This window comes from Eumetopias jubatus, unplaced genomic scaffold (assembly GCF_037043125.1).
Source record: "Eumetopias jubatus isolate StellerSeaLion01/CBP00866 unplaced genomic scaffold, mEumJub1_p1.0 scaffold_6, whole genome shotgun sequence".
In the NCBI taxonomy this organism is placed as follows: Eukaryota; Metazoa; Chordata; class Mammalia; order Carnivora; family Otariidae; genus Eumetopias; species Eumetopias jubatus.
Window position 1 is genome coordinate 100,375,297 of NW_028274812.1, and position 72,089 is coordinate 100,447,385.

The 72,089-nt window shown below is 40.2% G+C and overlaps 1 protein-coding gene across 2 annotated transcripts; it reads right to left on the reverse strand.

The window, feature by feature from the left end:
- Positions 1–7,955: 7,955 nt before the first annotated feature.
- Positions 7,956–60,510, reverse strand: TFAP2D (transcription factor AP-2 delta). 2 transcript variants are annotated; one of them, XM_028097472.1, is made up of 8 exons: positions 60,472–60,510; positions 58,966–59,463; positions 55,351–55,411; positions 45,527–45,692; positions 45,231–45,349; positions 30,161–30,302; positions 24,348–24,461; positions 7,956–8,175 (listed from the first exon to the last, which is right to left on the reverse strand). In XM_028097472.1, exons 1-8 carry the CDS (start codon positions 60,508–60,510, stop codon positions 7,956–7,958), a joined length of 1,359 nt encoding a protein of 452 aa, XP_027953273.1. The 2 variants fall into 2 exon arrangements, with proteins under 2 accessions (XP_027953273.1, XP_087880475.1); XM_088024349.1 differs by lacking the exon at positions 60,472–60,510 and having other exon boundaries at positions 58,966–59,514.
- Positions 60,511–72,089: the final 11,579 nt, after the last annotated feature.

Genomic DNA, 72,089 nt, shown 5'->3' on the forward strand with positions numbered 1-72,089 from the left:
AGGAGGTTAGGTAGAACCTAATGTTCCAGGCTAGTTTCAGGAATTCAAAGAAGCTTGACGTGACTGGACCATGGAGTGTGTATGTGGTGGGCCAGAGGAGGGAATACGATGAGGGAAGCCTGGATATAAGTAAGATAAAGCTGGAGGAAGCTGGAGGAGGGGGCAAAGGCCAGGTTAGAAGGATATTACAAATCTTCTGGAAGAGTTTGACTTTATTTGAAGGGAACAGCAAGCCTTGGAGAGTTTTATTCAGGATGTGCAAATCGGAGTTACTTTTTAGAATGATTTTTCTAAGGAAGAGCAGGATTATAGGCAGGAAAGCCAATTAGAAGGCTATTGCAATAATGCAGTCAAGAACTGATGTTGTCTTGAACCAGAAAAATGGCTGCTTCATACAGCTGATCATTAGGTCCTGAAAAATTAATTTATTATAATATTATTGTATTAATTTGTCAGAACCTAGTGATTAACTGTAGGAAGGGGTAGAGATAGGGGAATATTTAAGCTAACTCACAGGTTTACACTTAGGCAACTGTATGAGGGCATCATTAACAGAAATGGAAAACTTAGAAGGAGGAAGATTGAGACTGAGGGAGGGGATTGATTAGAAATCCCTATTTTGAGGGCACCTGGGTGGCTCAGATGGTTAAGCGTCTGCCTTTGGCTCAGGTCATGATCCCAGGGTCCTGGGATCGAGTCCCGCATCAGGCTCCCTGCTCCTTGGGAGCCTGCTTCTCCCTCTGCTTCTCTCTCCCTCTCTCTCTCCCTCTGTCTCTCATGAATAAATAAAATCTTTAAAAAAAATCCCTATTTTGATATATGTTGATATATATCTATATCTATATCTGTATATTTGAAGATACTGTTTTTCATAAGGAGATACCCATAGAAAATTGATTACATGGATCTGGAGTGCAGCAGTGGTCTGGGATGAAGATATGGGTTTGTAATTCACCAGCATTGTGTTAAGCTAGGCTAATGAATAGCAGCAAATAGACACTCCTGCCCAACCCACAATTTCAGTGGCTTAACATACTAGAAGTTTAGGTTGGAGTAACATGTACTTCTCTTCCACATGGTCATTCAGGGATCCAGGTACTTCCTATCTTGTGTTTCTGACATCACTAAGACAGTGGTTCTTAACTAGAGTGATTTTGTCCCCCAGGAGACATTTAGCAATGTCTGAAGATAATTTTGACTGTCACAACTAGGAGAGATGCTACTGGCATCTAATGCACAGAAGCCAAGGATCTGCTAAACATCCTACAACACGCAGGATAACCCCTCTCAATCAGGAATTATCTGGCCCAAAATGTCAGTAATGCCAAGGTTGAGAATCTTTGCCCTAGGGACTCATTATCATCTCATGCAGCTGGTAGAAGAAGACGTAACATGGAGGCAAAGTACATGGCTGGTTTTCATTTGTAAACTCTTTGTATCAAATATCACTTCCACTCCCCCACTGAAAAGAACTTAAGCACATAGCCACAAACAGCAAGAAATGCTGAGAAATGTAATCTAGGAAAGGGGTTAGCAAACTACAGTCTTCAGGATCAAGCCAACCCAATACCTATTTTTGTAAAGAAAGATTTCTTGGAAGACTCACATGCATTTGTTTATAGATTGTCTATAGCTACTTTCAGGCTAGAATGGCAGAGTTGATTAGTTACAGCAGAAACCACATGGCCTGCATTACCTAGAATATTTACTACCTGGTCCTTTACAGAAAAAGTTTACCAACCCCTGGATAGACATATACCCTGGATAAAGATAAAATGGACTTGGTTAGATGGCTCTTGGTCTTCGCCACAAGTAAAGACATAATACAAGGTGCTATTGCCCAGGGAGAGTGTGTGGGGTGAGAAGATAAAAGATCCCAGTGTTTATGCACCTTATTAACTTTTATTGACTGTAAGAACATCCTGATTGGACTTGGAACACTAAACAGAAATATCACCGTAAGGTCCTTGCTCCAAATACCTCTTGACATGAATGAAATAATTGAGGAAATACAACGTTAAGGGAAGAATAGCTTTGAAACTTACATCAGGCTTTGGCAATAACTCACATGTACACGTTTACTTGTTTTTATTCTTTTCTGCCTCTTATGGGGATTATTATTTCAAATTTTCCTACATGTCTTGTTCCTTTTGAATTCTCTGTGATGCAGATGGGAAGTAGCTCAAGTATAGTTTTTAAGTGTAGTAGTTATGAATGTCTGTCTGCCAATTTGGATATATGAGAAATGTCACTTTTTTCTGTGACGTGATATAATTTTTATATGTGAGCCTTCATTTTAAATGTGGCAGAAATTTAATCTTCTTCCATTTAGGGTCTTCTTAGTCCATTTAGGGTCTAATTTTTATATGTGAGCCTTCATTTTAAATGTGGCAGAAAGTTAATCTTAGTCCATTTAGGGTCTTCTTGGGTTGCATCGATGTCCCACAGGTGGGGGAGGAGGGCTTATGGAGAACCATGTTGTGTGGAGGAACATATGGTCTGTATCTTTGTCTACTGATGCTTCATCTACTGGCACCTGCAGAGAAGCCCACTCTTGTGTATTGTGGGAGGCTGGGGTGGAAGTCTGCAAGCCATCTTTCTCACAACCCTTTGCCAGCTGGCTTCTAATTGTACTCTGACAATGGTAGGAATTCAAAGGAAGGAGGAGGTAAAAAGAATGCTCCATATAGTTCTCGTTTCTGTCAACTTCCCTTGAGCAGAAGCAGAAGGTTCTGGCTCCAGCCCCCAACCTCCTGAGTTAGCTGTGCTCTATCCCTTCAGAGGTACCACCAGCATCAGTTTCTGAGGTTCAAGTAACAACCGTGGAGAGGAGGGATGTCTCAGGATTTCCCAGAGGCAGGTAACCTCACCTCCTTCCTTGTGTCCTTCCATCTATAGGGGTGGTCACTGCTTTTTTCAATTCCTAATATTTGGGTGATTCCATGTCTCATTTTTCATTCTTCCAGTCTTCTAACACCTGGCCAACCTATTCTCTTTAATAAATCCATTCTCCTTGAAATCCCTAGCAGGTTTCTGTTCTCCTAAACAAACGCTAACTGATGTGCCTGGATTCCCATCTGGTCTTTGGCACATGTCTTAGGTTTCTCCCGGGCGCGCTCGTGTCCAACCTATGAGGACTCTGTATGTTTGTTGGCTGCCTGGGTTGCTCCTGCGGGCACCTAAAATATCCCCTTGCTGATGCATCCCTCTGGCGTGCGGGAATTCCTGCTGCTTTGTTGCCTGCTTGCACCCACATTGTCCTGGTACCTCTGCACCATGTTGAAGAGAAGCTCTTTGGGAGAATGCCTGCAGGGCTAAGATCCATCGGCCTACACACACAGCACATAGACAGCTCTGCTGTTTCTGCATTCTGCTGGGAGTTCTTCCTCCCTGGCCTTTCCTCTGGGATGGGGACGTATTTCCCTCTGCCCCCAACCTCACCCCCAGGACATGGTCCATTCTTTGAGAAATCAATCATAGCTGAGCTTCCTTACTTTTTGTCTCCTTCTTTCCCCAACATAGGGACTATTTTCTGGTCTTGTGTGTGTGTGTGTGTGTGTGTGTGTGTGTGTGTGTGTGTGTGTAGGAAAGAAAAAGCTCCTGACTGAGATGCTTTTAAACCTCAATTCCTCCTTAGGGCCTAAGATTTTTAAAACTGCAAACTTATACAAAAGTTCAACTCTTTTGTTACCTGCATTCCATCAGGTCACATTCCTGCCTTGAGGCAGTACAGACAAAATGTTAGCTGCCCAAAGATGGGGGAGGAAGGTAGGAATAACCAGAAATACAAGGTGCATCTGTCAGTTTTCAAAATAGCATCCTGCCCCAGATATTTTTAATTCACCCAGAACCATAATGTCTCTTTTCCTAACCATCTTTCCCTGTCCCTGATCGTAATCCCCACCCCTCTAGTCTTTCCCCCTCCTCCCCAATTTCCTGGATGGTGCACCAGTTTGTGTTGGGGCAACTTGTGCACATTTTCACTATGACACTTACCATATTCTAACGGCTGGACTCTTCACAGAGGACTGTGAGAAGCTTGCAAAGAAAAAAAAAGGTTCTATTTTACTCTGTATTTACAGCCTCTAGGACAGAGCGGGGCATATAGAAAGTGTCCAATAAACTGGGGATAAACTGATTTCTTGATTTTAAAAATTGTTTGTCCGAACTAAGTATTAGAGACAATAGCTAACATTCACATAGCACTAACTATGCCCTATTTGCTCTTAGCAGATGGGATGCATTAACTCTTTGGTTTTGACAGTAAATATGGGAGTAGGGATCTATTATTGTCCTCACTTTACAGAGGGGGAAATGGGCGTACAGAGAGGTCCCGCACTTTGCCTTGCCAAGGTCACCCAGTAGCAAGTGGAAAAAGCCATGATTTGAACCAGGTTATTTGGCTTCAGAGTCTATGCTCCTACTCACTAGGGCCAGGCCACGCTTATTGACTTGGCTTTTATAAGGACACGGCGTGCTCCTTGTGTAAAGGATTCTGATACATTTTTTAAATTGCACTGCTCTAAAATGCCTCCGAGGCATAAAAGAAAGAACATATAGGGAAATGGAATTATGTTATTTTACTTACCATTAACAAGGATAATTTACTGATACATTTACCTTAAAAGCACCAGGTGACAGAAGGTCAAATTCCTATCACTGTCACAGTAGGGTCAGGATGCTCATAGGTGTGCTAAAGCGTCATGTTCTGTCCCAGACATTAAAGAGAATATACCCTCAAAGAAGGAAAAGGAGAAAGGAACTGCAAAGGCAGAAAGAATTATCCCTATTTTAAAAGCATCTGAAAAGAAGGGAGCAGGAGAATAGACTAGGAATCTTGCCAAGGGCTCTGATCTTTCCAGAGGAGATAAATATAGAGTAATTCAGTTTCATTTATTTTTCTAGAACCACTAAACTTAAGTCAAATGGTAACTCTAATGAAATAGCCATGGAGATGGCATTTAAATTGGTTACTGAAACAGCCTTAGACATTTATTTTGATGGGAATTTGGCTTAATCTTTCACAAGTTTAAATATAGAAATTGTACATTTATTAATTGTGATTGAGTATGAAATTTGGACAATTTTTCTGGGCAAGTAATAGTTAACCTGAAAAACTTTTCCATTGCTTTATTATTTCTTATAACACTGAAAATCAAATTTTTATGAGTTGCCTTCCTTTACTATAAATTATGATATTGATTATAACTTCACTTTTGTTAAAATTCGGATACCTACCTAACGTTCTTTATTGTTCTATACTGAGTATATCTACTTGAAACTAATGTGATATAGTGAAAATGTTATCTTATTCAAATAAAAAGAGCTATTTATAAATTACTATGGAAAAAGCAAGCCAGATTGAAACACTGAGTATTGGGGAAAAAAAAAAGTAATAGGTCCTTTGGCCCATTTTGGACAAAGAACACACACACATTCATTTAACTCATTTATTTAAAAAGTGTTGAGTACCTATTATGTACAAGGCAAAAGCTGGTATGTTAACAATGTCTGTTAGAATATGATATTAAATGACTCTAAACATGACCAGTCCATCAACTCATTTATGGCTTAATGGCTGGTTAAGTTAAACAATGGGTGCTGTCCCTTTAAGGCTCTTAAGACACCCAGAATCCTGGTAAATAATATGCACTGTAGTTATTTATAGCTATACTTTTGTTTCAGAGGCTAATAGATAATAACACCCCATTGAGGTGTTAAGAACCCCAGCTAGTCACAACTATGGGTGGAGAAAGTGGTACTATAAGCCAGATCTAATTTTTCATCTGATTATTGGTGAACATTTGACATGGTATATAACTACATTAAATATCTAGCAGATATCCGTATCAAAATGCCATATTAAATACATATGTAATTGTTAATAATAAAAGGAGTAAAAGAAAGCTAATGTGGAAATTTCATTAAGGAAATATTAGTAGCCCATATTATCTGTATAGAGCCTTCCTATTATTTATTAAACTGAAATATTCATCATTTTTGTTTCATGTGTATATTTTACAACATGGGAAATTTCATGTAAAATGGAATCATTTACTTTGTGATGAAATTTGGAACTGCAGCAGAATTCCTGCTTTGTTCTATTTTATTTCAAAACTTTTTAATCCATGAATAATGGTAAAATTTAAAAAATGGAACTAGATAAACACATGAAATCACAATTCATTACTTTTACATTTATTTTAAGCTCTTCTATGGTATAACTATAAAACCCCTTTATCATAGAATTCCTTAGTAGTGTCTTCTCTTAACTGAATTTAGTTTAGAAAATTTAGAGTTTCATTGATTCTGTTTCTTTTCTGTACAAGATTGAAGATAAAGATCAAATAATTTTAAGAATTATTGTTAGGTAAAAATATTCCGTGTGCTCTCTCCATGAAAAATCTCGAGCAGTTTCCTCTCAATTAAAAATAATACTAATATTTCCCATGGGATTATAATATGGCAGAGACTTTTTGAAAGTAATTGAAATGCATTAGTAAGAGGACGATATTTTCATGCTGAACTTGTATCAGTAGTCCAGATATTATTAAAATAATTATTTTCATAGACGATGACCTACATCTTTATTTGCCTAGAAGTCTGAAAATTGTTAACAATAGAAAGGTCAGTACAGTGTGGTACCAAACAGGTTTCTTGACACATTCAGGTTTAAATGGACCAAACTTTCATTCAATTAGCCCAGGGCTTTTGCAGCCAGGAACCTCTTGTTTTCAGTGTCTTAACTAAAGGACAATGAAGGTATAAGAACAAGCTATAAAAGAAGGATCTTAAAAGCAAAAGTCTTCTCTGATCATCCTGGTTTTGTTTTCTTTATTGAATGCAGACCCCAATGCTTCTGTGCCTCTAAAGGTTTAGAACACAGCCATGAGGCATGTTGAAGAAGCATAAAGATAGAAAAAGAACGGCTCTCACTGTAACCACACAATCATTAGCCACTAGCGCTTCAAGGAGCCTTCACGAGTCCCCTGGGCTCCCCTCTTGTCTCTGAGGGGCAAGGGTTCCTGGAAACATCACTGTTCCTATTCCCATGCTTTTCCAGGCAGAACAATAGCACTGCTTTCCTTCGGGAGCCCAAGAGTGGCAAAGCTACCCTTTACTGTGTCCATCCTGCCCCAAGCCACTGAGTGCAAGTCTATTTCCTTGAACTGTTAGGTTGGGGATGTGAAGAAAATGAACAGAAGAGTGCATCTCTTAGCTCTTCCATATTATGCTGTCTCTTCTTAGTTATGGGTTGGGGGAGGTCCTAGGGTGGGGTGGGAATGCCCACACATAAAGAGGGCAGAGTTTTCTGGAATTTTTAAGTACCACCAAGGCACCGGTAGTTAAGTGGGCTAGGGGTGACCAAAATTTTAGGATTTCTGTCAATCCATAGGACAAAGATTCGTGACTGCCCTTTTCAGTTCCCAAAGCATTTATTGATGGATTGTTTGCCAGACTGGTCTATTTAATGGAAAGAGGCACTCTTCTGTTACCAGGGGATTAAGTGAAGAAACACTGGAGCTGTAAGCACTGGTGGCGAATTCCAGTTGGTCATGCTTTCTAATCCCTAACTACATAGTTGGATAAGAAAGTGCATCAGTTAGACGTGAAAAAGCATGTGCTGCCCCTCCAGAGTCCAGAAGTGCTTAAAAACTGTGATGTATAGAATCCGGAACAATAAGTTACGTGCACAAAAAGAGTTTATCATAACATAAAATTAAAAAGTGACAATTTCATCACACGGTTACACTGCTGTTTTCCTTTTTTTTTTTTCTTTTTTTGGGGGAGTTTTGTCCTTTTTGTTTCATTTTTCATTTCCATTTTTGTTTTTTATGGAGGGTTGGGGGAGGGTAGAGATGTGGTCCACTGAAGATTAATCACCCTCAATGATATATATATTAGAAAAAATATCAGCAGCAAGACTCTCTAGAAATAGATTCTGTTTGATGTAGCTAGTCTGTCTTTTCTGTTTTGCCCTCTTTCACGGCAGCCTCTGAAGTTTTCCGCAGGGGGGCTTTCTCCGAGTTGGCATGTCCTTGGCCAGAATCCGCCGCTCCGCCATTTTTGTGGGTAGTGTGTTTTTCCAAGTAGTTCAGCATCTCACTGAGGACTGTTTGGAAAGTGCTTAGGGCTGCACATATTGCTGGAGTCCCAAAGCCATGAGTGATCAAACTGGAAATGAGAAGTGGTAGGGAAAAAGAGATGAACAACTTACAGTATGTTACAGAACAAGTATTTGATCCAGAACATTCAATGAAACAGGACAGATAGAACACAAGTCAATGTATTGCTTTTGACCATAAGAAATTCAGGATGCATTTAGAAGATTTGTCACTGATAGACTTGATATACACTAATGATCAGCCAGCCTAAGTAATTAACACATGATTTGGCTCTGATTCTCTCTCTCATTAAAAAAGCCAACAAATTACAACTTTCTGTGTGTGGGGATCATCTCATTTTTAAGAATGACCTATATGCTGGTATGAGCACAGATCACACAAGCCTGAGTAGGCTTGATGGCTAGCTGTTCCTCTAATTTCATTCTTCTCTTCTTCATAGTAACAAAGTTTTATCTGGGTACACGGTCATCTAGCTGGAGACTACATTTTTAAGCTTTCCTTGCAGTTACATTTGGACGTGGGACAAACTTCCCACAATAGAACGTGAGGGGAAGTGTTGGATTTGATTCCCACCTGCTTAAAAGGAAATTGAGTGACTTTTATTTTTCTCTCAAAATAGTTAAGCAGCTCTGCAGATGAAGATAATCACCTTGGTGGAGGGGGAGGACAGAACAAGACTGAAGAAACCCACTCAGCTTCAGGGTCCTCAATGAGAGAAAAATAAAAGTCTATCTTATGTAACCCACTCTATGTTTGGGTTTTAACAGCTAACTAATTAACTAATAATCAGAAATAATGAGAAAAATGTAGGGAGTGTTGTTGGCAACTTCAGCACAGGTAACCCTTCCAGTCATGACAAATATCATCTCTAGCTGAGCAAATACGTAATTGCAGATTCACTCTTGTGAACAGAAACCGCCTCCTCCCTCAGCTTGTTCATTTGGTCAATTGTTTCTGAAGTGAAACTCTGCCAGGTTGCTTCCCATAATTAATACCTTGTAATAATATAGAAAGATATTCTTGACATATGTTATGCATATGTTATAATGTATACAACATAGTATACATTCAATAAACAGAGCTATTAACTGCTCACAAGTCCTAGTATCATTGTTATGACATTTGCAGTTTTTACTCATCCTCCATAATATGTTAACTAGCTTGTTACCCCTCGTAAGGTATATAATCTTTAGGAGCAAAAATAAGGAGATTTTAAAACAATGCAAATGAAGGACAAACGGTCCAAGGTAGCCTGCTGATATGCCAGAGTGGTGATAATAACAGGATCTATCACATGGAATTGCTTATATTAGTCCATAAAAAGGGCTCAGGATGATGCCAGACCTATAGGAAGTGTTCAATAAATGGTAGATATTGTTGGCTATGGGATATTCATGGTAAGAGCAAAATTTTCTGCATGTCTCACATTATACTCCACAGGTTGCTAGCATCTTTCATCTGAACATTTTACAAAGCCTGCTCTGTGCCTAAGTCATAGCAACATATATTACAAAGGAAAGTCTTCAGTCTTCAATTATTTAGAAAATAAGAATGATTAGTGCTTAGACAACTATGCTTGCCAAAATCTGAAGTATAAGACATCATCATAGTTCAAGCATCTGCATATCTTTGCTATAGTATCTTGCATTGCTGAGCTGGAAAACTGACCTCAGCTCCATTTCTCAATGAGAGAACTAGAAGGGAATCCATATGCTTTAAGATCTATCAGGGAATCTGGACAACAAACGGAATTGATTGGCGTGGTGGAAGAATTAATCATGGCTCCATCCACAAAGACAACTGAGTGAAGCCATTCATTAATGTCAAAATGCTTGGCTCTGGTTACAAACTGTCTTTCTTGCTCATGCTTTATTCCTGTTTTGAGCTCCTTGTACCCACTGGATGAATTTTATTTTCCTCTATAGTGCCATGTCCTCTTGGTGGGGACCAGCCTCTTTATCTATGGCAGAGTATGCAGAATTTAGTTTCACTAGGTTAAATATTAAAGTTAATAAGCCAGTATTTGAATTTTGAACATACGCCAGGCCCTGTTCTACGTGCTTCATTCTGTATCACCTTCTATAATCCTGGAAACAACACTAAAAATGAGGTACTATTTCCATTTTTAGAGATGAAGACACTAATGCGCAGAGGTAAGTAATTTGTCTGAGAAATCTAATATTCTGTATTGCCTCTGTGCTTATGTTCTCAGGATGTGGGCGTGTTTTACTTATTTTTTTTTTTTTTTAAGAAAAGTCACATTCTGTTGGCAGTTTTAGCTTAGTTTCTCAAATTTTGTTCTGTAGGCAGATTTGTAGGCCTGGAAGGTGAGAATTCTTCTTACTCTTCTAAGATCGGGGTTTTGAAAAATCAAGTACAAAATGAGTAGGCCTATAGAAATGCTTTAATTCTCCATGTGGAGAAGAGGTGTCCCCATAATGAAAGATTCTTAAGCTGGTCTCCTTTCTTGGCTGATGGCCTTGCTTGCTTCTATACAATGCACTATTGTTAGCAGGATGACCGTCATCTCTGCCTGCACTGAGAACCAGGCATGCCAAGTCTTCACACTGGCTCTGACTTTAGGCACTTTGTGATCTGGAAGAAGTTATTTAGCTTGGTAAGATGACAGTGGTCTGACTAGGACATCTGCAAGTTCTTTCCAACCCTAACCTTCAATCCACAGGTGCTAATGCTCTTTTTTAAAACCCAGGACATGGAGAGAAGGTTATGGATATTGGAAGACCACTGGGCTGAACAGAGAAGTCTAAAATTGATTGTGGAATCTTCAACACGAGAAAAGTAACTGTTTATGTTGTATACCTGAAACTTAATATAACATTATATGTTAATTACACTTAAATAAGAATAAACAAAACTTTAAAAAAAGTAAAGTAACTGCTTGAAATGTTATCTTTCAACATGGGAAACCACGTAAATTGTTAGTTTTCTTCATTTGACATTACCTGCACATCAAAAAACATGCATGGCGCACTGCATAGGATGATAATAAGTACAAAAGATAGCTTCTGTTCTAGCAGTTTTCAGTGAGGTTTATTAATCCAAGTAATTAAAGTAATTTAATATTGTATTAGAATAGCACAGAAAAAAAGTATGAAATCACAGGATGATTAAGAGGAATTTCTGGAAATATCATGTTATTCTGTTGGCCCCAACCACTTTTTCCCAGTTGTCCTATAAACTGAATAATAAAGTCTATAGACTGTTATAACTTGGCATAATAATTTTGAGATTCATCCATGTTGTGGTATTTATCAGTAGATTACTTTTTATTGCTGGTTAAGTATTCCACTGAATGGATTTATTACCATTTTTTCATATAATGGGTCCTTACAATTCTGAAGTGTTAATATTTTAAAAAGGGAAGTGACCACAGAGGTGTTTAGTAAGGAGCCCAATAAAGTAACTGTATTTTTTTTTAAAGTTTTTTTTTAAGTAATCTCTACACCCAATGTGGGGCTTCAACTTACAACCCCGAGATCGAGTTGCATGTTCCACTGACTGAGCCAGCCAAACACCCTAGTAACTATTTTTTTTTTTAACTAAGTGTTATTAAAGGACTAACAATGCACTTTACTATAGGATTTAAGCAATGCATCTGACAAAAATTTCCCCAAATACCATGTGATAAGTTGAGAGGACAAATGAATTAGATGGGAGCCGACTTAGGGAAACTCACAGCTGGTTGGGCAATGATGCTCAAAATTTGTCAACCTTGAAGTGTGTTTCCAGGGGAGTGCTGTAAGACTCTCCCATGCACCCCACTCTGCTTGCCATGTTAATTGACAATGTGATTGAAGGCATCCTAGATTTAAGTGCTGGCATTAAAATAGAGAGGAAAATTCCTACACTGGATAATGGAACCAAAATTAAAAAAAAATATTTTTGTGGTAAAAAAGCATTGGTGGTGGGCCAAAAAAAGGTGTGAGATTTAGGGGAGATTAAGGAAAACACATCCATTTACAGTATGCTGACAGAGAGATCTGACCCAAGAGCAATTCTCAGGGAAGGGCTCACCAGATCAGTAAATCTAAGTTAAAAAAAAGAAAAGCAAGGGTCAAAATCTGAGGTTTGGATCACAGCTAGTCAGGCTTACAAGTTGTATTCACCCTGAACTATTCTCTCTCTCTCTCTAACTAGATTCCAGCTCATTGATTTCATTTTCCTATTACTAGTTTCACACTGAGGAGCAGGAAGGTTCTGACAACTTACCATGAGCAACACAATTACCTACTGAGAAAATCCAGACTGCTAAAGTTTATGGCACTCGATGTCAGAGAAAATGCAACTTCTATTTAATAGTCATGGTCTTAATTTTATTCATGGTTTTATAAACTCTTATTCTGCTAGATCTCCCAATTAACACTCTCAAGGGCATCTTTGTGCAACATAAACCATCTTTTCAAATTGGCTGAGCTCAGGAAGACAGTAACTATGCTGGATCCAAAAGGTGAAATTCTACTTTTGACTTTCCCCCTGAGTGTTAGGATATGTTCACATTTCAGCAATTGGAGGGACAGCCTAGAGCAGAACCACAATTTTTAGGGAGAGACTATGTTTGTGTGTGCACATGCACCTGCGGACTTACACTGTTTTTTGTCTTTTTATAAGGTAGCATTCTGGAGGCACCTGGGTGGCTCAGCCTGTTAAGCATCAGACTCTTGACCTCAGCTCAGATCATGATCTCAGGGTTGTGAGTTCAAGCCCCAAGTTGGGCTCCATGTTGGGCAGGGAGCTTACTTAAGATAAATACATGAATGAATGAATGAATGAATGAATGAATAAAATAAAAATAAAATATAATATAAGGTGACATTCTGATCTCTTCTTGACCAATGGGCTTGACCTGAATAAGATTATAGACTTCAACTTTTTAAGGGAAATGTATTGCAACAGTTCAAACTGTATTCTCTACCAATAGGGCTAAAAATGAAGAAATGGAGACAGAAATGACAGAGGTAAAAATTGAAGATGGAAAAGAAGAAATTGCTATTTGAAAGAGAATAAATTATAATGCTGTCTTCTTTTTCCCTGTGTGGTTTTGCTAATAAGACATTAGGAACAATCCAGGTTTAACTCAGTGTTTATGCTTATAAACTACTTGCCATGAATGATAAGAATCTATCAGGAAACTTCTGTACAATAGAAATTTCACAAACTTCTCTTCACACCTTGTGATCTCTCATTAAGTACATTTTTTACTTGCGGCTAAGGCCTTATAAGTTCATCTTAAAAATCTCCAGGGGTGGCTGGGTGGCTCAGTCAGTTAAGTGTCTGCCTTCAACTCAGGTCATGATCCTGGGGTCCTGGGATTAAGCCTGGCATTGAGCCGCACATGGAGCCCTGCATCAGACTCCCTGCTCCATGGGGGGCCTGCTTCTCCCTCTCTCTCTCTGCCTGCTGCTTCCCCTGCTTTTGCCCACGTGCTCTCTCTCTCTGTCAAATAAATAAATAAAATCTTTTATTAAAAAAAAAAAAGAGAAAATCTCCAAGGCTTCAGTCCTTACTTGGAATATAAATTAATAGAGGATTCTGAAAAGACAACTACCTAAGGAACAAGAGCTATTTTACTTTCTTTAATCTAAGTAAATATGGTTTATACTTCAGTAGCTTTGTTGTATGCTAGAGAACTGTTACAAAGCTGTTTCCATATTGTTTTAGCTGTCCTTCAGAAATGCTTTATCATTACTTTTAATCGATTTGTCTAAACTAATTTAAATTAAAACATTAAAGCTATTTTCTAAAACATAGCCTAAAGCAAACGCCTATGGAATCTTCCGCTGAACTCTTCCTATCTAAAGAGTTGGGCTTAGGATCCAGCACATCCTTTCCAAATACTAATAAGGAAACACTGGTTTAAAATGTATTGAAAAGGTGGGGCACCTCGCTGGCTCAGTCAGTAGAGCATGTGACTCTTGATTTTGGGGTTGTGAATTCAAGCCCCACATCGGGTGTGGAGCCAATTTAACAATACCAACAACAAAAAGTGAATAACAAGGGCACCTGGGTGGCTCAGTTGGTTAAGCGACTGCCTTCGGCTCAGGTCATGATCCTGGAGTCCCGGGATCGAGTCCCACATCGGGCTCCCTGCTCAGCAGGGAGTCTGCTTCTCCCGCTGACCCTCTTCCCTCTCGTGCTCTCTCTCTCTCATTCTCTCTCTCTCAAATAAATAAATAAAATCTTTTAAAAAAAGTGAATAACAAATAAATAAATAAAATGTATTGAAAAGGAAATGGCAGCCTCATTAGTATTTCCTACTGAAGACTAGGTCACTCAGGTGTGTCTGACAACAATGGATGGCATTTTCTAGCTTTCTTTTGGGATACAAAAAGCTGAACATAATTAGATACTATTGAGCTACAAACTAGTAGGCTGAACATCAGTAGAAAATAGCCCATTGTCATCATTTAGGTAATCAGAGTAAAAGCTGACTTCATTTCGTCAAATTTCAACTTTCTACCTGGAAAATGTTTGACAAGCAAACATCTCTTCCTCTACTTCTTCGGTATATATAAAGGCTGAAATAGTTCGGGTTATTATTCTCATTATTTTGTTCTGATGCATCATTCCAATGGGTGTTTGCTATCATGTATCTTTGATTTCCTGAATCGCATACAGATACCCCTGGCACCAACCTCCCCTCTGTTTTTTTTGGCCTCTGGGAGGCATGCAGGCAGCAAGATTTAAGGGGAAGACAAGCCTCCTTCTCTTTCCCTCCTGGATTATTCAGCTACTGCAGGCTTAGGTCCAAATGTAGCCTGAGGCTCAGTCTGTACTCCCCACTACGGTTTTAGGTGGCAGCCAGAAAAATGCCTTCTTCCACGCATGAGAACAGTGGTGAGGGCAGCAGGCTGGGGAACAGCCTCTGGAGAACACCAACAAAGGATTGTGGGGCTTCTCTGTAGAACCTTACTTCTTTTCAGAGCTGTGAGGGTAAGGCACTTCATCTCTCGGAAGCAGCACAAACCCTGAATATAGGCCATGGACAGAGACCTCACCCTGAGGAAAGTAGCTGGGGCTTATCCTCCCAAAACTTGATGGCATCTATCCTTTGTAGCCTAACCGGCCGTGGACATAGAGGAAAAGAGAAACTGTCTGACTGTGCTTATTTTCTACATAGATTATATTGTCCCATGGCCCCAAGTGCTTTTCAAATGGAGTTTCATTAAAGTCTATAATTAAGGTATACAGTTCTCTGGTGGTGAGAAATTATTGAAATCTACTCATTAGCAAGGCCTTGACAGCACTCACAAACATTCTGTGCTTCCTTCAGCTGGTAGTTCTCAACCTTAGATACATAGAAAACTCACCTGGGGAGCTTATTAAAAAAATATCAACGTGTGGGTCCCACTCCAGAGATCCTGATTTAATTCGCTTGGGGTAGGTCCAAAACATCAGTATTTTTTAAACAGTACCTATTCAATTTAAATGCAGCCAGAGAGTTGGGTATGTTCCCTTAGGGCCAAAAAGTAACACCTAACTACCATGTCTGCTATCCTTCCCAGGAAAAAGAGAATGAAGAACTTCAGCATTTCCCCCAAGAACTTCTGTAGAACCTTAGTTTCATGGGCTGTTAATAGTGACTCTGAGAAAAAAAGAGTTCCTGTGATCATGTCTTAGAAACATGGGGTTCTTTTTCCATTCAGAAAGGGTTCTGGAAGCTTTTGATATGCTAATGTATAACCGATATACTTCAAGCACATTACAGTAGGCAGGGTTTCCCAAACCATAAAACACTTGACCATGAGACACTTTCAAGGAGCATCTCATGGGTTAGGTCCCTGAAACCCATCCTAAGTGCTTCCCACAATCCTGTGCTGTCTCCCCAGACTGTCCTCCAATCCACAGCTCAACAAAGATAGAAATTATTTAAATAAAAATTCCCAAATTTCTTTACCAGCTATGCATTCCCCAATTATTCACACATGTTGTTTTTAGGGTGCCATGTTTGGAACTTGTTAGAAATAGTTGCCTCTGGTTTCTGTTGTTTGAATTACTAGTGTCCTAAGTGCTGCACCTAAAAATCATTTCAGATGTCATCAAGTGACCTTCAAGGGATGCTTTTATATATGTATCTCCTGCAGCCTTTGGTTTGGTGCCATGCAACTTGTGAAGTACAATAAATATTGGCAACTAATTTAATTCTTCAATTTCCTGCTTAATGTTAAATGAATATTAAATAATGTAATTTAATGTAGGTTCATACAAGAAGTTCATCATAATTCCACTTGTCTGCTAAGGGGATGAAAACTGTTTCCTGTTTTATTTTTAGTCTACATTTTTACTAGTGAAAATTTTATTTCACGGGAGACTATTTTTACTCTTATGTAAACAGAAACTGTCCGTATTTAACTAGTGAATAAGACCTGACCATTTACAGGTATGTTTTTCTTTGCAACTGGGAATGGCACACAGGTTTTGAAGTTTAAGTTTTAAAGTTGCATTTGAACCTTACATAAAGAAGCTTAAGTGGGAAATATAGGATTTTTTTTTTCTTCACAATTCAGGCCCATTACTTTGAATATTCTTAAACAAAATGGTCCTAGAAGTCCTCTTGAATTGGCAGAACATCCTGAAGGAGGCTTAATAATTTTATTTCTTACATGCTAAGCCTCATTGTATGATTTATTTCATGATGTTTTCTTTTGAGATTAGAGATTACATTGAAATTTCTTCATTTCTCTTCTGACACTGATGAGTGACTTCATAGGATTAATAAAACCATCCACTGCTGATTACCTTCCCTACCACTTTCCCATTCCCCCAAAATGAGAAAAATAAAAACAAAAAAAAACCATATGCACACTTTGGGCTCCTTGGAGACAACCAAACAGGTCACATTCAAGTAGAGACACACATGCTTTCCTGAGTGAGCTGCCAAGCATATGGTGCTCAGAAGACAAGTAGCTGAGTTGACTGGAATTCATGTCATATGTGGAACATAAAGAAAAGGGGGATGAATAGTCCAGCAAGAGAAAACTCAGACACCACAGCTGTCTTTAGAAATTGGGAGGGAAATGGAATTAAACTGACTGTGGAAGTCCCCCAAGGAGTGGGACATTAGGGAGACAGATGTTGCCTCAATGGAAGGAAGACATTTCAGATAGAGTTGTCGGAGATAGAAGGGATGTCTGGGCAATGAAAAAAAGAGTCTGTTATTGAAAGTTTTTGAGCCTGGAATGGGTGACAAGCTGACAAGAATGCTGGACAGAAGATCCAAATGTTGGAGGAGAGTGGGAAATGTAAGGGGCCTTCCAACATGGAGAATCAATGAAGAAGATGTCATCACCAGCAAATATACCGATATCTGGGAAGTGCCTATATATTTCTTATTTCCAGGAATGATGGGAGGAGTATTTCTCCCATTTCTATGGGAGGGTCTATTTCTAAGAAGGTGTGATGTCAATTCACTTTTTGACTGCAACGGAAGAATTAAGCATATTGATCATTTCACTTCGCTAGCCCATGGTTCAATTAAAACACCATGGCCCTGGGAATAACCCAGTGGAGAATACATCCAAGACCTAATAGAGATATTATCATAATCCACATTGATGAATATATTTACTGGGTACATACTATGCGCTAAGTACTATGGATAGATAGATGAAAGCCTTTCCTAATTACCCCAGGTAATTACCTATATTGTACTTAATCCTTTCTCACAAAATCTCTCATATATTATAAGTTTTGGTAAGTAATTTTCCTTTGCATTACAAGTTCCTAAAGAATGAGACAATCCTTGAGTCCCAATCTTTGCACCACTGGCCATTACCACTGTAAAATACAAGAAATAATAACATTTCAGGCTCCTAAGATGGGTACTAGGAAAGAAAACTTCCTCATTTTTCTGATAGGCTGCTTTTTCTGAGTGGAGCATTAAATATAGTCTAACTCCCTCTCCTTACTTATGTTGTCAGACGTGATTTCGCTTGACTTCAGATTCAAGGTGATTAGGAGAATGTAAGAGACCAAGAAGGGAAAAGTTGCTAAGACTTCCTTGAAATTGCAAAGAGGGGAATTGCTAATACTGCAGAAAATGAGGCCCCTGGGCCTCTGTCTGAGCTGGGTCTGTTCTGTCTGTGAGGCCCCATGCCACCTTGGTCTAATTGCCATCCTTGTTCCTGGGAATTGTATCTGTGGGGTGTTGTGTAGATTTCAATCAATTCTCGTCCCCCTTCCAGTAGGCGTTACAGTGTCTGCTGTGTTCTCTACACTTTTGATGGTACTCAGTAAATTATAAATAATGAATAAGCCCGACTGCTGTCATTTTGATGGAAACAAGCAACTTTCCAGGCTATAGATTGTGAGAAGGGTCACTGCTGTACGGTTTCCCAGAGCACACAGATATGGCAACTACCACAGGAAACTGGAAGTAGTTATCTGTGCTTTATGAGGTCAGATCATTCCCTAGCTTTACCTGGACATATTCAGTGGGCCGAAAGGAAGCCACAGTCCTCAAGGTACTAAATCAACCACCCTGTAAGGAGTAATTCAAGTGGTCTACACTGGGAAGGGTATTTTGACCAAGTAAAATAATAGCAAAAGTCGATGTTACTAATTAGGGCATTCTCTATGCTTATCCAATCACACTCTCTCCTTACTTCTTTCCCAGCCAGAACTCAGCAAAAACAGTAGAATTTATCAGACTCTGCCAATGGACTGTTTTCAAAGTTAAATGTGTTATGCTTCCTTTCTAACTCATTTTTCTCTTGAGCTTATGCTTCTATCAAAATTAAAGTTACTGCTATCAGTAGGAAATTATGAAAGAGACACATTCCATGATGACATGTTTTTACCCAGATTATTAGCAGAATAATAAGTATAGAATCCTTTCAATACATTGGTATACAAGACAGAACTTCATATAATTCTCAGTGTCACTTTAAAAAAAAATGAATTAGAATGGTTTTTCTTCCAAAGTTAAAAAAAAAAAAGCTAATAGTCTAGAAACATCCTAGGGCTGTGGTTCTTAAAGCTAACTATCAGAATCAACTTCAGAGTTCTGCAAACAACACAGAAGCCCAAATCCAATGCTAGACTTGACTTATTAAATTAGATCTTTTAAACTATATTCCTGACCTTGAGAATTTTTAAAAACTCCAAGAGAGATTTGGAGCTATGAAACCAGGTTTAAGGGCTACACTTAAAAAGTGTGAAGTCTGGGGCACCTGGCTGGCTCAGTTGTTAAGTTTCTGCTTTCGGCTCAGGTCATGATCCCAGGGTCCTGGGATCGAGCCCTGCATCGAGCTCCCTGCTCCACGGGAAGCCTGCTTCTCCCTCTCCCACTCCCCCTGCTTGTGTTCCCTCTCTCGCTGTATCTCTCTCTGTCAAATAAATAAATAAAATCTTATTAAAAAAAAGTGTGAAGTCTTTTTCAAGGTCAGGCAGCAAGCTGACCTTTATTGTCCTATTAAGCTATTCTATTGAGGCTTCTTTTAATAAATGCACAGTAAAAAAAAAAAGACATACATTTAAACTTGATCTATATCAGGAGACTTCGATTTGGGTTTTAATTGGAAATGTCAACCATGTATGTTTTGTTTAAAAAGACATAGTTTAAGACATGCAGAAAAATGAAGCTGGACACCTAGCTTACCTTATATACAAAAATTAACTCAAAATGCATTAGACCTAAACATAAGACCCACAACTATAAAACTCTTAGAAGAAAACAGGGGGAATGCTTCATGACTTTGCATTTGGCAAGGATTTCGTAGCTATGACACCAAAAGCACAGGCAACAAAAGTAAAAAAAAAAAAAAAGGCAAGTTGAACAACATAAAAATTTCTATGCATCAGAGGAGATAATCAACAGAATAAAAAGGCAACCTACAGAATGAAAGTATTTGCAAATCCTATGTCTAAAAGGGGCTAATATCCAGAATATATAAAGAACTTACAACTCAACAACAAAAAAAGCAAATAACCAGATTAAAAATGGGTAAAAGACTTGAATAGACCTTTCTCCAAAAAAATGGCATAGAAATGGTCAACAAGCTTATGCAAAGATGCTTCACATCATTCATCACTAGGGAAATACAAATCAAAACCACAATGAGTTATCACTTCATACACATTAGGATAGCCACTATTAAAACAGAAATAGTAAATAGTAAGTGTTGGCATGAATGTGGGGGAAGGAGAACCCTTGTGTCCTGTTGGTGGGAATGCAAAAGAGTGCAGCCACTATGAAAAACAATTAACATACTTATTGGGTACATACCATGTGCCAAGTACTGTGGATAGAGAGACGAAAGCATTTCCTAATTATCCCAGGTAATTACCTGTACTCTGCTTAATCCTCTATTGTAAAATCTCTTTCATGTATTATAAGTCTATGACAGTTTCTCAAAAAATTAAAAAAGAATTACTATATTATATAGCAATTCTACTTCTGGGTAAATATCCAAAAAATTGAAAGCAAAATCTCAAAGAGATATTTGCATACCCGTTTTCATAGCAGTACTATTCACAACAGCCAAGGGGTATCCATTAATGAATGAATAGATAAGCAAATGTGACATATACATACAATGGAATATTATTCAGTTTTTAAAAGGAAGGAAATTCTGACACATGCTACAACACAGATGAACCTTGAGAACATTATACTGAGTGAAATAAGCTAGTCAAAAAAGACATAACTGTATGATTCCACTTATAGTAGTTAAAATCATAGAGACAGAAAGTAGAATGGTGGCTGCCATGGGCTAGGGGGCAGGAGGAAAAGGGGGAAATGGGGAGTTGTTTAATGGTTACAGAGTTTCAGAGTTGCCAAATGAAAAAGTCCTGGAGAGTGGTTGCACAACATTGTGCATACACTTAACACTGCTAAATTGTTCATTTAGAAATGGTTAAGATGGTAAATTTTACGTTAAGTGCTTTTTATCACAATAAAAAAGATATAATTTAGGAAGTTTGCTATAAAGTGAATTTTAGTTATGATGAAGGAGCAGAAGGCTAGCTGAGGACAAAGCAGAAGCTGGTACCCCCCCCCCGCCCCCGCCACTTTGGGATATATGTGACATTCCTCAGGCACTCCTGGCTGCCCTAAAGGAAAAACAAATGGTTAACTGATGAAGATCACAGTCCTGCAGGACAGAAGTCTCTCTCAGTTTACAAATGTCCTAGTGACTTACAAGGAAGAAGCTTTCTTATCAATAACCTAACTTCCAGAGACCCATAACTCAGTTTCCTGAAGCCCTAACATCATCCTCCCCTACATGAAATTGAGGGAGGCTGAGGCAGAAGGAAATGTAAGTAATATTGAATTTCTTTTGAACCTGAAGCCCATTGACAAGGATGCGTGATAGGAGGAACGTGACACTCCTCTAGGAAACTCCCAACCGTCTTCATGTTCATGCGTCATTAGAGGGAAAAACAACCTTGGCTTGACAATAACCAGGCCTCCAGTATCCTGAGAGTCTTTAGCATATAGCAGTCCTTCTGGACACCCCCTTTGTGCTCACCTCCCCAGCTCCTGAGTATATAATCAGCCCCTCCTCAAGACCACAGGGCAGCAGCTCTTTCTGCCCACGAGTCCTATCCCCATGCTTTAATAAACCACCATTTTGTACTAAAGACGCCTTAAGAATTCTTTCTTGGTCATCGGCTCCGGACTCCACCCCACTGAACCTCATCTCTTTCCCAAAACTCCACCAGTTAAATGATTTCTATCATCCTACTACCTTCCACTATGAAATCAGAACATCTCGTCAAAATAAATTATCTGGAATATAGTTAAAGCAAAGTAAATAAAAAATCTGGAAAATATTAAAAAGGCATAATAAATAGGAAATCATAACTTTCTGATATCGAAACACTTAATATTTATAACAATACAATATTTATGCCCATGTGTATTAATATATAAATGATAATACCAAAATTTTTATAGATGATACTTTTATAAGTAGATATACCATGTAGTTTTAAATTGTTTCAAGGTATGGCTGTATATTTCAAATTGTTGTGATTGAGAATCTGCAGCCATACATAATCTTGAGAGTTTTACATCCAAAATATAAGCTCTTTTTGAACTGGGGGGGGAGCAATTTTCAATATATGTAGCTCTTTTCGGGACAATACCCGACTCGTTTTTTACCATATTCTGCATAGGGGGGAGGTAAATGAGAGCAAATAAAGCCCAGGAAGGAAACATACAGCTCAAGTTTAGAAGTGAAAGTTTCCTCTAAGGAGTTCTGTGGCATTGATTTGGCAACTAACTAAAGTATCAACAAATTAGCAGATTGTGCCTATGCTGAGCAAACACATGGTTTGCCTACTTATTTCACACTGTTGCTAATATTCAATTTACACATTGATGCCGTATTTTGTTTTGAGACTGAAAAAGGACAGCTCACTATCTGATGAAGGCTGCAGCACCTGTAATTGGAATAACCTGGTAGCTGTGATATAAAATCTGAATTCTCTATGTTTTAACAATAAATTCTTCCTTAGAGTGTATTCGTAATTTAACAAACTTCCTTAAATCAAGACTTGATTTGTATAAAAATCATTAAGCTTGGAATTGAACTTCTGTAAAAATTACAAATATCTTTAGTGTGGATACAAAAATATGGAAAATATTTGTACAGATGTGACAGTGGAACAAACCATATCTTCTAAACTTGGATCGGTGGTGGAGTAAACAACCCATCACTCACTGAATGCTTACTTTATATTCATTATCTCATTTTATTTATTTATTTATTTATTTATTTAAAGTAAGTTTTATGCTCCACGTGGGGCTTGAACTCATGGCCCCAAGATCAAGAGTCACATGCTCTACTGACTGAGCCAGCCTATATGCATTATGTCATGTTTGCTCACTACCACCATACAATAAAAGGGTTCTTCTTCCATTTAAAGCTAGGGAAATCGAGGGTTGGAAAGAATGCATGTTACCCCATAACTACCCAGCTCAGCTGTATGAGGGTCTGGATTTGAAGATGGTTCTATTGACTCCAGAGCCTTTTCCCCTTAACTTCTGGGCATTGTAATTTCTACCAGTTTTATTACACTTACTTTCACTAACCCAATTGAGTGCTAGGAGAAAAGTCCTGTGAGATATATTTTTGGTATATCTGGTACATTTTTAGAAGGCAAACCCTAAATTTAGTCTCCAAAGATGTATCTACTACATCTTAAGGAGTCTTGTGGCATGATGCAAAATAAAATATTCTATTTAAAAGTCTCTGATGTTGCAGATAAAACTCCAACTCATTGAAATATCCATTATTTTATATAAGGGAGTATCCTCCTCAACAGCATTATTGGTGAGAGGTACTGAAAACATTTTAAAATTTAATGTATAATAGTCTTTATTTAACATTGTTTTTATTTGTTTGCTTTGTTTTGTTTTAAGTAGGCTCCACAGCCAGGATGGAGCCCAGTGTGGGGCTTGAACTCAAGACCCTAAGATCAAGACCTGAACTGAGATCAAGATGTTTAGCCAACTGAACCACACAAGAACCCCGGCTTAACGTTGTTTTTTAAACTGAATGATGATAGTTAAAAGAGGACAAAATATTTTTTACATTGATGAGAAATATCATGTAAGGCATTAGAATTTTAGAACTTTAAAACTGGAAGTTACCTGAGTAATTATCTTGTTCCTTTCCACATTGTCTCTAGGGCATAAATTAACCAGAAAAAAATAGTCTATTCTTTTCCAAAGCATCTCAGAAAATAAAATTTTAAATATGCTTTCAATAACACATTCCAGGAGCTTTAAAATATACTTGTGTGGTCCAATTTAAGAACCATTTGCAGCTTCTAAGTGGGCAGAAATTATTAACATATGCCTGTAAAATCAGTGTATGATATCCCATTAATTTGTGTCATATCAGTCCATTCAACGATGTGCCTCACCAAGATAAAGAAGTATTTAAATGATTTCAGAATTCTGATTCAAAAGTGCCATTACTTGAAATAATAGTGTTCACTTTCAAAGTCACAATTTCCTGAAAATTGCATAAAGACACTAAATTTTCTGATCTAAAATGCTTCATGCATTAGTTATGTTTATAATTTGATCTTAGATGCTTGCAATTTCAAAAGATTCAGTCAGTCACTATATGAATATATAAGCAATATCGCCTAAACAGAACTGTGACAGGAATACAAAAATGTCTGGGTTAATAAAGATGGTTTAAGAATTTAAAAGAGAGTCTGAGGAGATTGAAGAGCCAGTCTTACCTGAAATGTGTTAAGTGTCTCTGGATGTCAAGGTCTAGAATTGGAGTGGGTCTGGAGGATCCCAGTGGTGATCTATCTTGGCTCAAGAGGTCTTGGAATTCTTTACAAATTTGTCTAAAATGAAAGAAATCCATCATTGAAGTTGAACCCTTAACATGGGGCTTTAATTTCAGCCCATGATATTTTACCAAAGGTTTGTCTTCTCATTTAAAAGAGGACTAGATAAAAAAAAAAAAAAGATAAAATAAATAAATAAAATAAAAGAGGACTAGGTCAACTTTCATAAATCAACCTCCAAAGTTCCATCTACAACATACAGATGAGGTTCACAACAGCAACTTTGCTCCCAAGTACTATAGGAAAATTGTAAAACTTTGGAAGTGATCAACAGCCCACGAGCACTGACAAAACCGTGTTCATTTTTAAGGTGAATATTCACAGATCAACCTTAGCATAAGGAAAAATCTATATGAAAGGATCACACTTAATCACTGTTTTTTAAAAATATTAAATATGATTTTTGGAGGGGATATCACATTTGTAAAAAGTTTAAATCAAGTTATAGGCTTCTTTCAGAGCCGTGATTCAAGTAGGCTTTGGAAAATCCTGTTTCCCAGCGTTTCATTAGAATTCAGACTCTTGTGAACTGAATTCATATTTTAATATTTAAAGTACATAATCATTTACCACAATTCAGCCCATTAGCCTCACAAAAATGATTGTTATGTCCCATGTAATATGGTTTCTTGCAAAAGGTATGCTTAAGAGAAAATCTGCTGCTTTTCTTACATTAAATAATTGTGATTTCTGATAAGTTTTAATTACCACATTACTGTATATATTGAATAACAGCAAAGCCTTTGTGATACATAGTCTAAATGATACAATTCTAAAGAAGCAAAACATATAAAGAAAATCGTTTTTTTTTTAAACAACAACAACAAAACTTACTAGATTAATACAGTAATTGAAGAGTGAAATAAAGGACAGTTAAGGATTTGCTCAAAAGAATACATCATCTAATGTGAGGCCACTCCATAGTCAAGGGATAATGTGATAGTGATTAGGGCTTTTTTTGGTCTGGATTTACAATGGGTAGTCATACAAATCTAATCATTAGCCCTGATTATAATTATCAATGTAGCTAGCCAAAGACAAGTAAGTACAAGAGAGTCAAATTATTCCAAGTGAATGTTACTCCATGGACCCAGCCACTAATTTCTCTCCAAAGCATTTGTGTCATTAACAAATAACTACCAAAAAGTGACAAATGTCTTGAAGTACAAATAATTTACCAGTGAGTTAAAGCCAGTGGAGTTTTATAATTAGGTGCCTGAAATTTCTTCTAAAGATCATTTGTGATTTTTTTAATGAGTAATAATCCCCAGGTTTATTGCCAGTGTTATTTTCATATTGTGTGATTTCATAGAATTTGCCCTTTTCATTGTGAACACAGTTGAAAGTAAAAGTGGATCATAAGGAGAGGAAAAACAAACAAAAAACCAGAGAGGGCCCTTATCTGCTCTAAATCAAACAGGATCCTCCATATCCTCCAGCTAATGTTTTAGTCTCTGAGATCTAGCGTCTAAATGCATGCTTTTAACAACTGCATGTGTATACTTTCATTGAGAATATCTGATCTGAATTTATCACTTTTTCTGTTCTGAGTTAGACTTAGTTGATTGACTTTCAGGTGTATTGCCTATGTTTTCATAGATGAATAGCAATTTAAACTAAGTTTTTGATGCCAGTCTGTGGCATCAAATGATGCCATTTGGTAGGGCATCGTTATCTGTTATGCTTTGTGTTACTGAATAGAGTTAGATATACTATTATCTTTATTTTTTAGGAAATTTCTAACTAAAATTTTAAATCCAGATTCATGCTATCATTTTTCAGACTGGCAATATAAATTAATATATGGTAGACTATCAGTATGCTCCATTACTACAAAAAAAAATATTGGGGCTATTTAAAGATGAGTCTCTTAATTTTATACCAGATTAAAATATATTTAAAAATTCAAATAAAGGTTGAAACATTGCTTTAGTTCTTATGGTAGGATATCAGAATTATTTGGATAATTGAAAAAATTAGTTTATAAGCTGGTAAATCAACTTCCTTACTGTATAAACATTATAGCAAGTTACAATAAACTCAAAGTTGATGAAGAAATGAGGAAAAGACAAAGTGTGGAGAAATTTAACTTGTGCTAAGCAATTCAGCTACACCACACAGGAAGCTATTGGGAGAAGTTCCAGAATTCTCAACCTCTGGTATTTGATTCTGCTGCTCTTAACTCACTGACTTAGGACAGCTTCTTGACTTAAAAACAGAGGACAATTCTGTAGTCCCCCCCAGGCAATTATGATCATCATCTCATTATGACAGTTATAGAGATATTATTTTTATGACTAGTTTTGTCCTCATTTAAAATTTTATTTATAAGGCTACAATAAGAAATATTCATTTCTCAAAACAAAATGTCACATTATGAATTATGTAACACAAGATGATCTTCGGTGAATCGTAAATTCTAACTTTATCACTTATGTCACTGTCCTTAAGGACATAATTTTTAAGCTGATGCCTGAATTTCAAGTTCTGTGTTTCTCCTTTTGACAATTATTGTTATAGTAACAATTAAAACATGTTGACGATTCTGCTTTACCCTAATGCAGATCAAATGTTAAGCATATTTAGTCCTAAATTCAATGAAGAAGTTTAAATGTGTTTTCCATGAATCAAATGTTTTGTACAGTACATTTTTAGAATTCAAAAATGGTCTAATTCAGTTTCTGTCCCTCCTATGTAACTGTCTAATTACACCAACATATTTGGTTAATCAACAAAACAAGAAATTAAGAGGAATTAGGAAGCTCGACCCTTAGTCAATGGGCCTTTCATTTAATTATGCAGTTGGCAAAGTAATTAAATACAACTGAATCTGTTATTCATAGGGTTAAAAGAGAAACATGCAAGCCAATCCAACAATGCAGATCAGTTATTGGATCTCTCATCCAATGATTTTGAATTTCATATGTATTTTTGAGGCAACTGTCACAGTCTTGTTGAACAAAGGTGAGCTAACTAGAATGTAACGAGTATCCATGTAGGCTATTTAATTTCAACGTTGAGCATTTTAATTGAAAATATTCAAAGCTCTACTATTAGAAAATTAGAAACTTCTCAGAACACATGTTGGATCCATTCATATATTGTGGAAAAAGCATGTAATTCCTACAGATCCCTTAATTTGTCCACTTACATTGATGATTACTTGTCTTGTATATATTTGCTATGACTACATAGTCTCTCATTCTTGTTTCCCATTGTCTATAAGAAGATGGATGGATATACACAACCAAAAAGACAAAAAAGATTATACAGCCTGTCTCTTAATTTCTAGATGTTTATGACCTATTTACTCTTGAATAAAATAAGGTAACTGGAATCAGTGAACCCAGTTCTTGATTATTCAATGGTTTGCAAATGTCCAGCTATGGGCAGAGGGATCAAAGTACATGTTCTCACAGTATTTTATGAAACGAATGTCCCAAATATCATCTAAAAATAGACATTATTGAGATCCTAGGTAAAAGGAAAATACTACTCCTGAGTTGAATCCACTACTCTAAAATAGACGTCTCAGCATAACTTTGACAAATATGGAAGTACTTCTCTTAATCCCCTCAAGTTCTTCTAACACTGGTCTTCGGTGAAAACAAAATCTCTGCATCAGTTTGAATGCACAGACATTTAAATAGAGTATGGGAACTCTCCAGAAAGTGGGTGCTTGTGTTCTGAACGTCAATGGCAGCATTGCTGTGGGTGGTAGAGGTGGGCAGCTATGGAACCATCCTGGGGAAAGGAGGACAAAAAGAGGGATTTCTCTGGATTAGGAAGTGAAAGTCTTAGAATATGCATGATGAAACTATAACCAACTAATTTTGAGGTAGAAAATATAAAGGTGTCTTTTCTTGGATAATCTGTATCTGGGGATAACCGTGTCATTCAGAGGTGTCACAGGGGGATACATATTGGGAAAATCTGTATAATCCTGCCAGCTAGAAGGATACTATGCTTTGGGAACACCTGGAGGACACTACCTAACTTCTAGCAGGGTATTCTTCTCTTGATCTGTAACATGTCTTTATAGTTCTCCGGAGATGGTATTAAGGATTCAAACTGACTACATGTACTTTCAGTTTCTCCTGGAGAAACTAAAATGTTACTGATGAAGACCCCTCTGGGTCTTGCCTTGCAAGAGGGCAAGAGTAGAAGCAAAACAGAAGGAAAGATCCCCCAGGAGATTAGCCACACAAAAAATCCAGGTTCAGCTCTTTCTACCAGCAAATTTTTAGGAGCTTGCACAGAATAAGGTCTATCCTGAAATCTTAAATCCACATTTTATACCTGCCTTCTAATTTTCTTTCTCTAACCCTTGGTCTTCATTTTCTTTCTCAGCTGGTCCTTTCCCTTTCATTTCCTTGTTTTACCTTTTTTCCCCTTTTGCCACCATCTTTTCTTTTCCTTCTCTCTGGGGCAAGATGAATCATCTAAGTTACTCTCAGAAGAGCACTACACAGATAGATCCCAAACCCAAACAGTGCCAGCCACAAGCAGCACAAATCCCAAATGAGGGACTCAGTATCGTGGGCAAAACTGTTGGGTGGTAGGTTTCCCATTTAAACACTTAAACTCGTAAAAACAAACCAAAAAAGACCTATGTGACATTAGAAGTAGGTAGAAGAAATATTTAGTTTTGGTTTTATGCATTTTGAGGCCATTTAAATTTTAGCCAACATGTTGTGAAGTCCTTTTCCATCAGTTTCTAAGAAGCAATGTCTTTAACACTTATCTACTTTATATCATCTCTTTGAAAGTTTTCCCCAAATAAGAAACTAATTTAGAAATAATAATTTAACCCACCTGGAACTATTAGCTCTAAAATCTGAACATACAGTTAGGAAATTAGATAAGATTATTAATAGTCTATTATGTAGCATAACTTATTTTAATAAAGAGAGCAAGAATTAGCTATTGCCTGAAAAATTTTTCTCTAAAAATTTGAACATGACTTGCAGCAGCATTTACTTTTCTGTTGGGTTTTTACACACTCAATGGTAGTTCTTCCATTCCTTATCAAAGAACTTTCAAGTTTGAGGGAATTTGAACTCATCTTATGCAAGCTCCCCTTTCATGTGTCATCTCTGTCATTATTTTAATTCACATTTTTGTTGAACTTTACACTTTTCAGAAGCTTTCACATACATTATACCTTTTCTTTTCGACAGTATCATCACTGGTGGTGAGACAGTATAGGGATTATTTGCTTAATTATATACCAGAAAAGCTAGGGGCACTGATGGTGATTCTTGGCCCCAGAGGTCTCCGTGTTACCTCTCACACACCTAGGTCCTCTTTTGTCATATTCTCCAAACATTCACAGTGTTTTGAGATCTTCACCCTCATGTGTTAAGGCTCAGTGAGTGGTTTCGACCAAATCACATAGCAGCTAATGACATATTTGTCTGGAATCTACATTTCCTAAACATACTTTTCTCCTAATAACTCCTGCACATTCTGGAGAGGTTTTCTAAAAACTTTCATCATCACTAAACAAAGGTAGTTTGTAAATCTTGCTATGGGTGCAAGGCCAGGGGTGAGGGTATGTCCTTGTGTAGTACATCTAGCTGCTAAAGCTTGAGACCCTCCGTTTTAGAGAACTGGTACTTTCTAGACTCTTTCCCTCACTCAAAGAAAATGGAAAACCTGAAGGAAGGCATATAGAGACTTCCCATTCTGCTTACTTGGTCGCTAGGATCATCTTTTTTCTTGCAGTCTGTTCTTTCTGTTCCATATGTTGTCTGGCAAGATGTTCTCCTACAGCTTTGGCTGGAAACTCTGTTTCACAAGTGTAGCCAAAATCCCGAGCCAAGTGTAAAGCTTCTCCTGTTGGCAGACAATAAAAGTCAGTTTTCCACAAACGTCTAAACTCAGTAAGAGTAACACTTTATATTTTCCTCAAGCCTCATCCCTCCTTGTGGTCAGACGGATCATTTTTTCCTATTTATTCTAAATAATCCTAGGGAAAGGACCTTTGGGGTGGGGGATGCTGTAGGATGAGGAAAAATTGAGGAACAGAGAAGCTACTTACCAGGCAGGGGTATGTGAAAACCTGAAGGGGAAAACAAGAAAAACTAGGAGTTTTGACTTCCCTAGAGGCTCGAGCCCAGTTTGGCTTCTCAGATCCTACACATTAATGCCCAAGGGAAAAAGCTCCATGGGCTTGCCATTCTGTTGTTGATCGACCTACAATCTATCCTTAGTATATTTGAAATATTCAGATATCTTTCCCAGGAGATCTATCAAAATATTGACAAAGGGTCCAAAGAACCTGAAACACTTTGGAAAGGGGAGAGCAATGAATGTTATCAATTTCGTACCATTATGTTTGCAAGGATGCTATAGTGTGTGATCATAGTACCAGCATCATCAGGCTTCATGGTAGGCTTCAGTACCTTTTAGCACAGTGCACAATGCTTCTTATGTACGTTAGTAAAAACACAATGCTTCTTAAGTATAATAAAATCATAAATAACTTTTAGTCTTTCACAAACATCTTAAACCTGAGTAAATTGGTAAGAAATGAGGTAAAAATGGCTTATCTGCAAAGTAAGTTTTGGCAATATAGTTCTACCTTGAAAACAATAATAGTTTTAAAGTTCAAGCCAAATTTCACCTGAGCATGAAAACTTAAAAAAAAAAAAAAAGCAAGCTCTCATTGCACATATACTGAGCACTGACTTTGCTCAAGGTGCAGTGTTATGTAGGAGTAATGAGGGCTATAAAAGGGCTGTCCCTATTTCTAGGAAAATGACAATCATCCCCATAATAGTAGCAAGAAACACCTTAGTAGCACTTTCTAATTTACATTGCAACCTATATGAACACTATCATCTGCTCATGTTTACGGACATTATGTTGCTATTATACATAACAAAGCTATTGTACTACAAGTATCACATGAATGTTATAGATAAAATGTTTTACAGACATTCAAAGTGGGAGAAGGGCGTTAACATGGGGAATTAGATCAGATAATGTTTTGTGAATTATGGATCAATGATTTCCAACCCCCTCCCCCATTTCAAAGCAGTGGCAGGTTTTTAGTTAAGATTTTCATATTCATGTAGTAGGAAACATCCTTGTTAGCCATCCGTTCTAAATAGGAAGAGGACATAACTACATGGAAAGGGTCCCTATATTGATGAGTCTGGGTAGTGCTAGTTATTGAAGGGTCACGGTTTTAGATAAAGTTGCAATGTACAGGAAATATTTTTAAAGTGCTTATTACCAGTAGGTTATCCCCCTAACTGATAGGAAAGAAAATGTGTGCATATTTGGCAGAAAAATGGCACAAGGATTAAAAAAAAAAAGACATTGTGGGATGCCTGGGTGGCTCAGTCTGTTAAGCATCTGCCTTAGCCTCAGGTCATAATCCCGGGGTCCTGGGATCGAGTCCCACATCAGGCTCCTTGCTCAGCAGGAAGCCTGCTTCTCCCTCTGCCTGCCGCTCTCCCTGCTTGTGCTCTCTCTCTCTCTGGCAAATGAATAAAATCTTAAAAAAAAAAAAAAAGAGAGAGATCGTAATGCCATATAGGATAGTCACTTTTGCTAGAAAAATGACAGAAGGGAGATAATTCAAGACATTTCAAAACTGAGGTATAAAATCTGAAACAGTGGCCATAGCACATGACCGAGGATAAGCTCATGTGATCTTGAGACTGCAAGTATCTTGCCCCTAACACAATAACCCGTTCACAGTGTCATCTTTGTACATTACGTTGAGTTATGTATATTGATGTATCTGCATATTGCAATATTGTCACTGAAAGATATTTGGATAACATTTTCACAGACACTATTATATATATATATATTTGTCCTCCACTGCTTGTGCAGTAGTGGGAGAAGTGAAACAGTGCAAACAGGAGGGTGGTAGCATGTCTCTTAAATTTTACGCTGAAACCTGATTCTGGCCTATTATATGCAAAGCTCTCACCGTGTGGTAGTTTTTAAAACAGTTTGAATGGAACAGCTGCTATTTACATTTACACTGACAGCCAGATCCTTCCTTCCCTTAGTTCTGTTTACTGCTTTCTCTCGCTTGCAATGTAACATTGTTATTGGATGCATAGCAATGCTACATCAAAAGAAGTGGCAAGTGAAGACACTCTGATATGTAGTTAAAATGTGTGTATCATGCCACAAAAGCTTTGTGTGTGAGGGCCCAAGAATGAATGAATAAATGAATCTATGAATTAAAATACACATGATATTCAGTAAGGAGGACAAATCTGTATTTAAATCCTGTACAGCAGGTATCTTAGAGTCAATGAGTTTAAGAAAAATAGAAATTTTAGGATCAAAAAAGCATGTGAAGGGGCGCCTGGATGGTTCAGTCAGTTAAGCATCGGATTCTTGGTTTCCCCTCAGGTCATGATCTCATGGGTCATGAGATCAAGCCCCACAATGGGGTCCCCGCTCAGTGGGGAGTCTGTTTGAGTTCTCTCCCTCTGCCCCTGCCCCACACTTACATGCTTGCACGCACATGCACATTCTGTCTCTCAAATAAATAAATCAACCCTTAAAAAAATTTTTTTTAAAAATCACGTGAATAAGATTCTAGGGGATCTGACTGATTCATGAAGATAAAGATCAAGGAACTTCTCTGTCTCTGTGGTGGGACAAAATTCCCACGTGAACAAGAGGCAGGTGCAGCAACCTGTGGTGGAAGAGTGATTTAGGAAAGGCCGAGAACATTTTTCCTTCTATTTCCATACGGCAGATATTGCCATGTCACCTCATATCTTTGTGAGATGAGGCAGGATGGCCTAGTTCTTTGTTTGCAAAATAGGTTTAAGTCATTTTTACATTTTAATGCACTGTGCCACTTGACAAACCAGTACCCTCCCCTTTTTTACACAGCTGAAGCAATACACTAACTTTAGCATGGATGGCCATTTTATATCATGTCATTTTAAACATATTTTAGAATTAGGATGGATGTTTGGGGGTTAGGATTATTGCTTGTAGAGGAGTATGTTAAGTGCAAGGCTTTAGGGTCTATAAACCAAATAGTGCTTACCCCCCTTCCAAAAAAGTAAAAACCCCTAAGAAATATTCATTTTTTTCAATAATAATATCAGCAGTAGGTGACTTGTACTGAGTAACTCTCTCAAAAAGCTAGCAGAAGTAAAATTACAGAATATAAAAATAGCATAAAAAAGAATTTTCTCCATGATGTCAGGACACTCATTTTTCACACTCAAAAGCAAAAAGTGAACAACTAGGGGAAAATATTAGAAAAAGTTTAAATGTCCGTCACTGATATAGCCTAGAAGTGGAAAGTTAATGGGAAAATGTTTTCTGGATCACCTGTTTTACTGAGTTTCTGGGTTCCTACATTATTTTATAGGAAGAAGATCTAAATGTATTTTTAAATAGAAATAAATACACCAAATTTTCAACCTTTTATAAGTCAGTAAGGATTTTTCCTTCTTTTAGAGTTATTGTATTTTAGGGAAAAACTGTACTTCAGACAATTAAAAATCAACATCTAGTACACTAATTTGCACTAGAGGCTACTTCTATATTGTTATCATCATATGATTCTTACCAACTGTCACTGTAATAATATTGCCTTAAAAACAATTTGTTTAACTTAGTATTGCAGTACAATGTTATTAAATAAAAGCAACAATTCATATGTGTTAACTTCTAGTCACATATCTATGATTTCAATTTTATTTATATGTATGAGAAACTAGCACTTTGAAATCTGTCTGTAGGATTATTCCAAGAAGTACCTTTTAGAAAGCAGATTTGAGGGGTGCCTGACTGGCTCAGTTGGTAGAGCACCCGACTCTTGATCTCAAGATTGTAAGTTTGAGCCCCACACTGGGTATAGAGAATACTTAAAAATAAAAATCTTAAAAAAAGCAAATTTGAGAATATTTTCAAACCTGCATAAGATATTCTATCAAATAAACTATAATATCAAGCTACAGTAAACCCTAGAGCTGAAGGACAAAATTAATATATTATAGGTTTCCCAAACTATTCTGAAGGGAATGTACCATTATATGTAGCACTCCATATAATAGAGTCTATGATAGAAATCTGTGCCTTATAATGTGGTAGTTCCCTAGTTTAATGATGATTTTGTCTAGACACCAACACTTTGTTTCTCAAAGTAATAGTTTTGTTCCCCATTCCACACCAGACAGTTAGCATAGCACCTGATTCATAATAGGTACTCAGTAAACATCTGTCACATGAAAAAGCTTTCAAATATCTTATTGGTTAATTATAACAATAGTCTTGTGAAGACTTCTAAAGAGAATGGTGATAAACTGGAACAAAGAATTGCTAGAAAGAATGAACTATACAGAAAATCCATAAAAATAGAGTCTATCCTAATATCAGTGGAGGCATTTTATAAAATAGACTATACCTATACATTTCAACACTTTCTGCTCCCGTAACCTGGGTTTTTTTGTTTTTGTTTTTAATGTAGGGGTGTCACCCCATAACAATCAATCTCTGGGTATGTGCCTGTTTTGAAGCTGCTGAAGTAATCTCAGGCCAACATTAAGAACTACTGTCCTAAGGTGATGGGAAAGCATTATGTAGGGATTAATTCTACACCTTCATGAAATAAAAGAATTCTGTGGCTTATACAAAAGGAAGGCAGTCACTATAAAGTCAATTATAAACTATAAAGACCTCTATCTGTCAGGGCTTTTGCATAAAGAGTTCTGCCTTATTTGGCTGACATACTATAAACTCTAAAAACAAAACAAAACAAAACAAAACAAAAGGAGAGGCACCTGTCTGGCTCAGTTGGTAAAGCATGCGACTCTTGATCTCAGGGTCATGAGTTCAAGCCCCACATTGGGCATGGAGCCTACTTAAAGTAAATAAATAAATAAAATAAAAACAAAAAACAGAAACGTAATGGTAGAAGGAGAGACAGCACTGTTAAGGAAATGAAGTCATTAGTCTACTGAAAAAGTGTATTTGTACAGAGAGATATAGTGTGAGATGAAGCTTGCTTTTCATACTAGCAGGGAAAAGATGGGTTTTCAAGAAAAGGTGTTGGGACAACTGGGTGGCCATCTGGAAATAAACAAATAAAATTGGATCGATACCATGCATCTAACAACAAAACAAGGTCCAGATGGATCAACAATTTAAACATTAAAAATAGAACCACAAAGTAATTAGGACATGGCAGAATTCTTTTATAGTCTTGGAATAAAAAAGTCTTTTAAAATATTACAGTTAAAACTAAAAACCATGATATAAAATATATGAGACATATGATTATACTCATATCAAAAAGTCTGTAAGACATAGACCTAAACAAATAAGCAAACCAACAGAAAACTTGTAACAGCAAACAGACAAACCAAAGCTAGTGGTGGGGAGGCTTTGCAACACAGATGAGAGACATACAGCCAGTTTTCTGTTATATAATGAGCACTTACCAATCAATAAGAAAAACATTTAAAAATATCTCATAAGGACAAAGTAAAAGAATAGAAAGCGAAGCTCATTAAATTCTTCTAGGAATACCTAATTCAACGTCCTTCATAACTGAGGTAGCCTTTATTTTTTTTAACCCATCACATTAGCAGAGATCCAAAAGTTGCACATCTACAGAATTATTTATGTAAGTGTAAGGTTACTCACTGTAGCACAATTTGTAATAGCTGAAGATTGAAAACATCTATATAATATTCAGTAGAGAATTGGTTAAATAAATTATGAGACACTCAAACAAGGTAGATCATGAGTGTTTAAAAGAATGGACAATTTGTAAGCCCTGAGAAAAAACACTATTATAAGGTGTGAAAAAAAGAACCTGACAGCAGAATAGTGTGTATAGAATGCTATAATTTCTTTTAAAAATTAAAAAATCCAATGCATACACACACATATCCTTGGAAGGAAATAGAGAAACCATTTGTTTAACAGAACATTTGTTTTCTGCCAGGAGGGGAACTGGACAACAAGGGAATACAGTGCAAAACAGATATTTTACAAGATGCTCTTTTGTAACTTTTAAATTTTCTACCATTTGAATCAATTATCTATTTAAAATTATATTAATTCAAAAGTAAAATTACTCTCTGACTCCATTCTTAGAGAGATTTAAATCTAAACTTAAATATTTATTGTAAATTAAAACACAAGCTATTCCAAAACTGCCATTGCTATTCAGCAGGATGTACACATCAATAGGAAGAACTACAATCTATAATTTCACTAAAATACCTATGAATTTTGATAAATGTAAATCATGGAATAAAAGCAGAAACTGCGTGTTTGAAAAGCACATTAGTCGAGGCATATACATTAAAGAGAGAATAATGGAAAGAAGAAAATAAAATCATGAGGGAAGTAATGCAGAGACGTGTTTTTTTTTTTAAAGATTTTATTTATTTATTTGAGAGAGAGAATGAGATAGAGAGAGAGCATGAGAGGGGAGAGGGTCAGAGGGAGAAGCAGACTCCCCGCTGTGCAGGGAGCCCGATGTGGGACTCAATCCCGGGACTCCAGGATCATGACCTGAGCTGAAGGCAGTCGCTTAACCAACTGAGCCACCCAGGTGTGTGTTTTTAAGTGAGCAGCACAATTTGCAAGAGTGAGCAGTGAGATGGACCAAAGCGGGCAAGGGCAGGCAGGACTCAGCCAAACAGGCTTGGAGACACTTGCCTTTTTGCAATGAGTAAAAGCAGGAATTTAAGGACACTCCAAACACACAGTCAGACCCAAAAGCATATGGGTAGTGGCCTATTTCCTCTACCCCTACACGTAAATACCTTTTTCCCCTGAAGATGAACGAAATCATAAGATGCAGATCAGGGGAGTAATATTACAAATGACTTAAGAACACGTCTCCTAAGATGGTATCTATTTGTCCACAGCATTGTCTGATACAATCTCTCATTCATGGAGATCAATTCTTGAAAATTCTTATAAGTGCTAGTTCCCAGATATAATATCTAATTGTTATCTAATTACCAATTATCAAAGCAGAGTCTCTCAGAAACTCTTCCATACTTTAGAATAAGAAATTTACAAATAAGGTGATACCTTTGTCTGGGGGTGGGTAGCGGGGAAAGCTTTTCCAAGACAGATCTTAAAATGATTCACACAGGCTCTACTAGCATTTACTTTATTGAGCCCAATTCCACTGATAGCTCTGAAATGCAAAAACTGTGCTCAAGACATTGTCCATGACAGAGTGTTTGTATGCAAAAGGGAACACCAGGTTTTCCTTGAGCTCTTCCATCTGACTGTCTGACCAAAGTGAGCACCAATTAGAGCTATTATTACAAAGAGCCAATTTATTAGCCTTTTTATGTCACACACAGTTTAAGAAGGAAGCTGGAAACCTTTGTCCTGAAGGAGGGACTAAGGTGGGAATGTGAGTCTGGAATGGCCGGTGGAGGAGTTATTTTGGGATGAAGGTCCTTTCAGACTTATAATCATGCCATGAGTCCCTGAAGGCTAGCTTTCAGATCCAGATTCCCATAGAAACCCACTGTGGTACCACGTGAAGGTAATGAGAAATATCCGTTGTGTTCTAAATTTCATGAGAAGAGCATCTAAAGCTGAGCATGCCCTGTGCATGTATTATCACTAATACTTGGCAAAGGATTTTGGTGTTTGAATCCTATGAGTCTCAAGCAGTGAACAATACTTCTTCCTAAAATAAAAAGTCATGGACTAATCACATCAGGAAAACCTGATATACCTATACTCACTCACCATACCTCCTCTCTAGGAAAGAGTTCATTCATTGCCAGGTCAGTTGTCCTTGTCTATGTGAGTATATTTAATCCTACATAAGATGTACAAAACAGGGGTGCCTGAGTGGCTCAGTTGTTAAGCATCCGCCTTTGGCTCAGGTCATGGTCCCAGGGTCCTGGGATCGAGCCCCACGTCGGGCTCCCTGCTCCGCGGGAAGCCTGCTTCTCCCTCTCCCACTCCCCCTGCTGAGTTCCCTCTCTCACTGTCTCTTTCTCTGTCAAATAAATAAATAAAATATTAAAAAAAAAGATGTACAAGACAGATGTGGCAGAGTTGAGTGAGGGACCATCAAAGATTTGTCCTTTCTTTACATACTATATAGCATTGCTGCTGAGATGACTCTGCCCAGCTAGAGACTACATTTTCTAGTATCCCCCACACCCACCCCTGGAATTGGTTGTGGACACATGACTAGTTCTTGGAATGTGAACAGTAGTAAGGTGGGTAAGAAGCTGTGTACTTTTACTACCATGTCTCTCCTTATTGTGAGCTCAGTGAATGGGCTCCTCGGACCTAGAGAAGGGAATAGCTACAGATGGAAAGACTCTGGGTCTTTGATTAAAACCATGAGAAAAGGCCCCTGGTGAGGAACACCCACCTCAAACTATGCTGAGAAATAAGCTTTTATCATGGTAAGCCACCGAAAATTTGGGAATTAACTGTGATAACAGCTAGCATTGTCCTAACCATTACAGATATTATGATCTTTATTTATAAACTAAGACAATGAAGCTGAGTCAGTTTAAGTAACTAGCTCAAAGTCTGACAAAATTTCAACGGTGAATTTATTCGGGGCAGGGGAGGCATGCTTGCCCAAGGGAAAATACATTTTGCAAGTGGACAACTAGGTCATATGAAGTAAGACGTGCAGGGCAAGGTCTGGAAGCTTACATTTTTTGAAACTAAAGAACGAAACAATAGTAATGAAGGATTTAAACTCAAAAAGAGTGAATAGAGATAATATGCAATATTTGTAAATGGTCCCCTTTCTTTTGCTGGTGTATATTCACACCCTTCTCTGCCCCACACTGTTTTGAAATACACACACACACACACACACACACACACACACAGGATTTGACCCCCTGTCACAACAAACTGCAAGTCAAGGTATTTATGTTTAAGGACATCAACAGTGCTTTCAGAACTCCTGGTGTAGCCTGAAAATGTTACATGAGCTTTTGCAAATTCAGCAGAACTGTCCCAGGAAAGCACTCCACTCTGGTGAACAAAACCTCCCTCCAGCAACACTCTGCAACTTTGGCCATCTTGGAAAACCTCAAGTGAGGAGGGGAGCAATAGGCAGGAATAACTCCATCATTGACTCCTCATGTTTGTTTTAACAACCACCAACTCTGCAAAGGTTGTTCTGGAATAAAATAGAGAAGACAGCTAACAGAAGCTGCTAATTCATAAATAATAAATATATAGTAAGAGTATTAGAAGCAGAACAATAATATTGGCCAAATTCTTTGAATGTTTTCCAAAGATGGAATTATCACCACTATACAAGAGGCTGGGATTATCCCAATATCTCAGGAAGATACATGCATTGGGTTAAACGACTCCAATCCACCATATTTTCCAAAGAGAGTAACATCTCTTTGATGTCATATATAAGCCGAATGAGACAAAAGAGAAGTCACAGCAATATGACTAAAACAAGGGGAAACAAAAAGAACATCAAGTTTATGATAAAGTGGGGAAGAAGAAGTTGTATCAACCATTAGTTATATAACTAAAACCCATTAGATGAAGAAATATGGATAAAAAGGTGGAAATGATCTATTATTACATTCTGAGGACTCTAGATTCAAACATTCATACCTCATTCTAGCTCAAATATGTCTGTTATATGGACCCAAAAAGTCCCCACTGTAAATATCTGCCTTACCAAAATGTTCACTTTTCAAACAACTTTGTGAGGTGAAAGAAATCAGTTTCAAGTGAACCACTTCATCCCAGTGGTTACTAGGTACAATGATATTTGTAACAGAAATGTTGTGAATTACTTAAATATAAATTTGCATTAAATAGCCCTCTCCTTTAAATTTCTAAAATAATCCCAAAATAATTACTTTAATATGTTGATTTGAGAACAATGTTAGGATGGCACTATTAATTGAGTGACTCCATTTAAAAGAAATACAGGGGAAAATTATTATAAAACAATTAAAAACAGAATGATGGAAAGCCCAAGGTAAGCATGGAAATTTGGACTATCATAATGAAACTACTGTTATGTCAGTGACAGGGGTAGTTTTTGAAAAACAAATGTTCATTTGCTAATTTCAATCCTTGTTATAAAAAGCACCTTGCCGTTCACCAACTGGATCTTTACAAAGGTTATATCATCTCTGCATGGAATGCCTACCAGAGTTTCAACGCACTACTCTTATATTTTTTGGAATTTTTATCAAAATAGAAACAATTGGCAAGTCTGTATTCAAATCTTCCCCAGAAAAGCCCTGACAAGTACTGTAAATCATGATGAAATTTATTTCTAAGTCTGGTGTATGAGAAATAAAGTCAATTAGATATTATCTCACTTATGCTTAAGTCCTACCGCAAAATGGGGGTGGGGTGTATGATTGAATGGTAATAATATATTGGGCCATCAGGATGTTTGAGAAATAACTCTATAAGAGTCTCAATTAACAGTCTTAAGAGACATTTAAGATACATCAAAATAAAAAGCTGCACAGCAAAAGAAACAATCAACAAAACTAAAAGGCAACCTACAAAACGGGAGAAGATATTTGCAGAGGACATATCTGATAAATTGTTAGTATCCAAAAGATATAAAGAACTTATAAAACTCAAAACCCAAAAAACAAATAGTCCAATTTAAAAAATGGGCAGAGGACCTGAGTAGACATTTTTCCAAAGAGGACATCCAGATGACTAATAACAGATACATGAAAAGATGTTCATCATTACTTACCATCATGAGTTGCAAATCAAAACCACAGTGAGATACCACCTCACACCTGTCAGAATGGCTAAAATCAACAATACAAAAAACAACAGGTGTTGGAGAGAACATAGGGGAAATGGAACATGGGTGTACTGTTGGTGGGAATGCAAACTAGTGGAACCACTGTGGAAAACAGTATGGGGCTTCCTTAAAAAGTTAAAAATAGAACTGCCCTACCATCCAGCAATCACACTACTGGGTATTTACCCTAATTCAAAGGGATACATGCACCCCCATGTTTATAGCAGCCTTATTTACAATAGCCAAGACATGGAAACAGTCCAAGTGTCCATCGATTGATGAATGGATAAAGAAGCTGTGGTATATATACAATGGAATATTATTCAGCCAAAGAAAAGAATGAAATCTTCCCATTTGCAATGACATGGATGAAGCTAGCGAGTATAACACTAGGGGAAATAAGTCAGTCAGAGAAAGACAAATACCGTATCATTTCACTCATGTGGAATTTAGGAAACAAAACAAATGAGCAAGGGGAAAAAAAGAGAGAGACAAACCAAGAAACAGATTCTTTTTTTTATTTTTTTATGTTTATTTATTTGAGAGAGCAAGAATGAGAGAGAGAGAGTACATGAGAGGGGGAGGGTCAAAGGGAGAAGCAGGCTCCTCGCTGAGCAGGGAGCCTGATGCGGGACTCCATCCCTGGACTCCGGGATCATGACCCGAGCCGAAGGCAGTCGCTTAACTAACTGAGCCACCCAGGCGCCCGAAACAGATTCTTAACTAGAGAACAAACCAAGGGTTGCCAGAGGAGAGGGCGGGGGTGGAGGGACAGGTGAAATAGGTGATGGGGATTAAGGAGTGCACTTGTGATGAGCACCACGTGATGTATGGAATGATTGAATCACTATATTGTACACCTGAAACTAATATTATACTGTATCTTAACTAACTGGAATTAAAATAAAAACTTTAAAGAAAGAGAGCCATTTAAGAGAAGCTAAATTACTAGTACTGGTATTCAAAGATACATATGGGTTATTGCAGAAAATCTAGGAGGTAAAGGGGAGATAGCAATAAAAATGGTAAGAAAAATACTATTCCTTCCCATAAGACCACAGATTTATAAGAAAGTTGATGAATCATTTTTGATGACTAGGAATCTAGTTTTAGAATTTCTGAAAAAATTAATCTGAAATGTTGCTGACTCTTACAAAATATGTTTGATAAAAGAAGAAAAGTATCACCCAAAGACATGGTCAACTCAAAGTCTTACCAACACCAACTCGTAAGTATGGGGAAGTTTTAATTTACCACTTAAAACTATACAAGCAAAACAAACCTGAAAGAACTGAATCAGTTCAAAAAGGATCAAGATTCCAAAAGTACTGAAGAAAAGCATTAACTATGTCAATTTTCCAGGGGCTTGATAAATCAGAATTGAGTCACCATTATTTTGTATACAACCAACATCATCTACAGGATTCCAAAGACTATGAGCCTAATGCAGAAGATGGCATCTTGCCGGCTGGAAAAGAGTCATGAGCTGTCATCACCAACGCAACCAAAATGTAGGAATAAAAATATATAGGAGAGTCCTCAACAATAAAACTGCTCTTCTTGTCAGCCAGGGATAAAATAAAGCCTATTTTAATTTAGATGGAATGTCCTTGTTCTTCAAGTAGTAGGTTCTCTTCATGTCCTAAGACAACTTCTAGTTTTTTAAACTGTGGGTCATGACTCAGTGTGAGTCTTGAAATGAATTTACTAGGTTTATCATCAGCATTTAAAAAGAACACAAAAATATGGAATAGAATAAAAATCAGAGAATATACACATGGCAATAAAACTTTTAAGTGGGTGAGAGAGATAGACAGAGACAGAGGGAGAGAGAAAGTGTACACGTGCATTTGAGGGTTATAATATGTGGGGAGTTAAGGGATGCAAAAGGTCCCTTTGCCTCTAAATGTCTTTTTCTCAGTTCCATCACAGTGTCTGAAATTAAAGAAGATGTATTTCTCTACATCATGAAGATTTGGGGGATTTCAAAAGCATCCAATTAAAGTACCTGGAAAGAATTAAATCTTAGGTTTCATCCGCCAAGGCCGATGTAACTCCTCCATGAACACAAGCCAAATGAATAGAACACAGTTAGATACTTCTGTGGTAGGAGATATGTTGAAGAGTAGATGGCAGGACCACAAAGATCACCATAGGAGTTCACATATTTAACTTTCACCTCTTCTATTAGCACAGAATAATTTAGTTGATGATTCCCACACAGGATAATTTAGTGCTTGGCTACCATAAAAATCAGTAAGAAGATTTGTGAATATACCCTTTTATGTAGGCTCTTCAGCTTCTATTGGCCAATATTTCACGGACACCACAGAAAACAGTGTTTCTTAGGGCCTTTAATTTTCACACCAGTTACAGATTTCCTGAGAATTCACAGTCAGTCCATCCTAGGAAGTGAAAAGGATCTCAAGAAATATTTAGACCAATGATCCTTAAACCTCATTATACATCAGAATCACTGGGGATGTTGAAAAAAAGTATAGATGCCTGGGTCATACCACCGCCAGAAATTTGAGTTTCAATTGGTTTAGGGAAGGGGCCCAGGCATTTTTAAATAAACCTCCTGAGTTGATTCTCCTGCAGAGTTGGGTTTAAGAGCCAGTCAAGTCTTACCACCCATATGATTCTTAAATCCACCTCATTATATACTGAATAAGTGTTTTGTTCTATTGTTAAATAGTTATAATTATCTTCTTACTTAAATTGAGCAGGAATCTGTCTCCCTTTAGAATCAACCCCATGTGTCATTTTTTTCTACCTTGTCCTTCCCCCAGTACCCACAATCAATATGAGTGGATGACAGGTCAACTTCCTCTACCATCTGTCAGTTCTCAGTATCAGTACACACAGGCAAACACATCACAAGACATAGAACATAGTAACAGAAACACTTATTAGACGTTGGTGGTCAGTAATATTATTGTTGTTATCACTGTTACAATTAGGGAACAAAGCAAAGCAAAGCAAACTATTAATAGCAAAATCACCAAAGCAATTTTGCCCAGACCAATGTCCAGAACACACTACTTCACAAAGTTGTACAGTAAATAGTATGAATTGATAAGCTGGATAAAGGCAAGATGTTTATTTTTGTGTTTCCCTTGCTTTTCACTTCCTATAGTTAGTGCCTTATAGACAAGAGAGTAACCAATGCAAGAAAAGTGACACAGGTGTGTTCAGGTGAGTTTTGGTAAAAAGGTCCCTTTGTTCAGATTTAAAACAATAGCATTCTCGGTTCTAAAAGAACTCTCCTTTGGCATTCAAAAGCTCCCCCACAAAGTGAAAAATAAGTCTCCAATAATACCTCTTCTTAAAAGAAGTTTGAATAAGATTATGTAGTTTAGTCCTTACAGAAGAAACAAAAAGGAAAAGGTGAGTTGGGAAAAAAATAACTTCTGGGAATATATTTTTACCTCTGTCTCTATACCACTGATAAACCTTAACCCTTCTTTGACTAGCTTATCCTCTCAGAAAGCCATGGAACATCACTGTACTTTAAGAGATACATACTAGGATTAACACGTTATGCTCTCAGGCGTGGTATCATGGCTAGACCCCTGTGAACCCTATATAAAGGGAGATTATTTATCCTATAGATCATGTTGCACTGAATAATGAGTTAAGCTAGATTTATCTGAACTCTAAAATAAACAATCATGAAAATGACAATAGCACAGTCAGTTTTCTTGTTGCTGTTATTTAGGAAATACTGGTTGAAGTACTTAAATCTTGCACTGTCTTCTTCTGTGTTATTGCCAAGATTAGTATATTAAATGACATTTTATGAATTATCTAAACCTGATGTTGTCTAATGTCATCATCTTTATCATGATTAATTGGGAAATGCACCTGTAACTGTTGACTGTCTTGCTTAATACCATAGACAAAAATGAAACAGCATAATCTATCAAGCCTGAGGTCCAAAGAACCGCTAACCTAACCTTGTATCATTACTTCGCAGAGCTGAAAAATCGTACCTTCAACTAAGGAAGTAAGGAGCGTGACATTGGCTGCTTTCCGTCTCCCTGCTGGCAAATTCAGGCCAAGCCGATCCAGTTTCTCTCTCAGGCAGCGACCCCCATTCTTGGATTTCGCTCTGTCCCAAAACAAAAGAAAAGCTACGTTTTGAAAATTCACATCCTGAGGGAAATGACAAGAAGACCTGACCCGACGGGGAATTCAGTGTGAGAGAGAAGGCTTCAGGGCTGAGGGTGGAGGCGTATGGTATCAGTAGAGTTGGAAGGCACGGCATGCCAGAAGACAATTGTCTTACCTTCTCAAAATGCCTCCCAAGAGTGAAGCGTTGAGGCATTCAGGTGGTGAGAGGCGCCTCTTCACCTCAGCAATCGTCACCTTGTATTTGGAAGTTGAACTGAGAAGGGACAAACGGCCAGGGACAGAGCAAAACAAGTCTGTGGGGTTGACCACACAAGTACCACCTTGGGGGAGGGGGAAATATATTACATATTAGTGACAGTGAGAGAAGATAATTGCATGAAAGACAGTTAACATCAAGGCACTATTTGGGGTTTGGGAATACACAGCAACAAATGTTCTCATATATACATCACCTGGATCATCTCAGAAAGCTGCTCTGAAGACATCCTTTCAAATAACAATACAGGTTATAGCTTTCAAATATCATATAGAACATGTTTGTGGGGGTACAATTTTTTAATTTAAGCAAAAATTATCATCCTACATAGAGCTGGCTGGCCCATCAGTGCTAATTTTGACATCATACACACCAAAAAACACTTCAATTAATTAAAAACCCCAAACTCCACCAGTTACCCCCACAGAGGGTATGTATTATTTTTCCATGGCTCCGTATATGTGTATGCATGTATGTGCAGTAGACACAATGGATATATTTTATCCATGACTTACTATATAGACAAAAGTTTTGAAAACTCTTTTCCAAATTGTTTGAAAACTGCCATCTCTTTTCCCTCATCCACCTCCCAACTATAAGTACTGGAATCACTCAGTTCCCAGGTACCACCAAAAATAATCTACCCATTGTCATAAACTTTCAACCCATGTGGGTGGATGATAGGTCACATCTCTCTACCACATGTCAGCTCTCAGGATTGGCACACACAGTCAAATATAGCACAAGACTAGAACATAGTAAGAGTCACATTGTGTTAGTGGCCAATAATATTATTGTTTGGGTTGTTGTTATCATTATTACTATTAGGGAACAAAGCAAAGATAACTGCTAATAGCAAAATCACCAAAGCAATTTTGCCATGCTGAGGCTCCTGAAGCAGAAGCCTTTGGTCTCCAAGCTCCAGAAAGCCCATTGAGCTTTGCTCTTCTCCAGGACAACAGAGTACATTCCCTAAACTCAGGCACCTGAAGTAGACTTGTGATGATGATAATCACTGCGGAGAGTTTCCTGCTGCCCAATCCTCCCATACTGCAAAAATCCTGAGCCAATGTCCATACTGCTAACATGGTGGCTACACAGCCCTGGCATTCAAGGCTTCCTCCGCATGCATTGAGTAATCTGAGGGCAGAGCTTATGGGGTTCACTGGCAGGTTCAAATTCAAGGCTTGCTTTCCTGAGCATACATCTAATTTCTTCAACTATGGGAGATCTTAAGACTCCTCTCCACAAAAGGTCTTCTATGAGAGAAAAGAGAGAAAAGTAGGTGGAAGAAGAAAAACAATCAGGAGAGTGTTGTCCAAAATCTTTTTACTCAAAGGGTTGTCCTCAACTGGCAACACTGGCATCTCCTGAGAACTTGTTAGAAATGTGGGATCTCAGGCTCAACTCCAGACCTTCTGAATCAGAATCTACATTTTAACAAGATCCCCAGGTGGTTCATGAATATTAAAGTTTGAGAAGCCCTGGTCTAGGACTCACCACTTGCCTTCCACATAGATCCTCCCCTCCTTTACTAAGTGCTCAGGGAGAATGTTGTGTTGCTGACATCTCTGGCATTCAGATTTGGGTGTGTTCTCTGAGCACAGTGGCTAAGGAACCTGGGAGGATGTTTAAAAAGGTGAAGAGGTCCTGGACCTGGGTGGAGAGAACAGGTTAACTTTTCCCTACTCTTAAAGTGTTTCTACTCCTGTACTACCTGGAAGTCATCCAAGTTTCTTGGAGTCATCCAAGTTTCCCCTGAAAGTACTGGGACCAATGTCTTTCTCCTTAAGCATTCTGAGGCTGGTGATCACCCTGAATGACCCCTCAAAACAGAAGAGAGGATGTTGATATCATTAGAGTAACCAGCCCTCTTTAGGCTAGAAGATGAGTCCTGTACACTTGGCTAAGTTCTCAATGTTAATGTCTGGAAACTGGCCCTCAGTCTGAAATCTGAGAGGTCACAATCTCAACTGTCAAATCGAAATCCTTTTCCTGGCATTAAATTTGCGGTCAACATAGTGGAAAACCATGCAAATGTCTGCCTCAGAGCCCCAAATACAAATTCACCTGCACTTCCCCACTTTGCATTTTCATAGAGAATTTTAAAACTAATCATCATCATCATCATCATCATCATCATAGTTATCCCAGATTTGGGGGCCTGGAACTATCATTATCCATTCATTAATGTTCTCCCTTTATACCTATAGACACAAAATCCATTTTACAAATAAGCTCTTAAGTGACTTCTCAAAAATTGAGATGAACAGGATATCAATGAACCCGGCTTTTAGCATCATTTTGTCAGAATCAGGACCCTAATAACTTTAGGACTTAGGTCATTGTGGGGTCATCTGAAGCAAAAATATTAAAGAATCATAATATCTATCTTCAAAATTCACAGAGCCCTCTTCCGAAAATGGGCCTCCACCCATGCTCATGGAATCATAAGCAAATTTACATTCTTACATAAATCCTCTTCTCTTGTACAATAGCCAACATGCAACTGAGGACACAAGGAATCTCACCCAATGGGTCTCAAATAAATTATGAGAGAAGAATGTTTGTGCATGTGTTACTTTCCCAGCAAGCCAAGGGAAAAAAGGACACAGCTTTAGACCTTTCCTATATTATATACAGTGGGTCAGAAACCTAATTTAGGGAGACACAAAAGATTATAAAAGATTTTTGTTAAAAAGAAAGGAGTTAAATCAGGCTTTCTCCAATTGGAAAATTGCCCCCTTTTGGCAAAGTGAACCCCATGTGGTGAAGCCAGCTGCTCCCAGGGAAGTCACTGGATCTGCTACCCAGCCAGGTGCTAACTCCCTGGGCTCTGGGTCTTTCTCTCCTGCATCCAGGTGAGGCTTCTGGCTTATGCTCAAATAAGCATTTATTAGGTAAGTTACACAGGCCGCATATTAAGAGTATGCTTTATGCACGCACAAACTGCCTGGAGGATTTATTTTGTATTCAGGATTAGCCATCAGCTCTAGAGTCTTTTATTTTTTATGTCACAGCATCTTTAAAGGGAATTTCTATTGCTTTGATAGTTGGCATTGCTGCAGCCTTGGGGAACTCTCTCGTCCTGGCTAAAGATTTGGCAACTTGTAGAGTTTACAGCAGCATGGGGAACCTGATCTCTTTCTTCCCAGTGGTTTATTTTTTGGGGAGGAAAAAAAGAGTAATAGGTCAACATAACCAGATTTTTGTATTTACAGTCAAGGTCCAAGGATGTGGGACTTCTTTAAGGGGATCCAGACCACAGAGAGCAATGATGAGATTTCAAAGGAAAGCCATGAGAGTCAACCATGCCAAGGCATTTACAGTATTCATCCCCAGTGTTACCCGCTGAAGTTCTTCATGGTGCTTGTGTTGCATGTGGGCTCTTACTGAAATTATGTAGCATTCATTCTAGATCCAGCACTCCAGTTAAAGGTGTTTCTGGTGCCAGAACCAGGCTACTCATGCAGAACTTCTCTAGAGTACATCTCTTTTCCATTCATAGTGCACTGAACTAATACTTCTATGGAGGGCACTATTTTCAAAATTGAAATTTGGAGATGGGGCTTCCCATTTCCAGTGATGCTCAAGCTCAGATCTGTAGCTCTAGAAACAGCATTAAGAAATCGGGGTCTATTTACTTAAGGTCACTTGTCTAGAACATGACTATCATAAAAGGGATAACTTTGCCATAGCTACAGGGAAAAGTCAGCCAAAGAAAATGTGCAGGGAACAAAACTAGGCATGAAACACACGCAAATCCTTCAGCTGCCAGACCTTGTTAGATCCCATGAAGCCAAAGAGAAACGGGGTGGAGCTGTGCCCTTCCTGGTGTGGCTGGAGACATCTGGCCCTATGTTGGCAGGCACAGCGTGGGGGAGTGGAAAAAGTACTGGGCTGCAAGTAAGAGGTTGGCCAACTAGCGACGCATAGGACCTTTGATGAGTAACTGGGCCTTGGTCTCTCCATCTGAAAAATGGGGATGCTCACGCCTGCTCAACTTATTTCCCCAACTCGGGAGGTGCAACGGGAAATGGACGCCCACGTGCTCAGCAACCTGAGTAAAGCCCGCCCAACTCCACCACTGTGTTGGGCAACTACCACCGCCCAGGGGTGCGAGCTGTGGAGCGCCACAATGTCCCCACCCACCTTTTGCGAGGCTACGGGATAGAAAGACAAGCGCCAACGCCTGAGTGCGCTTTTCCTCTTCTTATACAGGCAATCAGGGCAGAGGAAACACTCGCGACCGTCTCCAAAGGGCTGTGGCTCTCCTGGCGTCCCCAAAGCTGCCTCTAAGCCACGCGCCCACTCTGGGTGCCTTCCTCTCTAAGAACTGGGCGGGTGATGGCTAGAGGCCCTGCGCGCTCTCCGGGTGCGATCAATACTTCCTGGCTGGCTTCCGGGCGCGGGGCCCTTGCGCGCAGCCTCTCCGAAGCCGCAGCACCGCCCCACTCCCCGCCGCCTCGGTGTTGACATAATTAGACCCAATCTTGAGAGCAAAATAAATGTTCTGTTCGCCTTACAGCCAAACAGATGTTTACAATTCAAATGAAAGAAATACAAACGGCAGGGATTTTTTTTTCTCCCCTTCTTCATCTCCAGTGATCGCTCGTTTTTTCTGACACATTAAAAATGTGTAAGCTATTATAGGAGTTTCCTGTCCCTGTTTGTTCTGCGGGTGCATTTCTGTGAGGTGCGCGTGGAAGCTGGGTGGGATAGGATCGTTCTCGGCTGCTTGCTCTCTAGCCCCTCGCCCTTCTCCATCCCAAACCCCTCGGGTAATCGCCTCTTTGCTCCTCCTCCCCCCAAGCAGGTATTAACTGTAATCAAACAGCAAAGGGATAGTGGTTTAATTGCAATCAAATAGGCCTCAAATGATGCATCAGCCTCTAACTGCGCTGTTTGAGGGGAGGATATACCCTTACAGGTATAAGTGGATTACCAGGTTTGAACACGCTCCTCCGTGTGCAGATTCCAAGCAGAACAAAAGAAAGGGAGGTCTTCACGGAGAGACACTGGTTTAATGTGGCGGTGGGTGTGTAATTGTGAGTGTGTGTGCATGTGTGCATGTGTGTGTGTGTTTGTGTGAATTAATCCCCATTTCTCAATGCAGGGAGTGCTTTAGTTTTTGGTTATTTTCAGAGCGATAAAGAAATTAAGAGAGAAGGCAATAGGCTACGGAAAAGGAGCTCCCCTCCCCTGCAAAAAAAAAAAATTTTTTTTTTAGGAAACCATGCTTATCGATACTTTGGTATATGAATTTTAGTCTTCATATAAAGGAGCTTGAATTCCGAATCTGCAGCATGTGTATTTGGGGACTATAAGAAGCGGGAGAGGTGTGTTTCTGGCTGTATTTTCCAAAATGCATGAACTATAGAGATGAGTTTTGGCGATTCTAGTAAAGAGAGATTCTGGGGGCTCTGACAAAAGTAGAGGAAGAAGGCTTCCCACACCACTCCAATCTTACTCCTTCTGGAAGCCGCTGAAAGAGCCAGAGGCTCTTTCTAACCCGAGTTCCAAAGCTCAGGGCCCTCGCAAAACTGAAAAAGCAGAAGCAGCTCATCCTCCTGCCCAAGCAGCCGGTGGGCAGCCAGCTGTGGGGGCTGTAGTAGGGAAGAGCGGTCAGGTCCATCCACCCGGTTATTGGCAGACTGGACGATTGATGCTAAACTCCATTTCACAGAAGCATTTTTAAAAAAATTAAATCAGATCTGACAATGTTTGTTCCGTAGCGTAAATGCCTCCTCCTTGGCGCGCCAGTCACCTCTAAGCGATCTGACAAACTCCAGCTCTCTTAAAACGTGCAGAGTTCAGATCATATTAATTCCCCCAAAATGTTTTGATTCAAAGTAGTTTGTATTTTGTGTAGCCACGGGCAATCCGGAAAGCGCTCCTGCCTGCCCGTGGCCGGGTCGCTCCCTCTCCACTTGGCCCAGAGGCTATGGCGGTATTTAAGCGTCTGAAATTAGCCTGGGGCTGCAAGGCAGAGTGATCACAAAGCGAAACAAGGGCGCTTCCCCTCTTCACTTTTTTCATTTCTTTCTTCCTTCCTTTTTTTTTTTTTTTTTTTTTTTTTTGAGTTTGCCATTCCGATTTCTCAAAAAAGACCAGGGCCAAAATGTCACTTCCCATCCAAATAAGGAAAAGCTGGGTCTTCTTATCTCATCTCCATCCTCGTCTGAAGGCCACAGCCCCCTACCCAATTGAACCCCTACCCCTACCATTCCAATCTGGATCCATTCATTATTAGCATCATCATAATCGTCATCAACATTGTTCTCCTACTATTAAATTCTCAGGGAGAGAAATGAAAGGGACCAGAGCCTGACAAAGGGGAGGGGGCCATGAGGGAGCCTCAGAAGATTTATGGGGAAAAGAAGAGCGGGTTTTCCTTTCTTTTTTTAATGATTAAAAACACAGATGACTCCTGTAAATAGAAGCCTCATTTCTTCAAGAGACGCCTTTTGAAAGCCAGTATCTGAATATTCAACGAAGGCAAAGCTCCACTCTGTATGTACAACATTAATATGATCTCTGCAGAATTTGCTACTCAGAAATATTAACATATCAAAGCCGAAGCCGGAGGCGAGAGAAGCTATCGATACGCGAGCACAGGGTAAAGTAAAGATTATTGGTTCTGATGGTTGGAGTGGCGGAGCTGCGGGCAAAATCGCACACACCATTAAGCGAGAGTGAGCGCGCAGAGTGAGCGCGCGGGAGCTGCACCTCCGAGGCGGTGGCAAATATTTTATCTGGGCGGTAATTACCTTGCCGCTGCCCCTCTTCCGCGCTTTCTTTGGCTACACGGCCTTCATTATAAGCAAAAACAATGTAACTGCCACTTACCGAAATGAGTCAGAGAAATGGTATTTTGTTCTTTGCAAATAGAAATGGCCAAATTTAAAGAACTGAACGCCTTCCCCAACACCCCCCGAACACACACACACACACACACACACACACACACACCCTGCAAACCAGGACAGCCTCTCCCTGGTGAATTCATATGGGGCACGTAGGGATCTTTCTTCTAGAAGAGCACTCAGGAGTCTTTGGAAGTGAAATCTGTTTTGTTCCTCCCACAGTAAATTCTGGAAATCATTAGAAACGTAAGTTTATCAGAAAACTTAGCAAGGGAGGAAAAATGGCAAAAAAGTTGTGCTTTTCAAGAAATCATGTTTCCTGTGGAGAGTGGCCTGTAAACATGGATTAGAAGAGAAACAGACATTCCTATCTAAACAAAACCATTGCACAATATGGCGATATGGCAGAGTGCTTGACTTAGTGCCTTCCTGGTTTTTGATGAACAAAGGTGACATGAGCTATTTATATTAAGAATCCAGTGCACTACCATGACAAGAGAGAGAAAGGGCTTCCTTAGCCCTTCTTCAAAAACAGGGAGTCCTGAGATGAGGGGCTGGGAGTCCTGAGATGAGGGGCTGGCAGTCCTGAGATGAGGCGCTGGGCAGACTCTAGCAAGATGTACAAAACCTTTTCAGCAAGACTTCCTTGCTTTCCATTTGTAAATTGTCATGAACATTGATTGTTTCAGAGTAACAGACATGCACTTGGTCTCCCGGGCTCAACCAAGTTAATTGGCCTTTCTCTAAGACATGTGGAAATGGAATAAACTCAGCAGCTAAATTCTGAATTCCTTCGCAGGGGGTGGCAGGGGTGGGGGAGGGGAGGACTGGGATTTAGTCAAACAATACAGATAGAAGCCCCAAGTTACCACCCCTTTCTCTTTGGAGCTATGCTGTTTTCCTACAAGATCAATATTTGGTTTAAAAATCACGGGCTCCACGCTGATTTTCAGGTGAAACGAAGTGACACCAAATTCTACAAGAACAATAAAACATCACCTAAGGAAGACCATTTCTGTGGCTCTCAGAGGACAGGACTGCTGTTCCCATTTTGTAGTTACCCAAGAGCGTAGGCCTTCTTGGGGGAATGCTGAGAGGGGGTCCCCTAAATCTCTCTCCAAAAACTTCAACTGATTACACAGCCACCTCCCTGTCAGCTCCCGCCCTCGGTCTCAAATAATTCCCACCCTCTGCCAGCTACTGTAAGATCTGATGCAATTTCCAAGCTTTTGAGAAGGTGATCTTGGAGCAAGTGCGGAACTGAACGCGTCGACCGCAGCAGCGCCAGTCGCGCTCTGGGAGGAGCCGGCTCTGGGCGCTAATTAGTGGCGCTGTCCTTCAGCACCACCGACATCTCCGTGCGCCCTGAGTACTCAGCCTCACCTTTAGCGTGACCGCCCCAACAGACCCGGATCACACCTGACCCCTCTTTCACCATGCATTTTAACCCATCCCTTCAACAGTATGTGTATTTTATTTCAATTTTCACTAGTCTTGGGCCTATTTCATGTCACTTCAACATGGCTGAATATTAGCTTGGCTGACAAGCCTAATATTACTCATTTAAAAAAATCCTTATGGAGCAACACTAATTTTTTTTTTTGAAAAAATAGTTTCAAATCTCCGTGGAGCCGAATAGCTATTTTACATTTAGTGGAAGTTCCAAGTATCCACTATGACAATCGTCAAGTTCCAAACGAGAGGCAAGCTTTGTTTTCTTTACTCCTCAATTTAAATGGAATTTCACATTGAACACTGGGTTGTAAAACCTGAAGTTTAAACATGAAAGAATCCATTGCTTTCTTTGGAAAAGCACTGGAATCTTTCAACAAGCTTTGAAAAGGATGGACAGGGACTGAAGGACATTTATTTGGTTCCATCAGAAGTGACTCAGTCTTTAGTCATTCAGTTACTGAAGACAACTGCGGCCCTCAAGCTGGAATTAGTCCTGGTGAATAGGCTACATCTTATTAATTCGTATGAAGTTGGGATAACAGCTGGTCCCCTTGCCTGTGTGCTCCTCGGGTTACTCAGCTTTGCTAGGAAAATAAGCTTCAGAGGCTCTGGGTACAGTTAACTGGGGAAGCTAGCAAAATCTGCACCGCCTTGAGGCCCTTAAAATGTCATAGTTCAAAACCTTTTGTCAAAATGGAACATCTGAGATGCAGCCCCCTTCAGTGTCTGAGCCAAAATCAACAGCTCTCGACTCTTGCCTTCCCCCCACCTTCCAATTCCATGGGTAACACTGGATTCAGATGTTTTCCTCAACAGATGGGAACAAGAAAGCTTTATCCGGTACAGTTAACACCACCTCCTCCTCCCACCTCCCTTAAAGAAAGAAATGTTCTGGACACTTAGAAAAATAAGGGCAGCTACAATATTGGTGTTTCATTAGCCTTCCCTGAAGCCTCAACGAATCTAGCCTTTCATAGAATCCTTCAAAGCCTCAAGCTAACACCATCACCTCAATCACCCAGGCTGTGGCTGGCACATTCAGGGCTAAAAGGGACCAGAAATTCTGCTTGAGGATGTGGTGATGGGGAAAGGAGGTGTGACACAAATTACTTTTAGTGTAATTTTCTTTCTTTTCTTTTTCCTTTTTCTCCCCCCCAACTTTTATTCTGTCACTATTCCATGAAGAACAGCAAATGTCTTCTATCATAGTTCTTTGGGGCACAGGTTGGGTTCAACCCTCAATGAAGGAAAAGAGTATGCCTGTGTAGGACAAAAGTAATTAACCAAGAGTAATTGTTTTCTTAATCATCAGACAAGGAATCTGATGCTTAAAACACCACCAGATCTTCAAAACAAAGTATCAAGTGAGAGAAGAATGTTTTGTTTTAATATGTCACTTACCTCTTCTTATCACTCCACCTTGACCATTGAGAACAAGCCCACACTGGGCTTCCACGGAGCCCTTAATAAAAGAAAAATAAATAAAAGCACTCAAATAGATTCTAATAGGTATGACATTAGTTAAGTCTTTCAATCTGCCCCACTCCTGAACCCCATATCCCCGTAGTAGACATTTAAAAGCAACCATTGAGCTGGAGCAAGTTTGGCAGCACACATGATTTTAAGGGAAAAAAGTACCAGAAAAACCACAATCTAAAAGTTGTATAAATCGTAAGGTATGCATTTTGCAGCACCATACAATATTACACTTCAAAGCACCTGAGTGCCTTTCATCTTGGCATAAGGGAATGAGAAGCCCTTTGAGTCCCCATCAAGACACATAGCATATATACAGACAGTCTCCACGGCACTTTCTGCGTGGAGCAAATTACACTAAAAGTGTCAAGTCTGGCACTGTGGGTTTCTGGGGAGCTCAGAGGAGCCATTACAAGTGCAGCCTTCAAGATATCTGATGTTGGTTCTGCTTTACCACAGAAGTAGGAGTATCCTACCCAAAATATGCCTTAGAGAGGAAACACCTTCAGGTTCACTCACTGTAGATCTTCATGCTCCTAATGGATTGAGGGATCATTTGAGCTGGGAAGAAGGAAAGGGTTTGCTGATTTTTGATTAAGAAAAATAAAAATTTCTCTCTCTGTCTTTTTTTTCCCCTGAGTTGAAATGTGTTAAAGGCTCATTTTCCTTTACAAACAAACGAGGTATTGGACATGAAAGAGGCCTTGAAGGGTGTTAACCTACCCAACAGCCCGTGAAGAGTTAAGTAAATGCGGAGAGAGTCGGTGCATAATAAAAACCCACTTTACAAAACAACCTTTACAGCCCTGGCTCCCTCTTGCTTCCCCATTTTCACCATATTGAGGCAGGCCTGTAAGACCCCCCTTTTCAACCTACTCACGAGCTCTTTCTTATTTTAAATGTTCTGCCTTAAAGTGATTATCAAATCAATATGAAAAAAAAAACTTGCAGTCTGAGCATAAATTAAAGCGGTGATGGGAAAAGGTGTGACAGTTTCCTTTGTTGGCCATAGCAAATCTTTTTAGGGGACTCAAAGATGGAACTGAAGCCACAAGACTGTTTGCATCTGTTAGGCAGACTTAGACCGCCCTGCAAACCATTGGACTTTCACTTAAAATTCTGTGCAGGGAAAAGTATATTTACATTTGTTGCATTTGAAATGAGGCATATGCTGATGAATGTTTTAAAAAGGAAGAAATAAAAGGAGAGAGACGGGTTTCTCCCACACATCCCCTCCCTATTTCTCTTTTTAAAAGTAGCTATTACTTTTTTCTCTTTCTTTTTCATTCCGCCAACTAAGTCCAGGAGGAGTGCAAGAAAATAACTTGCCAGATTTACAACTTGGCTTCATATATATATATATATATATATATATATATATATATATATATATATGAAGTGTATCTATATATACACACACAATGATATGTACATATATAGATATGTCTCTAGACATAGATACACAAATATATCACATATCATGCTCCTCAATTTCTTCTAGGATCTTGGAGTGTTTCTCTCGGTATGAATATTCCCTCAGTATGAGCAATAAGCTAAAAAAAATACTATAAATGTAAAAAAAAACATAGACTGAAAAAGAAGGTCTCAAAATATCTGAAATGTAGAAGGTAAAGGGTCTCAAAGTTCTCCAAGGGAGCGAACCACTCTCCCTTCCATTCTCTGGTGCACTGTTAAGATGTTTATTTTCTTAGAAGAAATGAATCTTGGTCTCTACACTTAACAAACTTTTCCCCCTCATAAGTAAAACATGTTGTTTGGTCGGATGACATTGCATAAATGACCAGTTGAATGGCACTAAGTCGAAAATTGGATAAACTACGGTGTTCTTTTGCACGGGATTCGCTCTTTGTCTGGTGCTTGCAAATGTTCTAATCCCCTCTTTTGAAAAATGCCCGGCTTTGTGCCTAGCACAGAAAAAAAATTTGTACAGATACAAAAAAATCAGCAGCAGACGTGGCTATTAAAAGGAGTAAATAGGTTTTAGTTGAGCTAAGCATTGAATGGCAGATTTTTTCCCCCTTGAGACATAAGGGGATCCTTGTGAAAAATGGAAAAATATTCTGAGCGTTTAAAATTATTTTGTGAATATAAATGTAGAAAGTCAAGGTTTATGGAGCCAAATCTTTTTTCTTGTGTGCCGGTCTTGCACCCACGGCTCTTTGTTGGGACTGGAAGGGCTTTCACTTTGATTTTAAAATAATCCCTTGCTCAGAGGTAAATGAGGGGCAAAGATTTTCTGTGCGCAACAAGGGATCTCTTACGTCTCCAACTTGTGCTCTTGGAGTATCTTCCCTTTCGTTATGGAGGCTGTGGAGAGGGTAGCCAGCTTTGTGTGGACTGAAAAAGTAGGGACTCAGCTACGGTTGCCCTTTCAGCCAAAAGAAGCTACAAATTCATGTCTTTTGAGTTCTTTTTTGGATATTTGTGGGTTTATTTGTTTGAAATGTGGCTGTGACAATATGTCTGCAAAATTATAAATTCTATTGTTGGCAAAGAATGTGCAAAAATACATTAAGAAAGAAAGTAGGAGAGCGATCCTCTGATTGATGGCCTCCATAGTATCTGGATTCCTTCCTTCCTTCCTTCCTTCCTTCTTCTCTCTTTTTGCTCTCTCCCTCATCCCTCCTTTCCTTTTCTCCTTTTTCCTCCCTTCTTATTTCTTTCCCCTTTCCCCTTCCTTTATTTCTTCATTTCCTTCTTTTAAAGAAGTTGCATCTTGTGTAAAAGTTAATAACCCAGTGAGAAAAATAAAGTTGTGAATTACCCAACTGGGTGGTGGGATTGGGTGCTCCTTAGAATTAGGCTCAACTCCGCAACCTGGTGAAGTGCATTGTGCAGATTCTTTGATTGGTGTAAATTTTTGAGACTTTCATTTGCAATTCTTTACTATCCACAGCAATCTAGTATATTCGGGGAAACTTTTGCTAGAGCTCAACAAAGTCACAGAACAAACCAGCCCCCCAATTCTTAGTAAGTTTCCACAGCTCAGTTTGGGACAAACACCTGGGACGGGCCGGTAGACCCAGTAAAACCAGAGACTGAGGGTGCGATTGGTCATCATCTTATCGGGTCTTACTCTGAGTCCAGTTGGCTCAACCCAGCCTCCATGATCTCCTCCACCCCATCCCTTCAGGGACAGAAATGAGGATTCACAACCGACTTCTGTGCAGACCGACTGAAAGTGGGGCCCGCAGGTAGCCAGACTCCCCGGCGACCAGGTGAAATGCCTTGATCCAATGAGAGTGACAGAATGGCACACGCCTCCTCTAATTGTTTTGATAACGTTCCATAATAAGTGGTGTGTGTGTGTGTGTGTGTGTGTGTGTGTGAGAGAGAGAGAGAGAGAGAGAGAGAGACAGAGAGACAGAGAGAGACAGAGAGACAGAGAAAGAGAGAGAGACAGAGACAGAAAGAGGAGAGGACAGTGAGGAGAGGAGGTTTACAGTTAGAGCTTTAACGGAGGGGTGGGGGAGGGCAAAGAGGGGAGGGCGCAGACAAATTCGCTGCATGCTTATTTACCTGCAAGTCGTCTGCTCCCGCGGCGGCCAGCCCCAGGCTGGGCCCTGGCAGGAGTCTTTGATCTGGGTGCATTCCATACTGAGAGCCATGGCTCATGAGGGACAGGTCGTGGCGGCGGTAGGCATCGAGGCAGCCCAGCTCCCGCCTCTGCTCGTCCAGGCAGGACGACTTGAGCGCCCGCGCATTGTGCAGGTTAATAAAGTCGGTGGGCTCCCCGTGGTGGATCTGCTGGTAGTACTGTTGCGAGTGGTGGAGCGAGTTCAGAGAGTAGGCGTCGGGGGTGACCGCCGGGTGGCTGTGCTGAAACTCGTAATGGAAGGACTGGTGGTGGAGCGGGGTGTACTGGTGGTTAGTGGAGAAGTAGGGGGACGCAAACTCGGTGCCGGTGGTGGAATAAGTTAAAGGAGAGGAGGAGGAATAGGCGACAGTGGAATTGGCTACGGACTCCAGACAGCCAAGCTGCATCAAACGGTAGCTGTTTGATCCGTCGTGACGTATCTGGAAGGAAGAGGGGGAAAAGGGAGAGCAGAAAAACTTGAGGTTTGTCATTTTGCAACCGAGGCGCCGCTCTCCCGGAGCCAGGAGCTTTCTCTGGCTCTCCAAGGAGGGCGAGCACGCAGGGCTGGGGCCGAGCCGCAGCCCCGGCTCAGCGCCTTTGCCAGAGAGCCTTTGCGAGCAGGCGAACTGGGGGTGGGCGGCCTCGTCCTCACAGTCGAGAGGGCGGAAAAAAAAATCCCCCACCCTATATAGGTGCGGGTGACACACCACACCACACACACACACACACACACACACACACACACACACACACACAGCCCCTGCCTAACTTGCACTGGGAGCTGGGCGCCGGGAGCCAGGTTTACGACCGACTCCGGGGCGGCTGGGAGCAGAACCAGAGTCCACACGCACAGAGCGCGGGCCGGCGTCTCGCCACCGCCACCAGGTCCCAACACGGGGATTCCGCGGTTGTCCATGCCGAGCTGCTCCTCCAGAGCTGCTCAAAATCATTATCCATATATTTACAAAATCCAGTCTGTGCAAATCGCTCAACTCGCTCATTTCCTGAACCATTTGAGGCAAGGAATCCGACCCCCCTTTCTGCTTCACTTTCCTAGAATAAGACCATTCCAAAAGGGGTGCGTTGTTCCCCACCCCCCTCGTCCACCTACCGCCCCCCATCAATCTCTTTACTTTGCCTTTCTGGGTATCTTTTTTCCATCTCTATCTCTTTCTCCTCACCCCCCTCCTCCCTTTCTTTATTATTAGGATTATGTTTTCCCCCTCATTATGGCAAATGTTTCTTAACGTGGCAGAGTTGCCCTTCCTGGCGACAGATGTCATAACGAACTTTCTCCCCTTTCCTTCCCTAACTTCCCCCGAAAGCCAGATTATAATTAAACGTAACGGTCCAATATAGATTAGAGACAGGGAGGGCTGCCGCCGCCGCCGCCGCCGCCACACACACGCGCGCTCAAAAAAAAAAAAAAAAAAAAAAAGTAATAATACCTCGGCATCGTGGACTAGTCCCGGAAAGGTAGTTGACATGTTGGGTTTCTCCGAAAGCTTACGATGCAATTTCCCCCTCCAAAAAAAGAATCGGGAAAAAAATCCAAACTTCTTGTATTTTCCAATTTTTTTTTAAGGAAAAAAAATGTTCTATAGATAGAGATCTAAATTGTAATGGCTTTGCCCGGATCAGATATCTCCTTGCCTCGTACCCACTTAAAAACCTGTAGGAACAAAATTTTCCCTCTGCACAAAAGCAGCTCCCTGGAACAGATTTTGTACTTGCTGAGTATTTCTTTGGCTGATGTCGTAGGTCCCTTGGTAATATAGAAGTTTTGAAAATTAAGCATCAGCACTGAGAACTGGGAGGACAATAGGCAGAAGAGATTTATCCCAGGAGACAAGGAATAAATATTGTATCTTCGCCTAATAAGGAACTGGAGGTTCTTTCAACATTTTTATCCATTTTTTCCAACCTTTATCATGCTTTTCTATACCTACTGAGGTGGGGACTCATCTCTACAGAGGGCATTTGCACACATTTTATTGTGAAGATAAAGATCCAGCCCCAATATGTGTATATTAGAGATAGAAATATATATTAATTAAAGCTCCCTTTTACATGAGTAAGTGTTCATTCTTATTGGTTCCACTCCCTAGATGCTGAAAGCTGCTTTTTCCAACAAGCACCCAAATCAATTTCACCCAGATTGGGGTGTCTGCCTTTGCCCAAGTGGAAACAATACTGCTCTTTCCATATTTACATCGAATTTGGGTTCTTTTCCCTTTTTTGAAAGGCAACACCCTGCGGTTGCTTACACTTTCAGCCGCTTTTAAAATAAACAGCCACGGTGGACAGCCCCAACTTTTCATCATAAAGAAATCGTGTAACTGGCAATATATTTAAGAAAAATACAAGAGAATAAAGATGTGTGACAAGATTCTACATTTAGGTAAAACATTGTCTTGCACTCTCCAACCCAGCCCATTTCCCCCTTCTTTTGTGTTTTCCTTCTTCTCTTTCTGAAACAGTGCTGGATGGGGGTGGGGGGGGGGTTGTAGACCATTTAGCAGTGACACCAGATATTTGAACACTATTACCCCAAAATAATCCTTAAATGTTTGAAAGTTATATTTTACAAAGAGAGGGCAGAAAGGAGGCAGTGCACACCTATCTCTGTCTCTTCGGTGGATTTCTCGACTTTCAAACAGTATTTGAGCTTTACTTCGTTCAAAATTCTGCTTCCTGCACCAAGTGTTCTAGCACCTGGAGCGGGTAGCGGTGGCTACATGCCCGCAATACTGAGGCTTTGCAAGGTCCACTCTCCAGCCCTGTCTATCTCGTAAGAACTGGCTGGCCCCACAGACTCATCTCAGAGATGGAAGGGGTAATTTAGTCTTAATTGCCATTTCATTTGGTTAGCTTTTAAGTGTTTAAGCTGAGAAGGTGTCTTAATAATAAGCCGCAGGCAAACAGGCATGTGGCTTTTTTTTTTTTTTTTTTTTTTTTTAGGTCAGGGTTTGGGAGGGTTTATTAGGATCTGCTCATGCAGGCTAACTGGGGCTGTCACTCAGCACTCTTTGCTTTATATAAATGGACAAAGGCACACGACAAGAATTGAAATGCACTGTCTGAAATGGAGATCCGTGATGCTTCAGTCCTGCACAAGGGTCAGCAGCCAACACTTGCTCCCTTTTTCAAGGTGCGCAAGCTCCCCCCCTTCCTGAAATTTTATATTTTGGTCTAATGAAGTCAGGAGAATGAGAGCCCAATGAAGATGAAAAGAAAGAATGCCCAACTTGATCTTTAAGTAGGAGGGGTAAGATGAGTGCCCTTGGCACTGAGGGGCTGAATCCCAAAATGCTTGCAGCAGAATCTTTTGTTTGTCAGGACTGAGTGAGGCCTCTATATTCCACCCACAGAGGAAATAAATAACCGTCTGTGGGAGCTGGGGCCTGCCCCCACGACCTTACCCCAGGAACCCCCGCCTCTGCGAAGGTTTAACACCCCTCTCACCATCCCACCCCCACCCTGAGAATGGGTAGAGCCCGCAGGTTATCTTGGGAATTGCCAGATGCGCTTTTCTAGGTGGATGATGTTGGTTTCCCTGCATGTCCGAGCTCAAATAGAAAAGGATGGCCCCTTCTTAGACGAGCTGCAAACCCCTCCCCCAACTCCCCTACTGTCAGATACGTCTTCACTGAAGGTGAAGGGACCTTCTCTTCCCGGCTTAGGTCCAGGCAGCAGACGCAAAACCCTCTCCCCTGGGAACAACCAGGAGGCTCAGGACGTGGTGGCCGCCTGCTCTGCCTGCTGGGCCAGTGCGTTTGGCCCATGTGTTTGTCCCCATCTGGGAGAAGATCCACACGCAGCCCCCGCACTACTGATACTCTTGGTAATGAACTCTGGTCTGGAGCTGAGTACATCCACCAAACGACCTCTAATTGTCTCCTCCCTCTAAATCCTTCTGGACATCACGGAAGAACGGGCAATTTTAACTCTCCATTCCACTCCCTATCCCCATTTCATTTTCCCGAGTGACTTCTGGATACCAAGACAAAAGGCTTCCAGGGTTCATTTACTGTTTCTGGAACCCCCATGGAATTAGAGGAAAGTAAAGATCTCACAGAATGAGAAAACAAACAAACAAACAAACTTGCATTTATATTTAAAGGAAACAAAGTGGGGAGGGTAAAGTGTGTCTCTTGGCTTAAAGGTCTACTTTGCCAGGACCCACATCTGCCTTGGAAAACTCTCCTCCCACCCCAGTGTCCCAGCTTCCCACACCAGAGTCTGAACTGTAGGGAAACTCCATTTGGCCAACTGCTCCCTCTCGCCTCATCCCAACAAAAAGAAAAAAAAAAAAAAGCTGTCTGTCCCTGAAAGAAAAGTTGGGGAAATCATCTGCGCCATATGCACATACTGGTCAACGCTCCCTTCCATCTGCTCTGGGGTTGCTTGGCGCGCCCCTTTTCTAAAGAAACTCATCGAGGCAGGTGTGTGGCTGTGCCTCGTGTCTGTGTGTGTGTGTGTGTGTGTGTGTGTGTGTGTGTGATGTGCACGTGCACCGGATTTGTTTCTGTCAGACAGTCCCCCCCCCCACACCATCTCCCCTTCCCATCCAATTAATAGTCTTGAGCAATTAATAAGTGCCATCCTGCTTGACCCAAAGGCTGGGCTTTTCAGCAAAGCTAATTCCTCTTTCTCTGCTTTGCCCCTTTCTGAGAGAGCGATTGGCCACACATTCTCCAGTGGGCGCATAATTGAATTAACAGGCCACGGTGAGTTGGAGACACGGTGACAATTGCCTGGGGCTCCCTCCCTCGGGAAACCGGTAGTGAGCATCCCAGCCTGAGCCCAAGGACAGGCAGATCCCGCCCACTCGAGATAGCTCATAAGAGCACCAGAGAACCCCCGCCAGCCTCCGACCCTAGAAGCTGAAGAAGGGTCTCCCTTAGCACCCAGCACTTCTGTTCTGCCCTCTGATTCCATGCTCCACACCCCAGGAGGGATTGTTCTACTGCAGTCACTTTAGGAATCTGCAATCTTTATATCTATCATTACTGTCTTGGTTAGGATCTAGAGCTAAAAACGAGAGGTTATGAACTGTTTCCTACAGTTCAGATGTTGGTGTGGGAAGCTCAGGTCCCTTCCTGAGCTTCTGGGCTGGTGTCATACAAGTCACCACAGTTCTCATCCAATGCCAACCATCTCCCCTGAAAGGGTCTGCCACCCACTGTATGTTTGAAGTTGGTGGACAATTACCAGCAAACAAGTGGCCACCCGAACTTTATTAAACACACGTTTCTCCTTTTCCTCCTCCTTTCCCTCCCCCGCCTCCCCCCACTCCTCCTCTCCTTTCTTCTTCCTACTTGGGATTTCCTTTGCTCCTCCAAACAGATTTTTTTGCGTTTTCCCGTTGCCTAAATAGATTTCCCCCACAAATAATGCTAAGTGAAATGGAATAAAGATTGTAATTATTGTAATTACTTGGACACTTTTAACCAAAATTATTTCCTACATTCATACATATGAATCAACCAGAGTATTCTTCCTTCTTCCCTCCCTCCTCCTCCTTCCTTCCTTCCTTCCTTCCTTCCTTCCTCTTTAGAGGAAGACAGAGATGAGATTGAATCCATTAAACTTATGCTTTATCAGGGCATGTGTGTACACTATCTAGTAATGAAATTTAGTGTCTTCTGCTCCAGTGGGGCATACAGTTCCATAACCCAGACATAAGTTTGCACAATAGGAGATAATTTTCATGATTACAAAGACCCAGCTTTGGAAGGGTACTAGTATGGGGAAAGAGCAGAGCACTGAAGATCCAATATAGTAGGCAGATCTTCTTTCCACAAAGCAAAACAAGGGGTGTAGATCTGAATATCAGTACCTCTCCTAACCCTTCCAATCCTTTCCTTCCACTTTTTATTTTGGATGCACATAAGGAGCAGAGGGGTCTCTAGAGAGCCTAAAGAAAGCCAATGACTGCTGTGTCCTGTCTTACTTTCTTTTGAAGTAAGTTCTACGCCCAATGTGGGGCTTGAATTCAGGACCAAGAGTTGCATACTCTACCGACTGAGCCAGCCAGGCACCGCTGCTCTGTCCTATCTTAGTGGTGTCTGGCTCTACCCTATTTCAGGCTTTCCCCTTTCCCCCTGCTCTTGAGTCCCCTGCCCTCTGAGTGCCTCCACCCTGGCTGGATAAGCTTCTAAGCTCAGCCTGGGGTCTCCAAGAGCCAACAACAGAGGGAGCTCTCAGGGCCCTCTGGAGGAGGGGGTCCAAGGTTCACAATCTCTCAGGATTTTAATGACAATGGAAATGTCTTATCCAAGGACATCTTCTGATGTGATTCTTCTAATCTCTCCCAGTTACAGATGCTGTGGATAGGTAGGTGGGTGGGGACAATCCTTCAAGTCATTGAAAGGCAAATGTGTTGGGTCCACCACAGTATTCCAATCCCTGGTTCATTCATATTTTTCCTCATTAGTAATGAATGCAAGATGGAGAGAGAAGAGTGTTCCAAATACCAGGAAAATTCTGGTCAGGAGCCAAGCAGCTAAAACTTGGCCCAGTTAGAAGGGCTAGGATATTTGAAGAGAAAAGCCTTGAACAGCACGGGCATTCAAAGGCACTCCAGGTCAGACGGCCCCCCTCCCAGGCAAGAACGAATTGCTTGCCTTTCCTACTTCTATTTGCCTGAGATGATGCCGACCCCGGATGTCTTTGGAAAGGTCTCTCCCGTCCTTTTTCCAGTCAGGATGTGATAACTCTTCTACCTTCTCTCTTGGTATTCTCTTTCCCGGCCCTGATTCCACTTTCAACAACAGAAGGGCCACTTTGCGTAAAATGTTACCTAATTCCAAACGAGAAAAGGCAGACCATTTCAAAAAGAGCTTTCGGATATTTAGGGGAAATTAACTTTTCTGACAGACTCTCCATTCATTTCAGTTTAAAGGTTGTCATTGATTTTTCTAAATTCCTTTTTCTTACTTTTCTTTAAAAAAAAAAAAAAAAAACCCTCCTCCCGCACGACCCTACCCCGCCCTCCGCGTTGTCAAAAGCCTAACGCAGATCTGTATTCCGCTTCAGCCTTGCAGCCGACAGGCAACACGGATCCCATAATCGTACAGAGAAGATGCATTTGCAAGCAATTAAAAAGCCTTGCGAATGTATTAGTAGAAAATTAAATAGAGGAACTCTGAAGTCTTCTCTTTTGATAACAGTGCAACTTGGAGCCGAGGCCCTCATGTGAGAGGGCGGCCTCCTCGCCCTTCTGCTTCGGCTGCCGAGCTGGACCCAGGCAGGGCACGGGCTCGCGTACCCTCTCCGAGCGGCCGGGGCGCGGGGGGAGCCGGCCTCGCCAGCCCGGCGGCCTCCGGGGGCGCTCATCCCTGGCAGCCGAGCGAGCCCGGGAGGGCGCGGCGCCCTGGAGGGGCTACTGGCTGGCTGCGCTCTTTGAGGCGGGAAGCCGGCTCTTCAGCCAAGGACTTGCTCTCTACCCTGGGGAAACTTGCTCCTTTTCCGCAAAGAACTGCGTGAGTTCACAGAGGGCCGCGCTCTGTCCTCTCCCTCTTCCTTCAGTGTTTCACCTTGCGGGGTCGGGTCGCCTATGGAGCCTTCCTTTGCTAAGCACCTTTACAAGTATTGACTCATTAGATCCTGAGAACACTCCTTTCCCCACGACGCAAGGAGGGAGGATTTGCATGGTTATTACTTTGTTTTTATAGAGCAAAGAATAGCAACAAAGTAATAGCAAGAGCTAGCTTTTATTGAGCACTTGCTATCTTCGGACTCCTCACAAGTAGTTTTATCCTGACAACAACCCGATGAGGTAGGTAGAGTGTGTACTAATATTAGCTGGAGGTAAGGCGGTGTAAGTGCCCCCCCCCCGGGGGGGGGGGGGAAACTGAAGCACTTGGCAGTTGCTCAGGACTGTTCCGCCCCCAGCAGGTAGGCAAGCCTCCAGAAAGTGAGGCTTAAAAGGGTAGGAGTGATCACCAAGGTGTCCTACTGCTACGTCTTCTGGCCGGTGCTGTTGTGTGGAGACTTTTCCAGTTTTCATTTCCTCCTTTGTATCCCTAGTCTCCCTTCCCTTCTAGACCCCGACAGAGACCACGCACCTGGAGGCCTGGTGCGAGTTTCCTTTGCAGTAAGAGATGTGCCACCTTGACACCTTTCAGGGGAAGCCTTCCGGACTCCCGAGGCCTCAAATCCGGCCTCCCTGATTTTGTCCCTCTCTTCTCTGGTGGCGACCGTGTGCCGGGCTTCCAGAACCTGTCCCTTGCCCTGTGCGTTGGCCTCGGGCCCTGCCCCTGAGAGTCAGTGGGTCGGACCTGCTGGGAGTGCCAAACGCAGATGGAGCCAGGCCTCTGGGCCAACCAGAGGATCAGCCAGTCTCCCTCAGCACCTGCTCCCCGGCAGGGTGGCGAGTTCCTCTCTGTGGATGGCAAGTGCCTCTCTGTGGATTCAGCGCTAGACTCTGGGACCCCCTCCTAATCCCTGCAACTGCAGCACCTGGGGCTTCAATCCTGAGTCTACTCCAGCCAGTTACTTAATTTTCTCACCTGTAAAATGGGAAAAAGACTATGAACACTTAGCTTATCAGGACATTGTGAGGCTCAAGTGAATATATATATGAATATGAATATATATATCCCTTTGATCAGCCTGGACGGAGGGAAGCTCTTAAGAAATGTTGGGTATTATTATTTGGAAGGAGGGGGGTTGCTAAGGAGGTAACTAAGAGAGACATTATTAGCAGGTTATACTAGCTTCCTTAGAGTTGGGTTTTGCAACCCTTGGACAGATGGCACCAAAGAAAATCCAGCTGGGGGAGATGTAGGGGGTCCTCGGGTCCTATCGTTTGCTGAAGTCACACAGCTAAGCAAGTGACAAGGCCAGGGCTGGGGCTAGAACTCAGAAGCTTGCATCCACTCAGTCCAAAGTCTCTCACTCAGGATCCAGGGAATGGACAGCTCAGTTCTCCTTCTGCACACCCCAATTCCTTTTCCTTTATGGCTAATTATTTCCAGTATTTGCTCCTGGATTACTGAACATTTTGATCTTTTAAATTTTTGAGTTTCATTTCTTCCTCTCTTCTTCTCTCTCTTTCTTCCCTTCCCTACCTCCCTCTCCCTCCTAGTCCCTCCTCTCCTTCTCTTTCTCTCTTCTTCATTCTTTTCCTCCTTCTCTCCCCCCAATTTTGCCCCAGGACCCCCATACATATGCCCTCCTGGGATTCTGCTCTGTTTTAGTTCCCTCCCTTCCAGTGTCCACAGGTTTCTGTCTCTCTTGGGCATCTTCTCAGTAACATGGGGGCTGGGAGAGTGTGTGTGTGCTTCTCCATTTGTAATACTTCAAGTTCTGGTCACCCTAGTACATATCTCATTGTCTACCTTCTAACTGACCCCTGTTGATGTGTCTGGTGACTGACCCTAAGCCCCTGCCTCTTCTCCCTGTTAGTAGCCTTGAGGAGCTTTGAGGCAATCAAGGCCTCCAGTTGCTTTTTTTTTCTTCCTGAAACAGGTCTGTCTTCCTCTTCTGTCAATTACCTCAGCAAGCCTCTCAGAGGTCCCGTTTATGTTACCATTGACCTTTTCTTCCTTATGTACTGGAACAATGCCTTATTATTTTATTTATCTTAATCTCTGGTGCAATCGCCCTTTATTCTTCAACTTGGCTGTGCTAGTGTTTGCCTTTACACTTTCTTGACTTCATTATGTAATCTTGCCGAATCTCCACGCTCTGTGCGTGCAGTTTAGACCTCACATCTGTCTTTTACTTACCCTTGAATAGTTTTGTTTTGAAACTCCTGGTCCATCCATATTTACCTTATTCCTTTGTTTCCTGCTATCCGTCTGCTGCCTGGAATGTTCAGGGACATTGTCCAGAAATGTGTGCCAGTTCTGCCTTATGATGTATCTTACCTAGTAGGACATTCCATTACATTTTTCCCCCCTACTTTGGCCCTGCCATTTTTGGTGGCCTGAGGTAATGCCCCTTCCCCCCAAGTCACTTCTGGTTATAGGCATCATATGGGCATTAGACAATTGTTAGCATAAATTTATCTCTTTTGATTTCCCTTTGAGCCTGTGGAAGATGACGAAGGATGCATAGATTCTGCCACTGACTGGCTCTGTGACATCAGGCAAGTCACTTAACCACTCTGCTCTCTGTCATGGCCATTTATATTAAATGGGGGTGAATATATACAAATCAACTTTGTATTTGATAGTGCACTTTTCAAATGATTAGGTAAGATTTATTTCTCAAATTACCTTCCTGCTGGTAGGCTAACCCTTCTCATGGGTTTGTATCAATTCCTAATAGTGATGAAGAGTATGGCTTCTCTTCCATGACCCATCCTTTCCCACACTAAATTCTGGTTTGTCTGTCTTCATTGGAAACATTTCTACTGGTTTCCTTGTCAGAGGACGATCTTTTTGAAGTCTAGATTCAGAGGAGACAACTTTCCTCAGGCCTCTTCTCCATTCTGGTGTTATGAAAAGCCTTGAGGGAACCTGCAGGCATACTCCCAAATCCCCTCTTGTCTCTCAATGTTCTCTGTAAAGGATGGAGGTAACAATCCCGGAAACAACCTATCACCACTGCTGCCCTTTGGTCATCCTCTCACTATTAATATTTTTTCCTGCTCTCAATCACTCCCTTTCTCTCTCGTTGTCCTCACATAAAGCATCTTTACTGAAGAAATTACTGTGGAAAAGAAGACAACCCACTCTAATGATTCTTGGAGTCTTGTCCTCTTGGGAGTATCCTGCCAATCTGGCTGGGAAGAAGGCATGTCATGGAATGTCCATTTCAAGAAGTTCAGTGAAGTGGGGAGGTTATGGGTTAATGTAAATCTTCAGATCTAAAAATAACATCTCTCAAGCCCTTCGTTTGGAAAATTAGAGACTAAATCTAGCACTGAGACTTCTTTCTAGTATAAGACACCAGAAACACGTATAGACTGTGATGTATTAAATATGTACCGCATATTAGAAATATCTGTAATGAATGCAGACATTCTGATAAATAATACAGTGTAAGGTTCTTTATATGATTGAACACTATCTACTTCTCGTATATTTATGTGCCAGCAGTTAAGGAGAACAGGTTTCTTTCCCTAGTTACATACATTGAAACAGCATTAGTCTTTTAGGAATGTGTTCCAATCTGAATGTTAAGATTTAGATGGTGACAAAACTAAGCACATGTAGATGCTCTGCGCTAGCACATCCAGTTTTGACTTAGAGGAGGACACTCTTCCACTAATTGTCTGGATTCTGGAGGAGTAACAATGAAGAATATTAGAGACATCATTTTAATGTACTTTTCATTCACAAGGTCAAGTGTGTCTCAGGTACAGTTGACAGCAAAATTCAAAATCCTTGAGATGTAGAAATTGTATACCTTGACATTGTGCTTATTTACCACCAATTACATAGATCATGGTGGCCAGAATAACCCAAAAGGGTTATTTTAAAAAGGTCTGGGATTTCAAATTGTTCATGCTAACATTTTTTTCTCCCTTTTCAAAATCAAAAAAACAAAGATCACCCCCAAATCTGTGATTTTCTGTAGAACATGGAACCTCCTCATATTTCCACAGAAAAGTAAGACTACTGCCTCTTAGGAAATAAGTATAGTAAGTTCATCCTGTCCCTTCCCAAGGTGGTATATCTAGCATGAGACAGAGGCTCTTTTATGATTATTGCTAGGTTGGGAAGAATGCCACTTGGGTGGCTTGGAATGACAGAATTAGGGTTCCTATGACTATAAAATCTATTCTCAAGAAGTGATTCATTGCCTGGAAATCAGGAAATGTTAAAGGATAGGGAGATGTTTCACCCACTTTATTTAACTGCTCATGGAACTCCACCTTAATGTGAAAAATTGGGTCATCTTGACACCTAATTACAGAACTCTTTACCATGAAGTCAGTACATAACATTATGGGGAAAGGACATAATAAAAAGAGGGACCAAAAATATCCAGAGTTCCTTTTATCAGTGAAACTTGCAAAAACTTTTTATTCCATTGATAAATGTCCCCAGTCAATATGAGTCTCTAGCACATAGACACAATCAATTTCAAATTGTCTATAATTGTACTGTTTTATGCCTAGCTACATGTGGCTATGGAGTGCCATTATGGACCAAATTGTTCCCTCCAAAATCCACATATTGAAGCCCTAGCCCCCAATGTGACTATATTCGGAGATAGGGCCTTTAAGGAGGTAATTAAGGTTGTATGCGGTCATAAGAATGGGGCCCTAAAGTGGGTGGAGGATGGGGTAATTGGGTGACAGGCATTAAGGAGGGCACGTGATGTGATGAGCACTGGGTATTATACGCAACTGATGAATCATTGACCACTACATCAAAAACAAATGATGTACTATATGTTGACTATTTGAATTTAAATTACAAAAAAAAAGAGTGGGACCCTAATCCAATATCACTCATGTCCTTTGAAGAAGAAGAACAGGAACCAAGAATGTGTACCCACAGAGGAAAGACCATGTGAGGACACAGCAAGAAGGTGGCCATCTGCAAGCCAAGGAGAGAGGCTTCTGAAGAAACCAAACCTGCCGACCCCTTGATCTTGGACTCCAGCCTCCAGAACTGTAAGAAAATAAGTTTCTGTTATTTAAGCCTCCAGTCTGTGCTATTTTGTTATGGCAGCCCTAGCAGAAGAATACAAGAACTTTGAGAAAAAAAACTAAACAAACCTACCCCCTCCTTTCCCCCCCCCACCAAATGGCTTCTGACATCCAGGAGTTGAACTAGTATTATCAGCTAGGCCATGGTGTTGCTACAGCCTGGCCTAACTCATAGCCAGGTGTGCAAACCATCTCACAGAACATCAACGTTACACAGGGCCACTCTGTGACCATGACAGATTTAGACGAAAACAAGACTACTCTGCAATCATGTCTGAACACAGACAAGACATGAACATTGTTCACACCTGAAAATACCCAACATACTCCTTTCCTGCCTAATGGGAGGGACTGATGCTTCTTTACTAATTACAGCTTTTGCTTTAGTCTTCCCTCAGTGTAAAACTTTTATTGTGATACCTAATCACAAAGTTTTCCCCTCTTTCTGAG

Bases quoted from the DNA above. Each gene is read 5' to 3' on its own strand.
- TFAP2D (XM_088024349.1), bottom strand. From the start codon at position 59,514: ATGACAAACCTCAAGTTTTTCTGCTCTCCCTTTTCCCCCTCTTCCTTC. The intron at 45,693-55,350 runs GTAAGTGACATA...CCCTCCCCCAAG, and splicing joins AGGTGGAGTGATAAGAAGAG to GTGGTACTTGTGTGGTCAAC. The intron at 45,350-45,526 runs GTAAGACAATTG...GTTTTGGGACAG, and splicing joins TTGGGAGGCATTTTGAGAAG to AGCGAAATCCAAGAATGGGG.